Raw genomic sequence first — 72,089 nt, 5'->3', positions numbered from 1 at the left:
GAGAGGGATTAATAGTGAACAGGAGATTTTTAGGGCAGTGAAACTGTTCTATGTGATACTATAATGGTGCATACATGACAAACTATGAACTTTAGTTAATAACAATATATCAATATTATTTTAGCAATTATAGTAAATATATGCAAAGTGTTAATAAAAGGAGGAACAGTAAGAGAGAAAATATTGCATTATCTGCTTACTTCTATGTAAACACAAAACTGCTCTAAAATAAGATATTAATTTAAAAAGTAATAACATAGAATTCAAGAGTACCATAGATGGTTCCCATGCCAATGACATTGTTGAATATTGTAATTGTTTTTCATTTCTTGTTGCCATCAGTAAATAAATAATCCTCTCAGAAACATCATTGCAACCCATTGTAAGTCTTAGGTAACTGTCTTTATTCAACTATTGTTTTGAAAAGCTCTCTTTTCTGTCTAGGCATGGAGTTGTAAAACATGACGATCAGTCCTCTTGACGGTGAATTTGAAAGATAATCAGCATTAATTGGCAGCTCTCAGAGTAAATCCTTCAGTCAGCCTCAACCTAAGAATTGCTTATTTGAATTTTTTATTACTTTTTTGTTATCACTTTTTATGTGTTTCTACTGCTTTTGTTGTTATATCTTTTTAGAAATTGCATTTATTTTGTTATCTCACTGTATAAGTGGATCATTTGAAAATGATTCAGACATAAACGTAAAGAAACATTGAAGTATATATGAATGTTATGTAAGAATTTTTTTTATTTCACTGCAGTATTCAGTAAATCATTTCATTTTACCTCAAACTGGAAACATGTTTTATATAGTGTTTGATAATTTATTAGAATTCTGTTTAATTATTCACTGAATTATTATTTTGAGTACTATTTATTGAGTCTTAATTATCTACCTCTACTTTTATAAAAATGTTTACAAAGATACTTTTATTACTCTTTCATTCGCTATTTCTTCTAACTCAGTTTTCTCATTAGATGCTCTCTTTTATTTAATTTTTGATGGGTACTATGTATGTTCAGATATTTGGTTAAATATTATTCTGGGTGTGTTTGTGAAGGTGTTTTTGGACTAAGTTAACATCTGAATAGGTAGACTGAGTAAAGCAGACTGCCTCCCCAATATGGGTGAGCCTGATCCAATCTATGGAAAGCCTTAACAGAACAAAAGATGAAGTAAGAGAGAATTCACTCTGTCTGAATTACTGCCTTCATCCTGGGACATGTTCTTCTCCTGCTTTGGACCATCCTGTATCTCAGGATCTCCAGCTTATTGACTGCAGATTTTGGGACTTCTTAGCTTCCATAATCATGTGAACCTATTCTATATATATAATGTATTATAAATGAAAAAATAAATCCTGGGGCCTCAAAATCATTAAGCTAAAGGGAAATGTCAAGCTGGGACCTGCTTAGGGCAAACTTGCCTCCCATTCTATTCAAAGTCATTCCTCTTCCCACTGAGATAAATTTATATCTGATTCCTTCCTTTGGAAAGGCTAAATCAGAAACTCAGAAGAACACAACCATTTGTCTCTTATCTACCTGTGACCTGGAAGCCCCCTCCCCAAAAGGAGGAGTTGTCCTGTCTTTGCTTTACGTATATTGATTGATGTCTCATGCCTCCCTAAAATGTGTAAAACCAAGCTGAGTTTGGATCACTTTGGCACATGTCGTCAGGACCCACTGAGGCTGTGTCATGGGCAAGTGTCCTTAACTCTGGCAAACTAAACTTCCTAAATTGACTGAGATCTGTCTCAGATATTCTGGATTCACATTTTTGTAACCGTTAAGTGATTTTGAGTTGAGGTTTTAACTGACTTTTAACAAACCTCCTATTGGTGCTTGGTACCAGCTTGAGCTACCTTGATGGCTCAAACCAATAAAACAGTTTGCTGAAGCTTGGAAGTACTGCCTTAAAAAAAAAACAGTTATTTCAGTTACATTTCTTCAACCCTATACCTTCTTCCCCCTTTGCCATCTTCAGTACTACGAAAAAAAGAAAAAAATGTAGAGAAGAGTTCCAATGACTTGAACCTCTTAAGGAATTCAGAACAGAAGCAACACTCACCCCTTTGGGGTTGTTCTATTTTCTTTGTGAAGTTTTAAGAATCATGGGATGATTCTTCTTTGGTCTAAAGCTCTATTTTCCTGTATTACATGACCTGACCTCTTTGGCTTTGGGGGTACCAGAGATGACCTAGTATTGATCTTGGAATGTGTAAGGGTGGATGAGAGCTACAAAGTTAGGGGTGGCTGAGGACAGTACAGGAAATGGTCTTGGCTGTTGTTTTATCTCCTAGGAAGTTGTTGTTTAAGAATCCTACTCTTTCTAGTTCAGAGATGTATTCTAAAGGTCTTCTCCATTGCTTTTCTCACAGAATTAATCTCAATTTGGCTTGCCCGTGAACATTTGGGTGAGGAGGTGAATTGTTATTTTTATAGGTTAATGAGAGACTGAGTTTTCTCAGCCCCAATGAGAAAGAGCATGTTGCTCCTCCCAGCCTTAAGGTACCCCTGGGTGACCACAGGCCTCATGGGTTGTCTGGGGGGTTGACCCCCTCATGACATGCAGTAGCCCTACAGGGAACCCCTAACAAAATTAGTTTAAAAAAGGCTTTTCAGTCGGGCATGGTGGCTCATGCCTGTAATCCCAGCACTTTGGGAGGCCGAGGTGGGTGAATCATGAGGTCAGAAGATCGAGACTGCCCTGACCAACATGACGAAACCCAGTCTCTACTAAAATACAAAAAATTAGCCAGGTGTGGTGGCATGTGCCTGTAATCCCAGCTACTCTGGAGGGTGAGGCACGAAAAATCGCTTGAATCTGGGAGACGGAGGTTGTAGTGAGCCGAGATTGCACCACTGTACTCCATCCTGGTGACAGAGCAAGACTCTGTCAAAAAAAAAAAAAGTCTTGTCCAGTAAGTGCCTATAGGAGCTGCTCCCACTTTGAGCCATCCTGGAAGGGCTTAGACCTCCGGAGAGAACAACTGAGACATTTAGAGGATGGCAATGACTCAATGGTGGCACTCTTTGGAGTCCCACCCACAACTAGCACACTTTGAGCCACTCCACAAATAACCCTAGGCCATAGCTCAGTTCCTCCTTGAGAGAGAGAGAGAAAGACAGAGAGAGAGAAAGAAAGAAAGAAAGAAAGAGAGAGAAGACTTGCAAATTATAGAGTCCGCAAGTTCTCTTTTTCTCTATCTTCTTTTCTGCCTGCTTTAAATCTACTGATACTTTTCTACTGAGATAAAAGCCACTGTTTGGATCCAACCATTTTTTGTTTGTTGCTTGTTTTTTTGTTTGTTTGTTTGTTTTTTGTTTTTATTTTTTATTTTTTTTGCAAGCTGATCAATTTGTATTACTATCTCATAGCTAGAGTTCTGAAGTAAAAGTTATAAGAAATGTGTGTGTTAGTGTGTCTATATGTGTATACATATATATGTATTTAAAAGACCCTTATAATAGATTTGTATAATTCTATGTTTAACTGGCAATTAGATAGGTTTTAATTTCCCTCTAGCACACCAGACTTTCTCTTTGTACCTTAAGATGTAAGTTTTGCTGTCTGATTTTATACCTAAGAGTTGTTTCCTTCAATATGCAAATTTAGGTCTATGTAGCTGACAGTTGCAAAGGCTGATAAAACAGGTTATCAAGAATTTGAAAGTCTACAACAAAAAAGGAGGTCTTATAAAATTGTAAGATGTACTTCTATCAGCATGCCTAATACGTTTTTGTGTATGTGTTTTATGTATACAATGTTTCACTAAAAATATGTAAAAGAGCTCTAATTAATTGGCTTAAGGAAAATAAAAGAGCTTAAATCAAATACTTTATCAGAAAAAAAGACTAGTCAAATGCTCTTTAAAGTTTACATGACTTAATTATAATCTTTAATAATAATCTAGCTTTAAAATTATTGGTAAAACAATATTAGAAATGTCTTAAGAATTGACAGCATGCATTTGTGTTTGCATTTATTGATCAAGCAATTTTATACCTACCCCTGCCAAATACTATATGGTGTCAAAATAGGGGTTATAAAACTATAAACCCAGCCTCAAGCAAAGATCAAAGAATGATAATTGCTTGTGTAGTTTTTAATAAATAAGACATTGACACTGGCTTAATTAAAATAACTAAATCTTAAACTATTTAGTAAAATAATCATAACTTCTAATCTTGTGGCTTTAGGCAATCTAGTCCCCAAGCAGGAAAGGGGTGTGTTTCAGGAAAGGACTGTTGTTACCTTGTTTGTTTCAAAGCTAAACTATAAACTAAGTTCCTCCAAAAGTTAGTTCGACTTATGCCCAGGAAAAAACAAAGACAGGTTGGAGGTTAGAAGTAAGATGGAGTCAGTTAGGTAAGATATTTTTCACTGTCTCAGTTATAATTTTGCAATGGCAGTTTCATAACTTTAAATGATGATTGTCACAGTTTTTATAAACTAGTTAAATAATTAAAATAAAATAATTAGGTGAATGCAATAGGATAAATACTTGTAGGCAAACATGCCATAATTTAAAATCTACAGTTATAGTAAGTAATAGATATTTCATTATTTGGGTATTTTCTAATAATAATATATTGTAGGAAAACATTCTTTCTAGAAAAAAGTGTTTTTTTTAATAAAGGTGAATTATTTTTGTTTAATTTAAAGCTTATTTAAAGATTATATGTAAAACAAGGTAAAAGGAAGCAGGAAATAAGAGAGACAGAAAGAAATTTACAGAAATAAAGGAGGTAATTTTTTGGTAAGAAAGCTTACAGTGAAATAATTTTATATGAGAAAGAATCTTGTGTGGTGAATTTTGTCCTAGAATAAAATGACTGGTTGTTTAACAAAGAGGGATGTTCAGGACAAGCAAGAAAGTCCAAGCATGTCATAAGGAGTCTGTGAAATTCATAATAAGACGATTTAAAAAAAAAAACTTTTATATGATCAAGATGGCTATAATTAAAGGGAAATTATAATGGTCTTTCTAGAAATTGCATTTTCATTAAAAAAGAAAGCACTTACATACTAAATAATTGGTTTGAACCTGTGGAATTTTCTTAAGGTATTATTTTACTCTTTATAAATTACAGATAATATACATATATATATATATATATATATATATATATATATATATATATGTTTACTCAAAGTTCAACTTTTATTGCATCTTGCTGTTTTCAGCTTTCTCTCCCCTTTAAAGGACCTGAAATAATAAATCATTTTCAGTGGCTGTAAGTTTGTTTTTCCTTTGGGTTCTAACTGTTCTTGACCTGATGCTAGAAAAACAAAAAGCTTTCTCTTAAAGGTATGAAAGAAATGTTTCCTTGCAATATAATATTCACCACAAGGAACAGCAGTCACACTGCAAAAGGTCTTTTCTCTTGTGTTGAGTAATCTGGCCTAATAAACTGATCTCGTACTTTATCAAAATAATTTCTATATCATTAATACTAAGTTTGGTTTGGTTAGAAAAAACTGACATGAAAACCATTTTTAAAATTAAGGTTCTTACATCCATGTAACATTATGTGTTTTTTATTTGTTGTTGTTGTTGTTGTTGTTATTATTATTATTATTATTATTATTATTATTATTATTATTATTATTATTTTAAGGCAGAGTCTCACTCCGTCACCCAGGCTGGAGTGCAATGACTTGATCTTGGCTCACTGTAACCTCTTCCTTTTAGGTTCAAGTGATTCTCCTGCCTCAGCCTCCTAAGTAGCTGGAATTATGGCTGCCCAATACCATGACTGGCTAATTTTTGTATTTTTAGTAGTTATGGGGTTTTAACAAGTTGACCAGGTCTCAAACTCCTGACTTCAAGTGATCTGCCCACCTAAGCTTCCCAAAGTACTGGTATTGCAAGTGTGAGTCACTGTGTCCCTGCCTATATGTGCTTTTACAGTCCTTGTATCATTAAGTTACAGGGCTTTGAATCCTGTCTTGAAGGACCCAAAGTCCTGATCAATCTTACACTGGCAGCAGTTAAAGCCTCATGCTCAGAGTAGATATCAATAAAAGTAAACTGTTTTCATGAGACACAGGGCCAGAAATGAAAGCAATTCAACTCCTCAGGGACTAGCATGGAAGAGGTGGGTGCTTGAGATTGTAAGGACTGATTTTGAGAGATCAAACAAGTCAGTTTCTTTATAAATTATTTGACATTAATGTGAAAGGCACACTGATGCAGGACCAGCATATGGGCCCATCTGTCAGATTAGCAAGGTTTTCTTGGAGCATTAACTGACTCCTTAATAAAGGTTATAATAAAGTTAAAAAAGTTTTATGAAAATTATACCTTATGGTAAATGTGATTAAAATTTTATACATTAATATTTATACAGTTTTGGAAAACAAACTTAATTGGCTTTATGCTGTTTTTATTAGGGTTTATTGTTAGGAAAATTAAGTCTCTTCTGTCAAAGAATGAAGGTGGTCACCTTTTTGTTGTTGAAATCCTTGAGTTATCACGTTGATTAAATGAATGACTAATTTTACAATGACCTCTAATCCTATTTTGTGATATCAAGTGTTTGAAACCTTTGATATTTAACAAACTTTCTGAAATCAAATTATAAGTTATGTCTTTTTCTGACTTAATTAATTCTTGAAGCTATTAGTTTTCCTAAAGTCCAAAAATAACATATTTGGCTTATTTGCTATCTAAATCATAACAGCAATCATTGTCAAATATGAAATGGTGTTTGGATTTCTTTGGGATCTGTTTGCATAAATATTATTGGTATATGTTCCCAAATTATCTGAAACTCTTATAATTCTGATATGGCTTATTGTATGTTATCAGTATTAATTATAAGTTCTATATTAAATTATTGTATGCCATGGAGGAAATAAATTTTCTTATAAATTATGTCTTTGACTTGAGCTGCCCTAAAACTTTTTGCTCATCCACAAACAATTGCTGTGTTATTTTGTTCTTCTTTAGAAGGTGGTTTTACAATTAGCTATAAAATTCTGACAGATGTTTTTAAATGCAAGGTTCTGATAACTTTGGAGATTGTGACATTAGAATAGAGAAGAAACTTTCAGGACTCTCGTGGAGAGCTGGAATGTTCATGAATATCATGCAAAACAGGAGTTAACTGCATGGACTGAACTAACAGGGGACTGAAGTAATCTTTTGACTTTTTTTTCTTAAAACATTGTTTTGTTTTTCAGAATCAAAAAAATTTTTCTTTTGACCTATTCACAGCTTGTAGCAACTGAGTAAAATATACTCCTGTCAATAAAATTTGGAGTGTATTTGTTCCTCTCTACATTATTTCTCCAGAATTTGGAAACTTTTTGTGAGTATTCTTAACTTATCGCAATATAGTTATCTGCATAAGTGCAATGAAAAAATTTTCTTTTGCAATGGGACATCACTGGAGAAACTGTTTTTTTTTTACTAAGACTTTCACTGGAATGGTGTGCTTTCTTTAAAGAATCAAACTTGACTTATAGAGCTAATAAAAGTCTCTTATGAAAACTGGCTTCATAGCTTGTCTACACATTCCTTGTACAGACTTCCTGACCTATGGTTAGTAAAGAATGTAACTTTCTGATTGGCCATGGAGGCCCTGGTTATCTTGGGACCTCAAGAGGAGAGGAATTTACTCAACTTGTGGGTATTTGATGGTTCAAATCCATGGCTGAGTTCAGCTTTAAGAAAGTCTTATCTGACATTCCTTCTATGGAACAACGTTCCATCAAAGTCAATTTAAAAAGCATACATGAAAAATAATTATTCTTTCTGCACTTTATACAAAAAGAATCTGGCCAGGTATAATAAAACAAATTGGTCCTATCATAATTTGTCTTTAATAAAAATGAAAAACTGGCGAGAGAAAAATTATGTTGTAAAAACTATAGTACACTTGTTGTCAGATTCTAGTCTTGCCTAATGATTTCCAATTCTTATTAGTTTTTCCAATTTGAACTGAATTATAATTTTTCCTGGATACAGTTCTCAAAAATAATGTTTTCAATTTTTTTCCTTCTTTCATTTCTTTTTTCCACCATTTTTTTCCTAATTTGAGGTCACTTAAAACTAAGCTGTGCTTCCTTAAATCCCTGCAAACTGAAGCTAGACAACTTAAGCTTCAGAAGAAAGTAACAGCAACCTTTTTACACACATAAGTCACTTTCATACTTGCTTATGGATGTATGGACTTAAGAGTAATCTAATCTATATCAATTTTCCAGAATTATTTTTTTTGTTTGTTGTCTTTCTCCCTTCCCTGTCCTCATTTTCTCTTCGTGGGACATGATAGTTCACAACCTGCTAAAAATGAGCTTTCCTAATAATATGGGACCTAGCTATGTAGGATTAAATCATCCTAACCATGAGTGATCAGACAAAACCTGATACCAGAGACTCATTTTCTTGTAAAATGCATTCTCCTAAAGGGGGGAAATGTGAAAAGGAAATAAATCTTAGAGCCTCAAAATCACTAAACTAAAGGAAAGAGTCAAGCTGAGAACAGCTTTGCTTAGGGCAAACCTGCCTCCTATTCTATTCAAATTCATCCCTCTGGTCATTGAGATAAATGCATTTCTGATTGCCTCCATTGGAAATGCTAATCAGAAACGCAGAAGAATGAAACTATTTGCCTCTTATTTACCTATGACCTGGGACCCTCTCCCCACTCTGAGTTGTCCCATCTTTTCTTTACATATATTGATTGATGTCACATATCTCCCTAAAATGTATAAAACCAAATTATACTCAGACCACCTTGGGCACATGTTGTCAGGACTTCCTAAGTTTGTGGCATGGGCATGTGTCTTTAACTTTGGCACTATAAACTTCCTAAATTAACTGAGACCTGTCTCAGATATTTGGGGTTCTTCAGATGTTTGGGATTTAACAATAAAAATATAAATATTTGTATATTAATATAATTCATATAATATGTGAAATAAAAAATAGGTTCTCATAATATAGGTATATACCTGTATATAGGTATATATAGGTATATTTTATAAATATAAATTTATTTTATATATAAATTTTATATAATGTATAATTATATATAATATAGGTATATTACATATATTTTGATATCTATGTATAAGATATACCTATCTACATATGTGTGTGTGCAAGTGTATATATAATATATGTATAAAAATACATATATTTTTTGTTCTCTTTCTCTGAAGAATACTGACTGAAACACCAAGAACATGTCTACGGAAGGATGAATGGACTTCATTTACTTTAACCCAAGCACTGTATTGTAACAGTATCAATGCAAAATTATATATGAGAATGTAACTATTATCTATTAAGCAAACCATTAAGGAGATAGTCAAAAATGTAAAATCATTGCCATTCTTTATGCTGTTTTTGAATTGGAAAGTAAGTTTTTAAAAAATATATAATGTTTTTATTGTAGGGGCTAAGGCCCTTGCCCCTCTGGAGGTTCAAGAATTACTAATATGAGACATATTAGTAGGAGAAAAGTCAAACAAGTTTATTTAATGTGTATATATGGGAGTCTTCAGAATGAAGACTCAAAAATAACAGGAGAACGTTTCTTTTAATGATTAGGTTCCACAAAGTGTGGACAGCTGTATAGAAATCTGATTAGGCAAAAAGACTATGATCTAATGCTGATAGACTGAGTAGGGAAACCCAGGAAGCTCTGTCTGTCTACATTCTTCGTGGCCATCTGAGCTTGCATTCCTTCCTTTGGGTGTGGGATAGGACCTTCTCTGGAATGGGAGCCTTGTGACTCATAGTCAAACAAGATAGGTAAGATAATTCTATTAGGCCAGTTTTTACACGAAAAGGTGGAGGAAAAATTAGAGTAATATTTTTAACTTTTAGGACTAGCTTTGGGGAAATGAGGTTCTAGTTTCTATGACCCACCTTGGGGAAGATGGATTCTAGTTTCTATGGCTAACCTGGCAGGTGTGGGGAGGATGGAGGAGTGAGGAATGGGACTGAGAGAAAGGAGGGCAGGAAAAAGTCAGACAAAAACTTTTGCCTCTGAGGCTACTCCTGAGGCCTTCATTTTGGGGTATTTTTTTCAAATCCCCAACAACATCTAATGGGTTTATTGTTATTTTTAATTGGTTCATAAATGCTTTTTAAAGTTCCAATGTCTAATATCATAAATATTAATCCATATAGCTGACCAAATATGTTGGAAGATTTTAAATAAATTTTAATCATCTAAAAGAGTCTTAATGAGGTCAAAAAGTGTGATAAACCCCTGTTCAGGTTACAGTGTATTAAATTGGATGTTGTGGGCAATATTGTATGCAAGGAGATGAACTAAAGAAACTGTTGAAGAATTCTAGCAGGAGGTGATGGGGCTCTGGACAGGGGTTATGAATGGAGAGAAGTAAGCAAACTTGAATGATATTTTAAAAACAATATTGAAGGGGCGTATAACTAATTGGATAAAAAATTGAAAGCAAATCACATAAGTTTCCAACTCAGGCAACTCAAAATCATCAAATGGGAGAACACAAAAGACAGGCCTTATTCATTTAACATGAATTGACTTTTCAAAGCATTTTTTTTTTTTGTTTTCTGCGAGAACTCCAGCATATCCTGAAGTGTACAGCTTCATGCTATATTACCTTTCTTTTTATTTATATTGTTTCTTTCTTGTGAACATTGGTGCTTTACCCTATTGAGAAACATTGAGAGACTTGGAGATTTCAGTATTCTAATAATAATATGTTCAAGAAATTGAGACTGGTAGGAAATGAATGGTATATTTACATGGCACTTTTTGAATCAGGTCAAGTGTTTTGGCCCTTTAGGCCAACTATAAGAGTTTTTAAAAATCACATTGGTGATTATCAGGATTTCTTTCAATTATAAACTACTTTAAGATTTTTTTAACAGCACAATTTCACCTATCTGACTGACTGAATAAGAAATCAGAGTTCTTAATCTTTGAAAAAGATGGGAAGTAAAAATATTTATTCAGTCATTTCATATGCAAGATCTTAATAAAAACCAAGTCTATAGAAATTATATAGAATTATTGAATGAATGTAACATGGAGAGTTTTAGGTTTTTAATTTCATCAGACTCAAGTGTTCATCCAAATTATCATCTTTTCTTATGAGAATCTAATACTGCTTATATGACATATTCTTTATGTGTAAATTTTAAAAGACCAAGTTAGGGAATGTTTAGATAATAACAATCAATACATTCCATATTTAATCCCTTCTCTTGTATTATTTTACCCAAGCTTGTACTACTGTTTGTTCTGAATATACAAAATGTTTGAATTGTCTTTTCACCTGTATTACAATTTTTATTTAAACTATAACCCTTAGAACTAAATAGACAAATAAATGTAAGAGAAATGTCACTCTGTGACATTTTGGGCTGAAAATCAAAAGAAGGATATATTTATTTTATCCTTCATGTTTACTGTGCAGATCAAGCCAATACTAAAATGTTTACACATAGAGAGAAAATTAAATGTCTTGCTCAACACCAATATTCCACTTAACTTTTTTTATGTCAGTCAGTTGTTTACCCAAAGAAATATGTTGTCATATAAATCTCTCAATACAGAAGAATATCAAGTGGCTAAGTTATTTGCTTAGAAGAAAACTAATCCATTTCAGTGACAGAAAATTTTCCACAATCAATCAAAAATGCAGGACTGAGCCTGGCACAGTGCCTCATGCATGTAATCTCAGCACTTTGGGAGGCCAAGGTGGGCAGATCACTTGAGACCAGGAGTTTGAGACCAGCCTGGCCAACATGGTGAAAACCCTTCTCTACTAAAAATACCAAAATTGTCCGGGCGATGGTGCACACCTGTAGTTTCAGCTACTCCAGAGGCTGAGGCATGAGAATCGCTGGAACCTGGGAGGCAGAGGTTGCAGTAAGCTGAGAATGTCTGGGTGACAGATCGAGACTCTGTCTCAACAACAACAACAACAACAACAACAACAACAAAAGAGGACTGAAAATTAAGAGGAAAAATAACTTAATCATAGTGAACAACAACAACAACAAAATAAAAATCTGGCTCTTTCAAATGGGATAAATGTAAACTTATATGTCTCTTTCTGTCTTTAACATTCTTACATACAATACGTTTTTATTTACTCAAAAATTTATTTTGTTTAATGCTCACCTTCCATTTATAAGTAAGATGAAATTGTGAAGAGTGGAAACATTTTAAATACATATTCCAATAAATGAATTGGTTAAATGTATTTGGATGAATTTTGATGAGTAAATAATACAAATGCTTTTCATTTTGTGAACTTTTGAAATATAGTTCTACCATTCTGCTTTGAATTGTTTTTAATGATAAGTTGGCTGTTATTTTAATTCTGTATCTCTGTACATAATGTGTATTTTTCCTCTGGTTGCTTTAAAGATTTTTTTCTTCACTGATTTTCAGAAAATTAATTATTTGTATCTCTGTAGTCTTCTTCAAGTGTCTTCCTCTTGATGCTCATTAAAATTATTTCATCTGTGTCTTTATGGTTTTCATTAAATTTTGAAACAGTCTTAGCCATTAGTTATTTTGGAGGAGACTCCAATTATACTTATTTTACACCAATTTATATTGACCACTTGATACAGACCACTCACTAATTGTCCATTTTGATTAGTATTTTTTTCTTTGTGTTTCACTTCAAATTGTTTCTATTTGTAGGCCTTCATGTTCCCTAACTTTAATCCTGCAGTGTCTCATTTGGTGGGTATACTCCATCTCAGACAATTTTTTTTTATCAATATTATTTCCCAATATGACTCATATATGTATCCTCTATTTTTCATCAGGTATATGTTTTTCTATTTTTGAACAAATTAAGCTTATTTATAAGAATATACTTGCCTAGTGTTTCTAACATTTGTCTCATTTCTGGTTTTCCTGCTACTCTGCATCCCCAATTATTTTTTTCTTTCTTCTTTATAAAATAGCATTGTGTTTTATGCTGCTATAACATAATACCAGAGTCTGGTAATTTATGGTAAACAGAAATTTATTTAACTTACAGTTCTGGAAGCTGGGAAGTCTGAGGTCAAGGGCCTGTATCTGGTAAGGGTCTTCTTGCCATGTTCACAATATGGTGGGAAGCATCACATGGGCAAGTGAACACATGAACACAAAGGAAAAGGGGGCTGAGTGCTGCATTTTATAAAAAACTCATTTCTACGATAATTAACGTACTCCTACACTAATGGCATAAATCCATTCACTCCACCCACAGGGCCTAATCACCTCTCACTAGGTTCCAGCTTCAAATCAGGTGGCAAGTATTATACATGTTTTCTTTATTTTTTAAATGATTTTTTTTTTATTATGGAGTTTGTTGTGGAATGTAATTAAATTACTAAAAACAGTTTGATCCTTTGAGGCTCTCATTTATCATTGCTAGAGAGGTCCAGAGCTGACTTTAGGGCTAAAGTGATATGAAGGCAATACCATTGTGAGTATTCTACTCAGTTTCTCAGGTATTATGAAGTTTTCCCCACTCTGGCTGTTTGGAATTACAAACTTTTCCTATCCCTAGGGATTTTAGGTATGTTTCTGGAGAAGCTTTTTCTGCTGTCAGAATGTTTTTTGTACATGTGTTAGTCAGTACTCCAGTGAAAACTACAGTGGAATCATCTGTCTCCAGACTGTATATGCACTTGCATTTTCTCTGTCTCTGGTTCTCTCTGGTTCTCTCTCTCTGTCTCTCTCTCTCTCTCTCTTCCCTCCTCCCCCCCTCCCTCTCCCTCCCTCATTAAATTGTTCCATGAATTCTGCCTTGACCTTCCAGAACTTTTAACTCTGTTTCCTAAACTCAAGGAAACATCTGGATCTTCTCAAATTCCTCCTCCATCCACACTGCTATCTGGAAACTAGCTCTAGGCAGAAAACTGGCATAATTGTAGCGCTTGCCTTATTTCCCTTCTCCTTTCACTAATATTGTGACACTGGCCACTTTTCAATATCTAACCACTATCTTTAAAAAATATTCTAGCTGTTTTGTTTAATGTCAAAGAGTAAATTGAATCCTCTATTTTTTTTTTATCATGGATGAAAGCAAAAGTGTATTTATTTCTTTGAATTAATTTGATTTCTTTTAAAACAATTTTTTAAAATTTTTCTAGAGCTAAAGTGTACATTTATATAAGAATAAAATGTTTAAAGTTAGGAAATTCTAAATCTGTTATGAAATGACTTATTTCTGGTAAATTGTATTCAGCTGCTATGGTTACAGTCAGGTATGTGTTATATATTCCTCCCTGTACAGTTTCAGCAACAAAGTGGTATACTACCGTAAAAACAAGTTCCAGATCAAACCCAAATTCACAAATAAATATTTATTAAAGAGCAGCTCACACTTGATCTGTAGTGCAGAATAAACTCCACTCTTTATTCCCAGGTTACTGACAGAAAAAGTACACAATAAGTTCTTATGAAAGTAGATGCAACCATGACTTTAAAACAGGAAAGGCAGACCTTCTTACTTATGTGTCCTGGCCTCTACCTAAAATTAGAGAAGAATACATTCTGTGATTCAGAGATTTCCTAGGATGTTGAGTCACTAAGACAATGTGAATCAGAAAAGAGATGGAGCTGGGCACCATGACTCATGCTTATAATCCCAGCACTTTGGGAGACCAAGGCAGGAGGATTGCTTAAGTCTGGGAGTTCAAGACCAACTTGGGTGACATAGTGAAGCCCCTGTCTCTGCAAATTTGTTTTTAATTAGCTGGGTGTGGTGGCATGCACCTGAAGACCCAGCTACTTGGGAGGCTGAAGTAGGAGGATCTCATGAGCCTAGGAGTTCAAGTCTGCAGTGAGCTGCAACCATGCCACTACATGCCAGCCTTGGTGACAGAGTGAGATCCTCTCTTGGGTGGGGTGGGGGGGTGGGCAGGAAGAAAAGATGGAGAGGGAGTAGCTAACAATGTATTATGAAATTCAGATGAGTGTGGAGTTCCAGAATCCAGAAGTGCTAACATAATACTTACTGTCTCTTACCAACCTTCTAACCCTCTGCTTTACCTCGACCAAACATTAGTCAGGCATCTCTCTTTCACACAGGCCCTTGAACTTTAGCTTGCTCCCCTTGTCAGCGTATCTTGTGTTCTTGCTAATGATAAAAGACAGATTTTCTGTCAAACCAGGATTATACTCCCTTTTGGTTACTCAACTTCTCCTTAAAAGTTTCTGCTAAGCATTGCTTACCTCTCCTTACAAAATAAACCTTTTTCTTTATTTATTTTCATATGCTTGCAGATTTATGAAATAAGAATATTCTGCCTATTGGAATACTCTTTTTGAACAAAGTCTCTTCTTATCTAAGTATGACTTTGTCTTTATTTGACAGTTGTCTTTATGTGTAATTCAATGTCACACATATACGTGCATATAAAAGATAGTAAGAAGTTGTATCGGGATGGTATGATACTGAATAAATATGTGTGTTACTCACATGCTTGTCCTCAGCACCAAAATGAGTCGGGCATTTTTCAAGATCAAAGATCAATCAACTACTGGCCACAACACGGTGGGTGAGTGTGTTTTTGTGTATCGCTGAATTCACAGTTGCCAGCAACACTGTAAGACTAGAGACTCTGTGCCACAGAGACTGTTGCTGGCCAGACTTAGGCCAGAAAGCCTAAGATATTTACTGTCTGACACTTTATGAAAATATTTGCAATGCCTGTTTTAGATACTTAGATATATCCAGAAACAAGACAAAGTGTCTAATCTCACAGAGATTATGGTCCTCTTTTGTAGCACCAATACAATTTTTATATAAAACAATTATTTTCCTGAGTGGTTCCTAAAATAAGGTGTGAGGTGGATGTAGGAAGCATGCCCATTCATCTGAGTATTCCTAAACATCAAGCTGAATGCTTATTAAATACTAATCCTTTTGTATGTCAAAGAAAGGAAAGGAAGAAGGAAGAAAATAATTTTTTCAGGTATGTATTGATCAACTTAATATCCATTGTATAATTTTCTTGGTAACTTATGTATTTATTGAACAAAACATGGTTTTTTATGGTTGTGAGTACTTCTAATCCACTCACATGAACATTATAGCATGATTGTAATAATTTCTGTATTCTGTTAATTTGATGGTAGAAACTTTGGCTCATTATTCATATTTACCAGTGATTTCATGACTATTTAAAAAAATATTTTGGGACCGTATATTATTTTCCTACAGATGTGTTCAAAGGTAAATAACTCATTGCATTTTAAATTATATTTTATGACTTGTATTAGTTCTTTGTGTTTAACTTTTTTCCACTGCAATATTTTTAAGCATTTTAATACAAATTGTTTGGGGACTTTACCAGAGATGAGTATCATGTAATATTAATAATGTCATTAAAAACCCAATAAATCATTAAATATAATGCCAGTAGAGATGAAATGAGTAAAAATACATCTTTTTAAAAATCCTTATTATGGAGTAGAAGACACCTGTGAATTCATGGGTTTTTATGCAAAAGTTTGATGATAGTGCTCCAGGGTCAACTTCCTAATTATATTTTTTGTAATATTAATATTAAAATCAATTTACATTCCATGGGAATTTACCAACTAGTATTGGAGAGAAGAGGCCTTAAGCAGGATAGTACCTAAGGTATGTCAAACTGGCATAATAACTTACTAAGGATAATTAATGAAAAATCGAGAGTTGAGGGTATCTCATGAATTAATGAAAAAAGTTAAACTTACTGCTGTAATTTCCAGATAGCACACAGATTAAGTATTAAAGGTATTTAAGTTATTGATTTTAGTATTTTTGAAAACACTAAATCATTCTTTAATTTTTGTTAATTTTAATTTAAATTTTTGTCACATTATGAAATGTAAGCTCTTTACTTTTAAAACGCAGAAAGCATTACGACATCAATAACAATAATAATGACTAAAGTTCCTCTCTCATCTCTTCCTCAACACTTTCCTTTTCAGAGAAGAAAAGAACTTAGAAGTGTGCATTTATGTGTGTGTGCGTGTGTGTGTGTGTTGAAATTTATCTCTATATATTGACAAAACAAAAAGAATTCTTACATATCCTTATTCATTACTTTTAAACACTTAAGTGATTTTTTTAATGGGAGATAAAAATTTTTATCTCATTTTCAAACACATATTTTTTCTTCATCCATCCTCCACATAAAATTACTTCTTCGGTTCTGGTTAAATTCATATTCAGTATTTTGGTTATTATAATGATATCAAATTCCAGCAGTTCTATAGTTATATTCTCCTCCTTGACTAACTTTTATTTTTACTGGAGTCAGTCTTTATATTTTCCTTTTGTTTATTTTATTTTTGTGTTATCTTTGCTAATTCATTTTCACATCTATAAGATACTGTGATTTAACATCCTATAAGCTTTAAAGCAGAAACATAATTTTATTTCATAACCCTCTCTTAAGCCCTCTAATGTCTTGCTCCGTTTCAAACGCTTTTCTCTCTAGAACTTGCTGTTCTGCTCTTCAAGAACTTTTATTTGTCAGTATTCTAGGAATTTTTTTTTTTTTTTTTGATCTCCCTTCTCTTTCTCTCTCTTGTTTAGTTATACATATTTGGAAGAACATATTATTGCAGAATTTTCTGAAGCTGTACGGATGGTAAGTACGACATTATACATGACAGCATTTATTATATTATCACATTTGATTGATAATGTGGCCAGCAATTTAAGTCATATTTGAAAAAAAGCATTTCTACACAGGATGATAAAAACAATTCATCATTATATCAGTGAGGATTCTCCAAAGAAACAATCAAACAGAATGTGTGTGTGTGTGTGTGTGTGTGAGTGTGTGTGCGTCTTGTATTGACTCATGAGATATTGGCTCATATGAGAGATTGGTTCATGAGGTTATGGAAAACGAGAAGTTCCACAATCTGCCATCTTCAAACTGGAGAACCAGGGAAGCCATTGGTGTAGTTAGAAGGCCTGGAAAGCTGGAAAGCTAATGACATAGATTCTATTCTGACTCTGAATGCCTGAGAACCAGGAGCACTGAATGTGCAACACCAATGTCCCTGATCAACCACTCACGCAGAGAACCAGTGAATACAATCTTCCTCCACCTTTCTGTTCTATTCACACTCTGAACTGGTTAGATGAGACCTACCCACATTTGGGAGAGCAATTCACTTTACTCTGTCTAGTGATTCAAATGATAATCTCTTCCAGAAACATCCTCACAGACACATGGAGAAATCATATTTAACCAGATATCTAAGCATAGCATGATCCAGGTAAGTAACAAAAGAAATTACTATCACAATTGTCTTCCAGATCCAGTGACTCTATTTGTTTTTTCGTTGAGAACTCTATTTGATTTTTCAGTTCTTGTAGTATGACTTGTTTTGTTTCTGTGAGCTGTTAGAATCTTATTATCTGGAACATTTAAAAATCTGGTAATTATGTGCTTTGGCATTAGGCTTTTTAAATTTGTTGTGCAAAGTAATTAGTATTTTCAATTTGGAGATTCATAAATATTAGATCTGGAAAACATTCATGTTACTTTAATGATCATTTTTTTCATTCTTTCTGGAATGGCTGTAAGTCAGATTTTGCATTTCCTAAATTGTTTTCCTAGTTTTTATAGCCTTCTCTTTTTTAATTTTTTTAACTTTTATTTTAGATTCAAAGGTACAAGTGCAGGTTTGTTATATAGGTAAATTGCGTGTCACGGGGCTTTGATGTACCCGATGGGTTACAGGCACTATCCTTATGACACAGGTAGTAAGCATAGTATCTGACAGGTGGTTTTCGATCTTTACTCTCCTCCCACCCTACACCGTGAATTAGGTCTGTTGTTAGCTCAGTGTCTGTTGTTCCCTTCTTTGTGTCCATGTGTACTCAATGTTTATCTCCCACTTATAAGTGAGAACATGCAGTATTTGGTTTTCTTTTCCTGCATCAATTTGCTTCAGATAATGACCTACAGCTCCATGTTGGTGCAAAGGACATAATCTCATTCTTTTTTGTATGACTGCATAGCATTTCATGGTGTATGTGTACCAGATTTTCTTTCTCCAGTCCACCAGTGATGGTCTCCGAGGTTGATTCCATGTCTTTGCTACTGTCAGTAGTACTGCAATGAACATATGAAGGCATGTATCTTTTTGGTAAAATGTTCTATTTCCACTGGGTATATGCCCAGTAATGGAATTGCTGGATCAAATGGTAGTTCTGTTTTAAGTTCCTTGAGAAATCTCCAACCTGTTTTCCACAGAGACTAAACTATTTTACATTTCCACCAACAGTGTATAATCATTCAATTTTCTCCATAGGCTCATCACCATGTTGTTTTCTGACTTCTTTTTTTTTTTTTTTAGATGGAGTCTGGCTGTGTCGCCCAGGCTAGAGTGCAGTGGTGCAATATCAGCTCACTGCAAGCTCCGCCTCCCAGGTTCACACCATTCTCCTGCCTCAGCTTCCTGAGTAGCTGGGATTACAGGTGCCCGCCACCACGCCCAGCTAATTTTTCTATTTTTAGTAGAGATGGGTTTTCACTGTGTTAGGATGGTCTCGATCTCCTGACCTTGTGATCAGCCCACCTTGGCCTCCCGAAGTGCTGGGATTACAGGTGTGAGCCACCACATCCGGCCACTTCTTGATAATAGCCACTCTGACTGGTGTGACATGGTATCTCATTGTGGTTTTGATTTTTATTTCTCTAATAATTAGAGATGTTGAGCATTTTTCTGTAAGTTTGCTGGACATGTTTATGTCTTCTTTTGAGAAGTGTCTTCATGTCTTTGCTCACTTTTTAATGAGATTGTTTTTTCAGGTAAATGTACTTATGTTCCTTATAGATTCTGGATATTAGACTTTTGTTGGATACACAGTTGCAAATATATTCTCCCATTTGGTAGGTTATCTGTTTACTCTGATAGTTTCTTTTACTGTGCTGAAGCTTTTCAGTTTAATTAGGGCCTATTTGTCAATTTTTGTTTTTGTTGCAACTGCTTTTTGTGTCTTCTTCATGAAATCTTTGCCAGGGCCTATGTCCAGAATGATATTTCCCAGGCTATTGATAGGGAGAGGAATCAGAGAAATTCTAGGCAGAAAAGGGCAGATCCCTAACAAAACCCCACCCTCAAGCCTGTAACTGCAGCCCAAAGTGAGACCTTGTTTCTCCACTTGAATGTTTCCTTTTCCAAAACCACCCAAAAACTTGCTAACTTTATCGCTACCTATCTTGATTTTATTTCAGAAACATGGGTGGCACAATTATGCTTGGAGGAATATGAAATCTTTTTTAGATTTAACAAAAATGCATAAAACCTTAAGTTTTTCCAAGAAGATTAATTACCATCCTAACATCATTAGTCTCCCTGCTGTATTGCCAGTAAAGACCTTAACTTCTTGAATAATGCATTGCTAAACAGATTTTATAGAAATACCATTTAAACAGTGAAACAAAGTTTGGTCAGCAAAATATTTTGCTAGAGAAAGCTGTACAGGAAAATGGAGTATTTCTTTTTATAAACGGAAGAGAGTTGTTTCTGTGCAGTGACATGCTAGATTCACATGAATACACAGCTTCTCATTTTACTTCAAAGCTAACCTGGTTAATTAATAGATTCTGCTAAGAGTGGTCTCCATTCTATACAGTGACAGAGAAAAGCAAAATAGCAAAAATAGGAAGAGTCAGCATTAGATGATGTACACAAAGGTGGTGGGGCATTTTTGGTAGAGTATATTCCAAATCTCCAGGAATTCCATGCCAATTTGACTATTTTAACAAGATAAGCTAGGAAAAAATTTCTCCCTAAATGCTTACTTTCCAAGCTGATTTTATTTGGATTCTATCATCATAAATAAATTTAGCTGGTTTGGAAAAATTATCACAATTCTCTTATTTTGTGTTAATTATCTGATTGTATGGTTTCTCTAAATAAGGTTCATTGTCAAACACCATTCTTTCAGAACCATTTTATCTATATGACAAAGGTTGTGCATGTGCATAATTTGAATAGAACTAAAATACCCAGCCACATCCAATTGGCCATGGTATATGCATAAGACCATGCTGTGTAGCATGGCCTTAAAATCCTTTTTTTTTTTTTTTTTTTTTTTGGGAAATCCTGTTGAAAATGTCACCTACTCGTTGCATCTTACTCAATTTGACTATGAAGCATGTAGACAACCCAAAATATACAGAGGCTTTTTGTATAGTCTGTAATCAATTAATGAAAAATTCTTTAGTACTTAATGGTTAGCATAGAGAAAATTTGTCACTGTTTTTACTAGTTCAGGTATTAAGCACACATGTATTATACATGTGCTTAATTCTGCATTTTCTCTCTGTTGTAACATATGCTCACTGATTTGCTTTTATATTATGAAATTGCGTACATAATATTCTAGAGCAGTTCTTATATGTATTCTATCTATAAAATGTTCAATTTATCAAAAACCTGAGTAAATACAAAGCTTATTTGGATTATCTCTGCTTATTAAATGCAATAGATTTGGTTAATTAAACACTGGGTCACAGAGATTTACAATTGCTCAATTTATTTTTTTCTAAGTAAAGGACAAATACATCAAATCAATTAATGCAGATATTCCCCTTTTTCCTTATAATAACTAATAAATAGCTTAGTTACAATCAAGTAAAGAAATGAAAATATTTTTGATAGTTTCACCTTCATAGTGGTATAAAATCACTTTTTATCATTCACCTCATAGATATAATTTGCAGAATATTTGAAAATAGAAATGATGAAACTATTTTTTTCTCATTCTTACCTTATTCTCAAATACACTCCATCAATAAAGAAGACTCCAACTTACTTTAATTAATATTTGAATTATCATTAACAAAGCTTAATGTTGTCTACAACAATATATTTTCTAAGGTTTATCTGTTTGGGGACAACTGATAAATATTTAGCATATGATGGTAATAGAAGGTTGTTAACAGACATGTTTAAATGAGAGGTGAAAAGCAGATATTAAAGTGCTTATAGTATAATAACACTAGTTTTATAAGAAATGTACACAGCTGAAACTTTTATTCCCCTACAGAACAGATGCCTTCAAATAGTTTTGTCATTAGACATGTATATACATTCTAAACTCATCAAAAAGAAAAGTGGATTCAGTACAAAATTATTATGTGTCAAGTATACTTTCAACCCTGGCAGGATGGATAATATTCCTAGGACACATCCCTTGATATTGTTAACCTTATAAGACAATTGAATAGGGGTGAATATATTCTTCTAATGTTTTACAATATGGCATCAAATATCTGCTCCTCAAAAAAGCATTCCTCTTATTTGACATTTATTCTCCTTAGGGACTAAATTGTCTTTGATATAAATGTTGCCACATTTTATTATAATGGCCTAAGTCCTTCATTTGAAATGCTCTATATTCTCTTCACACTTTGTGCCAGTTATCAATTTATTGCCCTTCAGCTACAAATTTACTCTTTACTACCTGTTCTGCAATAATGGACCACTGCCATATGTACACACAATAAATCTTCCATCTAGCCTTCCTGAAAGGGCTGTGGCCATTTACAAGAGTGACTGCACAGGGGAAAATAAAATGAGCAGAACTTTTGGAGATTACGAGGCCCTGACTCTGAATGAACACTAATTTGTAGGGACCCAAAATTGCACTGTGGTCCACCAGAGAGGGAACATAAAGTGCTCTGGTGATAGATGGAGACTGAGGTCAAATTCACAGTGGGCCCAGTGGGCCCAGAGGTCTATCCGGTGTTTTCCCCTCCAGTGACTAAATCTGTAATTGGGATCGGCATGTTTGGTTACTGGAAGAATCCCCACAGTGGCTTCATGACTCATTGGATAAAAGGGCATTGGCATAGCTAAAAGTGATTTATTTTTAAAAAACTGGTAAGACTCTATCAGTTTAAAAAATATTACCAACTGAGGTGCACTGAATTAGGGATACAAGAGATGAGAAAAAAAATATTACCAAGATTTCTTGCATGTACACCAATGATGGTAACTCTATTAATGAGAGTCCCATTAAATGCTGTGTCTCTGACTAAATATATGAAAAAAAAAATAATCGTAGATGTAGGTAGGTGGTCTTCTCTTTGAACAATCCCAAAGTTATCTGAATGTTGTAGCTGCATTTTGAATTGGAATAAAGAGCCCCGCCACTAATGTCCATTTGACAATGAGACCAAAGCAGTAAATGGTGAGCTGAAACCCAAGCTGGAGAACAGATATAGCCCATTGTCCAAGATTTTTAGAACACTGAAGGAGTATTACTATTTTTCTGGGAGTGCGGCAGAGAGAGTACAAATTATGCCAGCAAAACTACACTGGTGAATAGTTGTATTAGTGTGTTTCCACAGTGCTATAAAGAACTTCCTGAGACTAGGTAATTCATGAAGAAAAAAGGTTTAACTGACTGACAGTTCCACATGGCTGGGGAGGCCTCAGGAAACTTACAATCATGGTGGAAGGTAAAGGGGAGGCACGGACCTTCTTCATAAGGCGACTGGAGAGAGAGAGTGAGGGGGAAACTGCCAAACACTTTTAAACCACCGGGTCTTGTGAGAACTATCTCACCATCACAAGAACAGCACGGGGAAATCCACCCCCCATGATACAGTCACCTCCCACAAGGTCCCTCCCTTGATGTGTGGGGAATACAATTTGAGATGAGATTTGGGTGGGGACATAGAGCCAAACAATATTAATAGTAAACAATAAATGTTTGAACAGGTATTTTTTTTTGTGTGTGTGTATATATACGTGTGTGTGTGTGTGTGTATACATATATATATATATATATGCACATATATATAACCACACAAAACAATGAAAGAAGAAAGATATAATTTATAAGGTGACCATGGGTGCTGGCAATGTGGAAAGATTTGCAATTTCCGATATGGAGTTTATTATAAATGTCTTTGAGCTGGTGACACTAGGGAACAAATACATTAGAGAGGAACTTATTTAAGTAACATATTTTTTTGTTTGGACTTTTACTTTGTAAACAGGGAAATAATATTATTGGAGCAAAGCCAAATTAGGTATGGCGAGAAACTCAGCACAATATTGATTCCTTCCCAAGGATAAACATTTTGAGGCAAACAACAGTGTTCATTGTAAACATCTTAGGCGGTAGTTTCCAAACCTCACAAGTGCAGGTTCCAATTTACTTTTTTCCATGAAAGAGTGTTCAATTTAGGAAATTGTCCTAAGAAAGAGTTAAATGAAAAGCAATTTGACAAAAGCATAAAAACAAATCCTGAGATTATTTTGTTAATTATGAGTTTCATATAAGCAGCAAAAGAAAATGTGGCAGAAATCACCACATAGCAGGCTGTAGAAATCACCAGAAAGTAAATTATTAAAATCTAAATACTTTATACCTTATTGAAGAATATCAAATTTCAATGACAAGTCTCATAAATTAGATATTAAGTGAAAAAAAATAAAACTTTAGATATTTAAAAGTACTGTAGAACTTGTTTTGTGGAGCATAGATTTAAGAAGTTTAAAGATATTATTTTACACAGAATTCTCCCTAGCCAGTAGTCTGATTCATCTGATTAAGTATCTAAAATTTTAAGGAAAGTGTTTTTTCTATCACGGCATTTAAACCTCGCAATAAATAGTGAGCCTCAATTGCTAACCTATTGATTCTGATGAATCCTGTGGTGATTAAAATGCATTAAATAATCTTTAATGCATTTAAGGAGCTTTTGAATTTCTAATGTAAATTCAAATTGAAAAAACTTAAACTTTAAATGATGTGATAGAAATGAACTCATTTTAGAAATTCTAAAATCGGTTTTAATATTTACTGCTTTTAATTTCTTGGTGAACTTCAATGTACAGGCTATAGTATTAAGTTTCAAAAAACTAATGTAAGGAAAATAGAAATATAGCCACAAATTCTATAATAAATCCAAGGAGTTATGTAACATAAATTAAAATATCTTTGTTTTAGAATACCTATTATGGTGTTATTTTGCTATGTATATATAAAAAGGCATTTTAAATATAGCTGATAGTTTATTAAGATATAAGACTTAACTAGATGCTTTTCTCGTTATAACATGTCATTGTCCATGAAATTGCTTAAATATGAATACAATATAATAATGGTTTGTCCTTGTTTACTAGATTACCAAATGTATTCATCATTGTTAATATTTAGCAGATAGCATTTATTTTAAATACAACTGTAGAAACTGAATTTATTTAAACCCTACAATTTGAAAAATAAACAATGGTGCAAATACATATAATTCTTACAAGATGCAGTGAACATACATTTTTAAGTGACACAGAAAAACTGATTTAAATGGTCATAATTAAATGGTCATAATTTAAACTTTTTAATTGGGTATTTTCATTGACATCTTCTGCAAAATTGGTTCATGTGTAGTTCTCAGATCTCCACAGCTCCAAGTCAAAACTAATTAAACTTAGGTTAGAAAGCCACAATTGAAATTGTTAGCTTAATTGGTTATTTGAGAATTAAATATTTTACAAAAATGTGTTCTGAAGTTTTCCTTTCACCTACTTTGAATATATCACTGATGTTTTAGTAGTTTATTATATTAAAGAAGGGACATTTTAATGTATAATTTTGATATGTACAAATAAACCTAAAATACATTATTTTATAAATGAAATAATTACTCTATGCAGAAAAGAGGTGTTGAAAGTAATGAATTTTCGTGAACAAATCACTAGAGTTAGATCTATCATCAGCATTAAATATAGAAACAAATGTGGGGAAAGAATAAAATCTTGTGGATCCCTGATATAACACCCGAATTCAGTAATGTTAATGTGCAGATGGAAACAATAAGCTCATTTTCTGAAACATTTAATTTGAACTAATTTTAGACTTACAGAAATGTTGCATAAATATTATATGAAGTATTCATATATTCCTCACCAGCTTCACCTAATGTTAGCAACTTCTATGATTATATGTAATTATCAGGAAGAAGAAATTAATACTGGTACAATATTAGTAACTAAAATGGAAATATCATTTAAATTTCATCATTTTTTTCTAATGTTTTTTTTTTTTTTTTGGTTCAAGAATACTACTGAGGATTTTACATAGCATTTCATTATGATTTCTCCCTAATCTCTTTCAGACCTTCAATTTTTTCAGTATTTCCTTGTCTTTTATTATCTGACACTTTGGAAGAGTACTAATTAGTTATTTTTCAAATGACCTTCAACTTTGATTTGTCTGATATATTTCCATGATTGAAATGAGGTTATCATTTTCAGAAAGAACACCACAGAAATGATACGGTGCCCTTACTAGCATATCACAGCATATGGTTCATCATGACAGTGTTTTAGTACTGGGGATATTTACTCGATAATTCTGTTAACTTGGTGTCTGCTGGATTGTCAAGTGTAAGGTTATTAACTTCACCCTTGTATTTAATAAATATTTTGGGAAATATATTTGAAAATATGGATATATTGTTTCTCCTATAACCCTTGTACACTAATTTTAACATTCACTGGCCAATCTTGTCTTCAGTAATTATTAGGGGTATTTGCATAATGGTGATGCTTTATTTCCCTCTTTCCTTTAACACATATAAAAACCTCTTGTTAGAAAAAGCTGTTCATTTGCCGTCATTTATAAATTTATATCAGCATGGTCTCATTAATGTTCATTTTATTCACAAGGTTATAACTTAATGTTATCCTTAATATTGTTGCTCAAATTAATACAGCTTTGACTACTAGGGGCTCCTCCAAGTTGACCACTTTGGTTCTTTTATGAAGCCCTCATTTTATTCATTTTTTGAACAGTTTATTACTTTCTGATGCCAAAAGATATTCCAGGTTAACTTGTATTTTTCCTGGAATCACCTTAGTGTCCAAGGATCCCATGTTCCTTTTGTTGAGATTAGTTTTTAGAAACTAAAAGTGATTGCTAGGTATGCTCGCTTTTGCAGTTTAATTGTGTTTGTTAATTTTGGGGGTATGTTAAGAGTAAATAAAATAGTACTACGGTTCTAAGGATCATATTGTTACTGCAAGGAGGACCTCGAGTGTAAGTTTTCCAGGTCCTTGGCATTTTGAACACAGAATTGGACAACGTAACAAAACAGAAATGAAGCAGTGAAAGCAGAAATTTATCAAAGTAAGAAAGGACTCCATAGGGTGGAAGTGGGTGCAAGCAAGCAATTCAACTGCCAGGTTACATGTTACAAAGTTTTCTGGGTTTTAGGAACTTCCTTTTGAGGACCCTATTGGTTACGCATTATCCAGATGAAGGATTTGGTCTGTGGCTAATTAAAGGCTGACGTGGATGAATTGGCACTCTATGCAGATGAACAGATGGCACATGCTTGGCCCCCAGGCCAATCCAGGGCACTTTTCCTTTCCATCTGAGACATGGTGGAAGGAGGAGATTGTACGGAGAGTAGCCTTTGATCTTTTGTTATCAGCATGGGGCAAGGGGTTTTTCCCTTTGGGTTTAACTTTAGGAAGTTTGTGTTAATGAGCCTTATGTTTCCTGCCCACAAACCTTGGTGGTTTCTCTTTAAGGAAGTCAGCACAAATTGGCCTTAGATTCCCTGGCCCCAGACCTTAGTGATTTTCCTTGGTTCAGCATAAATTGGTCGTAACTTTCCTGCCTCTAGACTCTATTTTCCTGTCTTACTATGTATAAAATATATGTACTGAGAGATCCTCAGACATTTTACTGTCCCTGACACACTGACCTTCCATTCCATTCTTCTTTCTGCTTCTTTCCCACCCACTCCTTGTAGGTAACTAATTTCAAGAAGTTCTTGCTTATCTTTCCTTTCAATTCTGATGGGGTCAGTTTTGTTTTCCTTAGGAAATTTCCCATTTTACTGAGGTTTTCAAATTCATTCAATAGAGGTCTACAAAGTCTTCTCTTACGATTTACTAACCATTTCTTCTGTTTCAATGATTGCTCCTTTGTCATTTCGTAATTTGTATCATCACGTTTCTTCTCCTTTTCTTATGATTAAGTTATCTTACAGTTTTATGTATTTTAACTTTTTAAAATACCATGATTTTGATTTATTCATTAGATCGGTTACTTGTCTCTATAATTGTTTTTACAAAAAATGTCAAAAAAGGTTTCTTTGATATACTTTTATTTCCTTTACTATACTTTTTGTTTATTATTTACTTGCTTACTTTATTAACTAGAAATTTAATTGATATATTTTCTTTCCTCTTTATTGATAAAATTATTTAATGCTATATAATTAATCATCCTCTGAGAACTGTTTTGATTGAATTTCATTGATTCTGATATACAGTGCTTTTTCTGTAGTTATTATTTTCTTTTCATTTTTTCTTTTTCTTCCTTTTTTTTTTTTTTTTTTTTTTGAGATGGGGGTCTTGCTCTATTGTCCAGGCTGGAGTGCAGTGGCATGATCTCGGCTCACTGCAAGCTCCACCTCCCAGGTTCATGCCATTCTCCTGCCTCAGCCTCCTGAGTAGCTGAGACTACAGGTGCCCACTACCACTCTCAGCTAATTTTTTTGTTTGTTTGTTTTTTTTTTAGTAGAGATAGGGTTTCACCGTGTTAGCCAGGATGGTCTCGATCTCCTGACCTTGTGATCCACCTGCCTAGGCCTCCCAAAGTGCTGGGATTACAGGCATGAGCCACCATGCCAGGCCGTCTGTCATTATTTTTTAAATGTTCTTTAATTTTAGTTTATTTTTTTTCCTTTTACCAAGCAGTATGTAATGAAAGGTTTTGTGTTTGCTTTGTTTGTTTGCTTTAATTTCCCAGGGGAAGAATCTTTTTGTTTTATGTTTTTGTTTGTAAATTCTAGTTGTGTTACACTGTAATCAGTGAGTGTTGCTTGTAGTCTTCCTACTTTATGGAAATTACTGATTTTTTCTTTGTGACTTATATGTGATTCATTTTTCTGTGTATTTTTTGAACTTTGAGAAGATGTTTGTTTTACTAAAAATGTTTGAAATTTGATTTATTTTCATAGTAACTCCCACATTTATTATATTGATTAAATCTTTTGTCTCCTTATTTTTATTGTCCACTTCATTTGTCTTTTACTGAGAGTTATGTATTAAAGAGTGATTTTACTAATATGTTTATATCAATATCTCCTTGGATATCCTATTACCAGCTTTATAGAGCTGGTTGCTGTGTTTTTTGATTCATAATTAGTAATAAATTTACATATTCATTGTGGATTATAGCTCTTAGCAATTAAGTTTGTCCTTTTTTATCATGGTTACTGCACTGAGGCTTGTATCCTACTTTGATAACAAGATTGATACTTCTGTTCTGATTTTGATCTCACTTGCCTCGTATACTTCTGCCAATTTCTTTTTGGTCTTTTCAAAGCCTTCACTTTAGAATTGCTCCTTGTAAAAACATGAAACTTGGGGTCTGATTTGCAACACTATTAAACATTGTTTTCTTCTAATAAGTGAAACAAGTGCATTCACATTCATTGTTATGAGAAATGCGTTTGATGACATATTTATCATAATATTTGTAACTATGCACATATTGTTTATTTGCTCTATGTATTTCTCCATGAAATATATTATTTAATTTGTGCTTTAAAAATTCAAGGTATTACTGATAAAGGTTGTATTTTTGTTTGACAAGATATGACAGTACTTATAAATTCTTAAATCACTTTTGTCCCCTTCATTGTTCCTTCATATTTTAACAGACTACTTTTACAGCACTTTCAGGTTTATAGCAAAATTGAGCATAAGATACAGAGATATCTTATATACCCTCTTTCCCCACACATGCATAGCCTCCTTCTTTGTCAACATGCTTCACCAGAGTGACACGTTTGTCTCAATTGATGAATGTCTGTTGACACATCATTGTCACCTAGAATCCATAGTTTAAATTAGAGTTAACTCCTTGAATTTTACATTCTATTTTTTTGGAAATATTTATAATGACGTGCAGCTAATATTATAGTAACATACAGAGTAGTTACAGTGCCCTAAAAATTCTCTGTGCTCCACCTACTCATCCCTCCCTCCTCTCTAATCCCTAGCAACCACTGACAGTTTTCACTTTTTCCGTAGTTTTTCAGATGTCGTATGCTTGAAATCACACAGTATGTAGATGGACTTTTTTGCTTAGTAATACACATTTACTTTTCCTTTATTTTTTTTTTTTTTTTTTTTTCCCCATGGCTTAAAGACTCATTCCTTTTTAGTGCTGAATAATATTTCACTATCTGGATGTACCACAGTTTACTTATTCACTTACTGAAGGATATTTTGGCTACTTCCAAGTTTTGGCAATTGTGAATAAAGCTTCTATAAGCATTAATGTACAGGTTTTTTGTGGGGACTTTAGATTGCAACTCATTTGGGGAAATACCAAGGAGCGTAATTGCTGAATCCTATCATAAGGATATATTTAGTTCTCTACAAAACTGGCAAACTGTCTTCAAAGGTAACTGTACCATTTTGCATTCCCGCCACCAATGAATGAGAGTTCCTGTTGCTTCACATACTTGCCAGCATTCAGCTCTGGATTTTGGTTATTCTAATAGGTAGGTCAGTGTATCTAGTTGTTTTAATTTACATTTTCTCAATAACATATGATGTGGAACAGTTTTTCATATATTTATTTGTCATCTATGTGCCATATTTGTTGAGGTCGTTGGCCAACATATTTTTGGGTTGTTTGTGTTTTTATTGTTGAGAATTAAGGTTTCTTTGTATATTTTGGATAGTAATTCTTTATCTGGTAAGACTTCGCAAATATGTTCTCCCAGTCTGTGGCTTTCTTCTTTTCATTTCTTTGGCAGTGTCTTTTGCAGAACATAAGTTTTTAATTTTAATAAAGTCCAGCTTATTGATCTTTCTTTGATGGGTCATGGCTGTGGGATTGTATTTTAAAAGTTACTGTCAAACCCAAGATCATCTAGATTTTCTCCTATGTTATTTTCTAGAAGTTGTATAGTTCTATTTTTTCTTTCCTTTATGTCCATGATATATTTTAAGTTAATTTTTGTGGCGATTGTAAGGTCTCCATCTAGATTCATTTTTTGCATGTGGATGTTAGTTGTTCAAGCACAATTTATTGACAAGACTACTTTTTTTCTCTATTGTATTCCCTGTGCTCCTTTATCAAAGTCAGTTGCCTATATTTATAGGAGTCTATTTATAGGGTACTCCATTTCTCTTCCATTGGTCTATTTACCTATTCCTTCACCAACACCACACTGTCTTGATGCTTGTACTTGTTCCTGTTCTTATAGTATCAGTTCTTAAGCCCCTGTAGCTCCCTTTTCTGTTCTTTAGCATTTTATTGTCTGTTTACCAATTTAATAAAATATATCTTTAAATATTCTGGATATGAATGTAGTTATTTTAACTTTTCAAAGGTGTTTTATGTTTTGTAGATTAAAAAATAAAAATAACTGAGCTTAGTTACAATAGCCTAATAACAAAATATCTTGATATCTGAAAGTAAATGGTTTGTATCTAAAATAAAAGGTATAGTCTTCATATTCTTTTTTTTTTTTTTTTATTTATTTATTTATTTTTTTTTTGAGACGGAGTCTCGCTCTGTCACCCAGGCTGGAGTGCTGTGGCCGGATCTCAGCTCACTGCAAGCTCCGCCTCCCGAGTTCACGCCATTCTCCTGCCTCAGCCTCGCAGGTAGCTGGGACTACAGGCGCCACCACGTCGCCCGGCTAGTTTTTTGTAGTTTTTAGTAGAGACGGGGTTTCACCGTGTTAGCCAGGATGGTCTTGATCTCCTGATCTCGTGATCCGCCTGTCTCGGCCTCCCAAAGTGCTGGGATTACAGGCTTGAGCCACCGCGCCCGGCCTCTTCATATTCTTATATGAAGACAAAAGGAAAAAAAAGACATGTAATTGTAACAAACTGATGTGCAGATAAAGTGAATTGAACTCATACAAAAATTTCTTTTAAACTCTCTAGGATAATTCATCATTATTTTGGGTAATATGCTGATAACACAGATGCTTTTCTAAGGAATACTATTTTCTTGAAATTGGCATTAATATGGAGAACATGCTTGGCATTCATATGGGGCATGTGCTCCTTAATTTATTTCATACTCAAGACCAAAAAAATTTGCATATTTTAAAAGTAGCATTTATTATCTTTCACATGTATATATAAAGCCACATTTTAGCTTGCAAACAATAGAATAATGTGTATTATGGAAAGATTAAGTGTTAAAAATGCTAAAATCTTATCAGAAATAATGGCTAGGGTATGAGGTAGAAAAAACAAAATTCAACATAACGCTAAAAACAAATGGCCAAACAAATAATACTGAGGAACAAATTTTAAAAGATATATACAGAACATATGTGGATATGTTTATGACTTACATATGATTATGTAAATTTATTTTTTAAAGAACAAAGCAATGTATATATAAATATAGAGAGATAGGGTAATTTTGAAATAAAAGGCTTAATAACATTAAATAGGAATATGTCAAAATTGATAAATACTAATTATAATTACAATTTTAGTCTTTTTTCCATTATAATAAATTTAAATTTCACTAATTTAAAAATTAATACATACCTGGTGGTTTCCCATATTTTGTTATTTTGTTCAGCTGAACATGTAGTAGAGCCCAATACATGTGGAAAAGAAATATTAGGTGGGTTATATTTTTACCAGTCATTACAAATTATTATGAATTCACTTAATCAAAAACTCGATATTGGAAAAAGAATAGGTAATAAAATTTAAAGTCAGACTAGAAATAGTAGCAAATATGTGTGGGATCTCATGATATAGGTATAGCATACCAGTAGGAAAACCATTTTCAATATAAAATTATGTCATGATTTAAAGATATTGGAAATTTGTTTGAAAAACAATATATCAATGATATTGAAATTTTAAGTTTGACTGTCCTATGACCCATCATGATAATTTTAGGAAATTTATTAAATAGAAATAAGGGTAGAAGTAGGTGCATTTGTTTGCACTGTAAAAATTAGAAATGTTCTGAATATCCCAAAATAGATAAATATTTGAAAAAGTGTATTTCTGTTATATACTATTTTACAGCTATGAAACAATACATCTGGGTTGATTACCTGAAATGATACCTAAAATAAAACGATTGGAAAACGTAGGTATCAGTGAAATATGAATAGCGTTATATTGTTGTCCTTAAGCTCCTCCAAAACCCAGTGTGTATATACACAAACCATACACACAACATGGAAAATATAGGATTGTATTCACTAGTCTGTTTACATTACTTCTATGAGGCAGATGTGTTTGATGTCTGGGTGGAGGATTATTTGCCTATTTATACATCACATGTTATAACAAAAACATTATAATAAAATATTTAGGAAAAACAATTAAAGTGTGAAAAATACTTTTGTAAGGAACATATCTAAGTTCTAGAGTATGGATAGCCTGGCTACCTAAAAAAGGCTCAACTTTATTACTCCCCAGCTGTCTAATATCAGAAAGTAATAATTCTTCTACAGAATTCATTTATTAAACAATTTACTAATATAGATTGATTATGCTGCATAAGATTATTCATTAGGAACTTTCAGTTGCTCAGAAATCCTTTTAATGTACAATTTTTTTTTTTCTCATCTGAGTTGTCTGAGATACTGACATGCAGATAAATGAGGTAATTACTATATAGAATACATTTACTTATTTTTTAACTTTTAGTTTTGGGATAAATGTGCAGGTTTGTTATATAGACAAATTTTGTGTCATGAGGTTTGGTGTGCAAATTATTTCATCACACAGGTAATAAGCATGGTACCAAATAGTTAGTTTTTCTGTCCTCTCTCTCTTCTCACCCTCTACCTTCAAGTAAGGTCCATTATCTGTTGTTCCCTTCTTTTTGTTTATGTGTACTCAATGTTCAGCTCCCAAATTTAAGTGAGAAAAATTGGTATTTGGCTTTCTGTTTCTGCATTAGTTCGCTTAGGATAATGGCCTCCAGCTCCATCCATGTTGCTGCAAAGGACATAATCTCAGTTCTTTTTTATGGCTACATGGTATTCAATGTATGTGCACCATATTTTATTTATACGGATTTCCACTGATGGGCATTCCACTTGATTTTACGTCTTTGCTATTGTGAATAGTGCTGTGCTAAACATATGTGTGCATGTGTCTTTATGATAGAACGATTTCTATTTCTTTGGATATATACCCAGTAATGGGATTTTTTTTTTTTTAAGTGTTTCAATATTTTTATTCTGAATCTGTATCCAAAGTCTTATTTGGCAGTTAAACATTTACAATGAAAGTAGGAGGACATGAACAGACATTTTCAAAAGAAGATATACACGCAGTCAACAAGAAAATGAAAAAATACTCAATGTCACTACTTATTAGAGAAATTCAAATCAAAACCACAATGCAGTATCATCTCAAGCCAATCAAGAATGGCTATTATTTAAAAGCTAAAAAATAGCAGGTACTGGTGAGGTTGCAGAGAAAAGGGAATGCTTATACACTACTGGTGGGAATGTAATTGAGTTCAGCCATTGTGAAAAGCAGTTTGGCAATTTCTGGATATATACCCAGTAATGGGATTGCTGGTAGAATGGTAGTGCTGTCTTTAGTTCTTTGAGAAATTGCCAAACTGCTTTTCACAATGGCTGAACTCAATTACATTCCCACCAGTAGTGTATAAGCATTCCCTTTTCTCTGCAACCTCACCAGTACCTGCTATTTTTTAGCTTTTAAATAATAGCCATTCTTGATTGGCTTGAGATGATATTGCATTGTGGTTTTGATTTGAATTTCTCTAATAAGTAGTGACATTGAGTATTTTTTCATTTTCTTGTTGACTGCGTGTATATCTTCTTTTGAAAATATCTGTTCATGTCCTTTGCCCACTTTTTAATGCTTTTTTTTTTTTTTTTTTTTTTTACTTTTGCCGGTGAATTTAAGTTTCTTATAGATTCTGGATATTAGACCTTCCTTGGATGTATAGTTTGCAAATATTTTCTGCCTTTCTATAAGTCTGTCATTTACCCTGTTAACAGTTTCTTTTACTGTGCAAAAGCTCTTTGGTTTAATTAGGTCCCATATGTCAATTTTGTTTTTGTTGCAATTGCTTTTGGTTTCTTCATTGTGAAATCTTTGCCAGGGCCTACGTCCAGAATGGTATTTACTAGTTTTTTTTTTTTTTTTTTTAGAGTTTTTATAAGTTTAGGTTTTAAATGTAAGTCTTTAGTCAATCTTGAGATGACTTTTATATATGGTGTACGACAGGGGTCCAGTTTCAATCTTATGCATATGGCTAGCCTGTTATCCCAGCACAATTTATTGAATAATGATTCTTTCCTCCATTGCTTGTTTTGGTCAACTTTGTTGAAGATCAGATAGTTGTAGATGTGTGGTTTTATTTCTGGACTCTCTATTCTGTTCCATTTGTCTATGTGTCTGTTTGTGTACCAGTATCAGGCTTTTTTGGTTACTGCAGCCTTGTAATATAGTTTGGGGTCAGGCAATGTGGTGACTCAAGCATTGTACTTTTTGTTTAGGATTACTTTGGCTATTCAAGCTATTTTTTGGTTCCATATTAATTTTAGAATATAGTTTTTCTAACTCTGTGCAGAATATCATTGGTAGTTTGACAGGAAGAGCATTAACAATATTTATTTTTCTTATTCATGAGCATGGAATGTTTTGTGTCATCTCTGATTTCTTTAAGCATATTTTGTAATTCTCATTGTAGTGATCTTTCACCTCCTTGGTTAGCTGTATTCTCGTGTATTGTATTTTTATGTGTGTGTGTGTGTGTATGTGTGTGTATTGGAAATGGGATTGCATTCTTGATTTGTCACACAGCATGGACGTCATTGATGTATAGAAATGCTACTGACTTTTGTACATTGATTTTGTGTCCTGGAACTTTGTTGAAGTCTTTTGTGAGATCTAGGAGCTTTTGAGCAAAGACTATAAGGTTTTCTATGTATCAAGTCATATCATCTGCAAACAGACATAGTTTGACTTCCTTTCTTTCTATTTGGATGCCTCGTATATCTTTCTCTTGCCTGATTGCTCTGGCCAAGACTACATTAAATAGGAGTGGTGAGAGTGGGCAATCTTGTCTTTTTCTGGTTCTCAGTGGTGATGCTACTCACTTTTCTCCATTCAGTTGATGTTGTCTGTGAATTTGTCATATAGTTTTGTCTATTATTTTGTCCATTCACTATGATGTTGTCTGTGAATTTGTCTTATTATTTTGACGGATGTTCCTTCAGTGACTAGTTTATCAAGGGTTTTTAACATAAAGGGATGGTAAATGCTACTGAAACCCTTTTCTGAATCCATTCAGATGATCATGTGGTTTTGGTTTTTAGTTCACGTGATGAATTATTTATTGATTTGTATATTTTGAACCAACCTTGCACCCCAGGCATAAAACCTACTTAGTAATAATGGGTTAGCTTTTTGATGTGCTGCTGGATTTGATTTGCTAGTATTTTGTAGAGGTTTTTGCATCTATGTTCATGAAGGATATTGACTTGATGCTTTCTTTTCTGTTATTGTTGTTGCAATTCTGTTAGGTTTTGCTATCAGAATGATCTTGGCCGTATAGAATGAGTTAGGGACTGGTGTCTCCTCCTCAATTTTCTTGAGTAGTTTCAGTAAGAATGGTACCATTTCTATTTCATATGTTGGGTAGATTTGGCTGTGAATCCCTCTGGTTGTGGGTTTTCTCTGGCTGGAAGGCTTTTAGTTACCAATTAAATTTTGTAACACATTTTTGATCTGTTCAGGTTTTCCATTTATTCCTGGTTCAAACTTAAGAGTTTATATGTTTCCAGGAATCTTAATTCATATAGGTTTTCTAGATTGTATGCACAAAGGTTTTTGTAATAGTCTCTGAGGGGTTTTTATATTTCTGTGGGGTAGATAGTAATGTCACCTTTCTCATTTCTGATTGTGTTTATTTGAATCTTCTCTCTCTTTTTTTCTTTATTAATCTATCTAGCAGTCTATTAATCTTATTTATTATTTCAAGGAACCAATATCTAGATTAGTTTGTCTTCGGTATTTTGTTTGTATGTTTTTGAATTTCACTTTCATTCTGTTCAGCTCTGATTTGGTTATTTCTTATCTTCTACTAGCTTTGGAGTTGGTTTACTCTTGTTATTCTAGTTCTTCAAGGTGTGATGTTAGGTTGTTAATTTGAGCTCTGTCTAACTTTTTGATGTGGGCATGTAGTGCCCACAACTACATGTTAGCAGTCCTCCTAACACTGCTTTAACTGTGTCACAGAAATTCTAGTATGTTGTATCTGTGTTCTCATTAGTTTCAAAGAATTTCTTGACTTTCACTTTAATTTCATTGCATACCCAGAAATCATTCAGGAGCAGATTATATAATTTCTATGTAATTGTACTGTTTCGAGTAAACTTTTTAGGTTGATTTCTGTTTTTAATGTGCTATAATCTGAGAATGTCATTGGAATCATTTTTTTTTAATTTGCTGATAATTGTTTTATGGACAATTGTGTGGTTGATTTTAGAGTGTGTACCATGTACAGATGAGAAGAATATATATTGTTTTGGGGTGGATAATTATGAAGATGTCTGCTGGTTTTATTTGGTCAAGTGTTGAGTATTAGTTTTCTGTCTCAGTGATCAGTCTAATACTGTTGGTGAGGTACTGGAGTCTCCCACTATTATTGTGTACTTATCTAAGTCTCTTTGTAGGTCTCTAAGAACTTGTTTCATGAATCTTGGTGTTCCTGTGTTGGGTACATATATATTCAGGATATTTAAGTCTTATTGTTGAATTTAACCCTATATCATCATGTAATGTCTTTCTTTTTTAAAAAAAATCATTGTCATATTAAACTCTGTTTTGTTTGAATTTAGAATAGCCTCCCCTGCTTTTGTGTTTTCCATTTGCTTGGTAGATTTTTACCCATCCATCTACACTGAGCCTATGGGCATCACTGCATGTGACATGGGTCTCCGGAAGACAGCTTACAGTTGGGTCTTCTTCCTTTATCCAACTTGAAAGTGTGCCTTTTAAGTGGGGACATTTAGCCTGCTTATAGTCAAGGTTAATATTGATATGCATGTATTTGATCCCGTCATACTGATTTGAATTGCTGTTATTCAGATTTGATTGTGTAGTTGCTTTATAGTATCAATGATCTATGTAGTTAAATGTGGTTTTGAGGGGGATAGTAAAATCTTCTCTTTTTTCCCCCATATTTAACACTCTGTTAAAGACCTCTTGTAGAGCAGGTCTGGCGGTAATAAATTCCCTGAGCATTTGCTTGTCTGAAAAGGTCTATATTTCTCCTTTACTTATGAAGTTTAGTTTGGCTGGATATGAAATTCTTAGTTGGAATTTCCTTTCTTTAAGAATGCTGAATACAGGGTTACAATCTCCTCTTGTTTGTAGAGTTTCTGCTTAAAGGTCCACTGTTAGCCTGATGAGGTTCCCTTTGTAGGTGAATTTCCCTATCTCTCTAGCTGCTTTTAATATTTTTTTCTTTTTTGCAGCTCTTGGAATATCTGATAACCACATGTCTTGAGGATAGCCTTCTTGTATAATATCTCACTGGAGTTCTCTGCATATCCTGAATTTGAAGTATTAGCCTCTTTAATAGGATTGAAGAAATTTTCATGGGTAGTATCCTCCCATATGTTTTCCAAGTTGCTTGCTTTCTCTCCATTTCTATCAGGAACACCATTGAGTCATAGATTTGGTTTTTTGTACATAATCTCATATTTGAGAGGATTTGTTCATGCTTTCTTACGCTTTTTTATGCTTTTCTCTTTTTTATGCTTTTTTATTTTTCTATTTTTTAAATGCTTTTTTCTTTATTTTTGTTTAACTGAATTAATTCAGAGAACCAGTCTTTGAGCTCTGAGATTCTTTGCTCAGCTTGGTCCATTTTGTTGTTAATACTTGCAATTGTATTATAAAATACTTGTAGGCTGTTTTTCAGTCTATAAGATCAGTTTTGATCTTTCTTAAAAAGACCCTTTCATCTTTCAGCTTTTCTGTCATTTTATTGTATTTCTTAGATTTATTTGATTGGTTTTGGTTTTCTCTTTAATCTTGATAATCTTTGTTCCTATCTATATTATAAATTTGGTGTCTTTAATTTCAGCCATTTCAGCCAAATTAAGAATCATTGCTGGGGAACCAGTGAAGTAGTCTGGAGGTAAGAAAACACTCCGGCTTTTTGAGTTGCCAAAGTTCTTGGTCTAGTTCTTTCTCATATGTGTGGGCTGACGTTCCTTTAATCTTTGAAGCACCTATCCTTTAAATTCTTTTTCTTGCTTTTCCTTCTTTGATGCCCTTGGGAGTTTGATAGTTTGATTATGGTATAAGGTAGGTTTGGTCTACTGGCTTTAATTCTGGAAGATTTTATGGGACCAGCTGCTCAGCTCAGCACTCCTGTGCTGCATGCTCTAATTCTGTAGGGCTGGTACTGGACCCACAGCTTTGTTCTGTGGCTCCTCAAGGTTAGGAATCTGCTGTACAGGAGAAGCTGATATGTTTCCAGTCTGCTAGTCTCAACACTCCGATGTTGGGGTGTTGGCCAAAGCACTTCTTACAGGCAGTGGCAGCAGAATCCATGCTCACTTGTGTATCCTGCTAGACACAGCAGTGTGGTAGGATGCATGCAGTGGGGCCAGAGTAGAGGGCACTACTAGTGTCTGTTCATGCCACTCACCCCAGTGGTGACGGCACAGTGGGTGTGTGGTTCTGGCATCTGGGGACATACTTGGACCGGCAGCAGCACTGGCAGGGGTGGGTTGGGAAGCAGGGTTTGCATGCACATGAGCCATCAAGGGAGGGGGAGTGAAGTCTGCTCTCGTGAGGATGCTGGCAAAACAGTGAGGAATGGTCTACGAGTGAGTGCATGCTGGCAAAGTGGCGGGAAGAGGCTGCAGTGGGGTGAGGATCCTGGTGGAGGGATGTACAATGGCAGGGGCTAGTCATCTGGAGCTCTCCAACAGTTAGGTGAGGTCTGCCAGCAAAGAAGCTCTGAAGTGGACCTCCAGAAAGCACCCTCGTTGCATCTCCAATGTTGCACTGTAAGTAAGTGGGTGCAGCCAGGCTAGGACCCCAAGAGGGGATGGCGGAGAGGGAGGTGCTGTGATTGAACTGGCCCTGTCCTATAGGCAAGGCTACCCTTCTCTCCAGGACTGATACTCACCCCAAGAATAAAGTCTTTTAGAGGATCATGATGAGCCTTGAGGGTCTTGCTGTGCTCCACTGCAGACATTCCCATGCCAAACCCTCTGAAGTCTATATAGACTGGAGTCCTACCTCTGTCACCTCTGTAAACTGCTTTCCCTGACAACTCAAGTGTCTGTGGTGTCATCAATTCTCCTGTGTTGAGGAATTTCATGGTGACAGTGGGAAACCCCCTCACCTGCTCAACTCACCCCTTCCTTATGAGTCGCTGGGGGTCAGGAGCAAGTCCTGGTGTTTGGCAGCCCTGCAGAGGGTTCCCAGCCTCTTCTGCCTTCAGTGCAGCATCTGCATCCTCCATCCATCCACTCTTACTGCCTTCTCTCTGACGATCTGCTCAGAATGTATCATTCTTTCCAATGTCCTGGTCCTTCAGTGGGAGACATTCCTCCTGGCTTTGGCTAGTTGGCCATCTTCACACAAGGTATAACAATTTAAATATCTTGTATTTAATTAACTAAAAGATTATCTTCATAATTATAAGTATTGGGTTTAACTTCTGACTTTGTCACTTTCTAGCTACCTCTGAGCATTTCGTTCACTTAATTGTCAATCCTTAAATCCTCATTTTCCATCTTTCTATTACCTTGAAACTTTCCTGAATGCAACAGTCTGGCTTCTTCCTCTGCTCCTTGAGGGTGCTCAGAGGCACAGTGGTCTTTTTCAATGATTATGAGTATGGAGCTGTGGATCTGTTTTGCTCTAATGTGGCCCATATTGTATCCGCACCCTGGCTATCTATGCAGGTAGTTAACCTCGGCTTAATGTCTATACATATACTAAATAATTCAGAATTTGGGCACATTAATGTTTAGTTAATATTTTAGAAACTTTATATTTAAGATGTATTTAAAATTATACTTGCATATATTTAGTCCTCACACGTGCATAGACATATAATGTAGCTGTTAATATTCCCTCTTAAAATAGTGAAGACTCACTGAAGAAAAGTGAGAATATTAAAATCACAAACATGGATAGCATTTAACATTGAAATCATCTGAAAATGAATTCTGGTTGGTAAGATTTTCCCGATAACTTGGTGCTCTAATTTTCTATTTGGCACATTAAAACTGATAGGAATGTTATGTCTTGCGTTAAGTGGTTGCTATATTACATGATGAATAGATTAACAGGTCCTGACTTATGCTGGTGAGTGAGCATGTGCATTCGTGACTTGCACTCATGACTACATGCTGCTTTTACGGTCATGGACAACTGAGCTGTGGACAGCCGATTGCTTCACATGAAACTCCAGGCTGGAAGTTCTGTCTCCTTATGACCTTTGTTCTCTTCTCTGCTGACTATCTGATGCTCACTGTCAATCATCACTTGAATCTATCCCATACATTCTGGTTCCATCAATTTCTACATGTATTTTCTTTTTGAGTCCTTTGAAAAATAATATCCTGGTCTTTTTACTTCTCTAGAGCTACCTGATATTGCTATAAAAAGCTGTTCAGAGCATTCCTTTCCTTCAGGTCTATAAACTAGCGTTTGTTCGTTCATGAGGTATTATCTGAAATTTCTGACAAGTTTTTTATTAGTTCATTTTCCAAATCAATGATTTTATTTAACTGTTTGTTTATAAGTGTCATCCCAAATGTTTGAGGGTTCTAGAGGTCTTGGGACTATATGTGGCTCTCAGGATTCTCCCCTGCTGTTGAACTTTAAACATTTTCTGTTTTGTTTTCCCTTCACTCATCTCTTTTTCTTTCCTTTTTATTTATCCTTTCTAACAGTTTCTTAGTGCAGTGGCAACTAGTCTGTTTTTGAAGGAAAATATAGCAGCCACAATTTTCATCTCTATTCTTCTCCTTTGTATATACAAATCTCTTTTCCAATACTTTTTTCTGTATCCCATTCTGCTTTTTAGGTTATTTACCCAAGTTGGTTTTCTTAATAATTTATCTGATTTCCAGTATTGTCTGTTTTATTATTTCCAAAATCCAGTGTATTATAATTTAGATATTTTTATTTTGAAAATCTTATTTATTTTACCCCTCTTCCTATTTATCTTTTTCTGAGCATTTTCATTTCAGATTAGTGCCTTCTTATAACATACTGTTCCTTTTTATAAACAGTAGGTCTTCTTGCGATCCACTGAGATACCACATGAGTTCATAACATTTTCTTTTGGATTTTAGGGCTAGATTTTTTTCAATGTAATTTTTAAACAGCTTTCTTGGGGTACAATTGATATACAAAGAACTGCACACACTTAATGTATACAGTTTGATAAGTTTAGACATACGCCAACACTATGATATCATCACCATAATGAAGGTAATAGACATATTGAATATCACCTAAAGCTTCCTTGTGTCCCTTGTGTGTGTGTGTGTGTGTGTGTGTGTGTAACAACTCCCCCATTTTTGTCACCCCACTCCCAGATTCTGGCATCTAATATATTATTCTCTGCTTCTATAATTTTGACTGTTTCAGAAAACATAAGGGGGAAACTTATTGACATTACTTGTAGGTATGAATTTCTTGGCTATGACTTGAAAAGCACAGACAACAAAAATAAAATAGACAAGTGGAATTACATCAAATCTAAAAGCTGCTTCCCAGCAATTAAATCCATTGACAGAGTGGAAAGGCAACCTGTGAAATGGGAGAAAATATTTGCAAAATGTATATCTGACAAGATGTTGTTTTCCAAAATACATAAGGATTCCTTCAACAATAGCAACAGCAACAACAAAAAACAACGCAATTAAAAAATAAAAGCAAATGGTAAAAATCCCCAAAACTGATTAAAAATGGGCAAGAACTTTACCAATATAATTTTTAAGGGGCCTTAAATTTCTATTTTCCTTTTCTTGTTCTGCTGGCTATTTCATAGAATAAAATACTTTTTCTTTATACCTGTTTTTTAAATTTACAGTAATTACCTTCTAACAAAGGAAATCCTGTTTAATCTTTTGTTTGTCAATTTTCATGTTTGTGTACGAACATATATGTAACTCTGCATAATTCCTGTGTCATTCTCTGTTGTGGGGTTAAACAAGTTTCTGAAATCTATAACTGCAAGTTGGTGTGAACAGAAATCAGCTTATTTCAGCTGCCTTTACACTTTTCAGTTGTTTTTCCCATTCTTCTGGCATGCAGCTAATATTGTTACTATCTTTTTTTTTTTTTTTTTTTTCAGTTTCAAATGTTGAATCCAAAATCTTTTTTGTGCCTATTATATTTTGTCATTTGTATCGTGGAAACTCTCTGTACTCTTCCCTCTAACCTCTGCAACAACACTCCCTTCTGTCTGCTTCTGAGTGGACACAGAAAGATGTTGCAGAAAAATATTTAAGCAATATCTGAAGGATAGCACACATGGAAAATATGTATATACCAATATCTTCAGTTGTTAGGAATAATGGTTTTGATATAGGGATGAGAGAATAATGAATGTAAAAACAATCTTGTGATCATCTATTCCCTTTTACAGTGAATATCTAAATGTGCTTTTTCACTTTAATATATAAAAATAATTTTGTATTTAATTGGACATTATAGGTTATTACTGTCTCTTAAATTCTAGAAGCCTTATCCATTATGGATTTTAGTAACTGTATGGTTTCTCTATTTTTTGTGTACATATTTTTGTGCCAGTTTGATAACAGCTACTGTTAAAATGTCATATTTAACCATGAATGTTTATATATGAGATTTCCTTCACTAACAAAGTTATTCAATAAAACAATACATTTGTTGTGTTTTGCTGTCCATCAATTTGTACTGACATCTTTGAATGCTAAATTTTTGCCTTTACTGCATAAAAGAGTCTTGTATAAAGTCAGAAATATCTCCTTCTGGTTTCATTGCACATTGTAACATAGTAGCACATATAATTGATACAAATATATTAATATATACTTTTAATCAACCACTGAGTAGCATCGTGCTGTGCTAATGATTTTGGGTACATGAAGACTGATTGCATTTTCCTAATGCAACATTTTTTCTCTTAGAATTTTTTACATTTACATACTCAATGAATCATGACAAGTATTACTAGAATTTACTTTGATATTTCTTAAACTTATATTTAGAAGTTAAGAAAAGTAACATATGTTATTCTTTCCAAACAAGCAGTAAAAAGAATCTACTAGACAATATAAATACTGAACACATCAGATGATATGTAGATATGTGTCAAATTAAGCTGTTATAAAATAATTTCAAATTTTACTTAGGTTCTAATTTTAAGGGGTGGCAGAATTTGAGAATAGTTAATTCATTTCTCTTATCCATATAACACACAGTTTTTAAAGGTATAATTTGTCTGTGTTGAGGATTCAGAACTGAAATATTCTCAACATCTAGCCAATATGTATCTTCAAGAATATTTGTTACATGAATAATTTGAAAATGAATCAATTATTCTTATATATAAATAGAAGTTATAAAATTATTGCAAAACTATTAATTACTAAATAAGTTGCAAAGTAGTAGAAGCCTATTTCCATGAGAGATAAAGGGAAGAGTTGCAAAGTATAAAACCTAGGGGCTGAGGCTTCAAATACAATAGGATTTATCATGATAAAAGATGGTAGATTGACAGAGGTGAATTCAAGACATCCTTTCCCTGTTGTGCATTCTTGGCACCCTTGTCAAAGATTTTAATTCTGGACTTGCTTTTCTTCCATTGGTTTATATGTATGTTTTTATGCCAGTTTTGTACTATTTTAATTACTGTATCTTTGTCATATATATTGAAATCAGGAAGGGTGATGCATCCAGCTTTGTTTTTCTTTCTAAAGAATGTTTAGTTATTCAGGGTCCTTAGTGAATCCATATTAAATTTAGAATTTCAGTTTTCTACTTCCGTGAAACTGATGTTGGTATTTTGTGGAATTGCACTGAATCTGTTGATCCCTTTGGGAAGTATCAGCATTTTAACAACATCAAATTTCTACTCCATTTACATATGATCACTTTCCATCTATTTGTACTTTCTTACTTACTTTCAGCAATGTTTTGTGGTTTTCACTGTACAAAACATTCATCTCCGCAGTTTATTCTAAGTATTTTATTCATTCTGATGCTACTGTAAGTGGGATTATTCTCTTAATTTTCTTTTTAGACAATGACCTGGTATATAGAAGCACAACTGAATCCTGTATGTTGATTTTTTATTATGTAACTAGACCTATTAGTTCTAACTGCATGTGTGTGGGTGTGGGTGTGTGTCAAAACTCTAGGATTTTCTAAAAGTAATATCATGTCATCTGGAAACCAATAATTTTACTTCATTTTTTCTGATTTGGCTTTTTTTCCTTGCCTAATTGCTCCAGCTAGAACTTTCAGTACTATGTTGAATATAATGATGAGAGTGTACATGCTTGCCTCCATCCCAATCTTAGAGTAAAGGCTTTCAGTTTTTCACCACTGAGTATGATAGTAGCTGTGGGATATTCATATATGGCCTCTAGTATGTTGATATAACTTTCTTTTATTCCTAGTTTGTTCAAAGTGGGTTTTGATTGTAAAAGCGTGTTAATATTTTTCAGCTCTTTTTCTACATGTATTGAGAGGATGACATAATTGTATCCTTCATTCTACTAATGTGTTCTGATCAATTGAATTTTGTGTGTTGTACCATTCTTGCATTCCAGAGTTATATCCCATTCAGTTATGGAGTATGATCACTTTAATGTGCTGTTAAAGTTGGCTTCCCAGTATTTTGTGGAGGATTTTTGCATCTATATTCACCAAGGATATTGGTTCATGGTTTCGTTTCTTTTCTTTTTCTTTTCCCCTCTTTTTTTTTTTCTTTAACTTTTAAGTTCAGGAATAAAAATGCAGGTTTTTTACATAGGTAAACTAGTGTCATGGGGGTTTGTTGCACAAACCATTTCATCACACAGGTAGTAAGTCGAGTACCCATTAGTTTTTTTTTTTTTTTTTGTATTATACCATATAGAAAAATCAATTCAAAATGTATTAAAGGCCAGGCACAGTGACTCATGCCTGTAATCCCAGCACTTTGGGAGACTGAGGTGAGTGGATCACTTGAGGTCAGGAGTTTGAGACCAGCATGGCCAAATGGTGAAACCCCATCTGTGCTATGAATACAAGAAATTACCATAGCATGGTGGCGGGCACCTGTAATACCAGCTACTCAGAAGGCTGAGACAGGAGAATTGCTTGAACCTAGGAGACTGAGGTTGCAGTGAGCCAAGATCACAACATTGCACTCCAGCCTGGGTGACAGAGCAAGACTCTGTCTCAATTAAAAAAAAAAAAAAAAAATGCACAAAAGACTTAAACTTAAGACTTGAAACTGTAAAAGTTCTAGAAGATAACAGCAGAAAAGCTTCATGTCATTAGTCTGGGTAATGCTCTCTTGGATATAACACAAAAAGCACAAGCAACAAAAGCTAAAATAGCCAGCTGAGACTACATTAACTCAAAAGCTTCTACACAGGCAACAATAGGGTGAAAAGGCAATCTTCAGAATGGGAGAAAATATTTGCAAGCCGTATATCTAATAAAGACTTAATATTCAAAATATAGACTGGACTCCTAGAAATCTATAGTGAAACAAAACAAACGGACAAACAAACAAAACAACAAATCCTGATTAATAACTGGGCACAGGACTTGAACAAACATTTCTCCAAAGAAGACATACAAATCACCAACATGAAAAGATACTTATGATTAATCATGTGGAAAATGCAAATAAAATGAAACCAAAATTAGATATCACTTTACCTGATTTTGCCTGTTACCATGGCCACTACAGAAAGAAAAAGATAATAAGTATTCCCAGGATGTAGAGAAGTTGCTCACTCTTGTACATAGGAATGTGCAGTGTTATAGCCTCTATGAAAAACAGTAGGAAGTATCCTTAAAAAAATAAAAAGAACTGTTTTATGATCTAGCAATTCCATCTCTGGATATTTATAAAAAAGAATTGACATTGGAATCTGAAAAAGATACTTATATTCCCATATTTTATTACCATATTATTTGCAGAAACCAAGATGTGGAACAAACAATGTCCACAAATGGATGAATGGATGAAGAAAATGTGGTATGTGCACACATTGCAATATTGTTCAGCATTTAAAAAGAAGGAAATGCTGTAATGTGAGGCATCATGGAAGAACCTTCAGGATATTATGCTAAGTGATAAGCTAGTTACAAAAGGACACGTTCTACTTATATAAGGCAAAAATAGTCAAACTCCTAAAAGGAGTAAATAGAATTACAGCTACTAGGAGCTGGGTGGTAAGAACGGGGGAGTTGTTCTTCTATGGGTATGAAATTTCAGTTATGCAACATAATTAAATTCTAGAGATCTGCTGTACAACATTGTGCCTATACTAAACAATATTGTATTACATATTTTTAAAATTTTAAGAGTAGATCTTATATTAAGTGTTTTTACTGAAATAAAAATGTAAAAACACAATTTTAGAAAAACTTTAACACATGTAAAAGCTCATAAGTAATGCTTCATTATAATTTTACATAACTTTGGAAAAATTACTTTCAGAAGAGTGAAACATGATGAGTACTGAAGTATTCCATTAGATTAGAAAACTATAAGGAAAAATAAAAAGACCTTAAGCAATCAGTACAATTACAGTGGTGCAGTTAGCTGATTGAAAGAAACTGGGGAATGATTGGAGGCCAGGGAAATGGAGATGACAATAGTGAGTTATTCTTTCAAAAATTTTGGATGAGAAGTGAAATATATAGGACAGTAATATTTAAGGTGAAATCAACATCAAATAAATGATTTTTAAGAATAATAAGAAATTATGTTTAAAACTATTAATATTCCAATTATGTTAAACATAAGACTAATTTTATCGCATTTAATAATTTGTGAACAGTATCAATTTTTTTTTTTATTTCCAGTGCCCCATTTCAATTCAAATCATATTTAAATGTCAAATTTTCTTTTGGAATTACAAAATGTCCTTCTTACAGAGGAAAAATGTACATAAATATAGACAGTTTATATGGTTGTGTCAATGAAGTCCTTAGTATCCATACAAGTTTGTGTCCTCCTGAAGGTAATTTCTTCTAGAAATTTGACACTTTTAAATTGACTAACAGAGCAACTAGTATTTCTGTTTTGTATTCATCAAATCTATTCTTACTTAATCATATGCCACTCTTCTAGACAGCTCCAAACCTTTAAAGTCTATTCTTTCTTTTCCCCATAATCCAACCTAGTTAGATATGAAAATCTCTAGAAAGCATGAAGTTAACTGCAATCAATAATTGTACAGAGGCACAGAAAGTACAAACATAGAAGAGTTGACATTTGGGCATATCTACATTATGGAAAGTTTGTACAATATATTAGTAACACACTGACTTTGCAGCACCTTGCTTCTTTCTCTGTCTGTGCCTCCATGTATCTGTGTATCTTAAGCCAAATCATTAATGAAACTAATGTTCAATTTCTCTTTTATAAATAAAAAAGGGGTTCCAACATTTCTGCCTTCAACATACTAAGGGAATTTTTTCCTTGTCATAGAGTTTGAGTAGATGGAATTCATAATAACAAATATTTTTAAATGTAAAATATTAAGCTATTATCAATAATTGAATAAAGGTAATACCATCATTTGTTTTATACTGTGACTCCTTTAATGCTAGAATATTAATGCTTGCCTTTTTTTTTTTTTGATAAAATAGCTTCAGAGAATAAGAGGTCAAGCTAAATTTTGTAGCCTCTATAATGTGAAAAATGGTTTATATTTCTAAGAGTTGAACAAAAAAGAAAGCAGGCCTATGTTTTATCATAAAGCAGACACTTGAATAAGCACCAAATTATATAAAAGAACATTACTAACAACCCTAAAACTTTCTCACACTTTCTCCTACTCACCAATATTCGTAACAAAAATACTCTCTTTATTAATTTTTATAGCATTTTTTTCTTTTTCCTTATGATTTTACCATCTGAGTTTGTATCTTTAATATTGTTTTTTATTTTAAAAATACAATAACATGGTATGTGTCTTTTTATATTTTTTTATTACGTTTTTCCCCATCTTTATTGTTCTATATTATTCCATCTTAGGAAGACATGCTCATTTTTTTTTTTTATTATTATAGTGTAAGTTCTAGGGTACATGTGCACGATGTGCAGGTTTGTTAGACATGTTCACTTTTCAAGCATTTTTCTGGTTAGGAAAATTTGAATTGTTTCCAGTTTGTGATTATTAGCATAATGCTTCTATGGACAGTATTAAAATATTTTATTTCTTTGAATTTGGATAAATTGTTGGGGCATATGCCTAGGAGAAACACTGCTAAATCATATGGGTACTACATATTTCTAAGGTTGATAGAAAATTCTAGTTTTACAAAGTGAGGAATCACCGTATATTCAGTACAGCAATTTGCCATGATTCCTATTTGTGCCAATACTTAGTAGCATTTAGTTCTTATTCTTCCTCCCTCTCTCTCTTGTTCCCTCTCTCCTTCATTCTCCTCCTTCCTTCCTATTTTCTTTCTTTCCTTCCTTCCTTTCCAGGACTGCCTTCTTTCCTTTGTTTCTACATTCTTCGTTTCCTTTCTGCCTTTCATACTTCCTCCTCTTTTTTCTTTCAACATTAAAGAGTGATGGTGGGGGTAGGTATCATATCGAAGCTTTTAATTTATATTTTTCTAATAAATAATGATAATTCATATATTTAATCTTTTTAATATGCCTGTTTAAGGCTTTCAGTTGTTTTCTATTTTGGTGTTTCTTTTATTATTAAATTGTAGCACTTTAAAAAATATTTGATATGAGATTTTCTGTTATATTTGGTGTAAATATTATCCTATTATGTGACTTTTTCCTTCTCATTCCATATTATTTTAATGTTATCATTCATCAGCTGTGATTCTTTCTTTTATTTCAATTTTTCAAAATCATATTCAATTTTGTTATCTATTCCTGTATGGGAAATATTTTTTGTCCCTTCTTTAAGCAATGTTTCCTACCCAGAGGTCAAGGATATTTTCCTATTTTATTTATAGAATTTTATTATTACATGTAAAAATTATCTTGATTGATTTTTATATATGGTATGAGGTAGGGAATAAGTTTTTCACCTCCTCCAGTTGGAAACTAGCTTATTCAAAATGATTACAAAGATTGTCATAATTTCACTATTCTGTTGATCCTACTGGATTATTATCATATATCTAAGTCTGTAAAACTTATTATTATTTTTAAATTGTTACAAAAATTTATATTTTATGGTAGTATCATTATTCTATAACTTTCCTTTTGATAAACATTTAGATTAAATTACATTTATTTTGAACTATAAACTCCATTAAAAACATTGTAAAATATAGTAAACTGTCAGCTGACTTAGTTCTATGCAATAAATTTATAGAAGAGGATTCTGAGATCAAAACATACAACCATTCTGAATTTTAATAAGTGTACCAAATTCTTTCTGAAGTATTTTTTTACTTATTTACATTTCTGTCAATACAGTAATGATGTGTATTAGAGTCCCTACATTTTTCACTCCTTATGTTTATTTGGTGGATTGTTTGTTGTTGCCTATTTGAAAATTTGATACTTCATTTCCTAAATTTGCATTTCAGCAACTTCGAATATGGTTGAAAAAAATGTTCAGATCATTGCTTACCTATATTGCCTTTTCTATGAATTGCATTCTAGTATTCTTCTAATCAAAACAAATTTCTTGTCTTTAATTTAGAAATTCTAAATGTATTAGTGATATTAAACTTTGAAATGATATATAAATTGCATGTATTATTGTTAATTGCTTGCAAAAGTATCCCCAGTTCTTCAGCCTTTTCTTTTTACACACTCCTTGCAATCTAGTTTTCAGTTCCTCCAATAATGGGTAAAGTATATTTCTGCACACTTTGTATCTGGGTTCACATTGTAACTTATTTTGGCCAATAGAATCCCCTGAAAAAGATGGTGTTCTAGTTTTGAAAGTAAGCCTTAAGAAGCCTTACACATTGTAGCGTATTCTTCTAGAAACCTGCTACTACCATGTGAGCGGGCCCAGATTGTCTTACTGGATGAGGAGAGACAAGTGGTCCTTTTACTCCAGCTTCTTCAGCCAAATAGTCTACCTTCTGCCTTGAAATTGAAGCTACTAAGGAGTAGCCAGTCCCCAGTCCATCCAATATTTGATAACATATATATAAGCAAGTTTAGTCAAGATCAATTAAGTCTGACTCAGACCAACAGAGCTAACAGATAGCAACAGAACCATGAATAATAAATAATTCTTTTTTTTAAGACACCATGATTTGAGGTGTTTATTATGCAGATATAGATGATTAATCAAATTTTTAATCTTGATTTTTATCACATTTTCATGGGTTATAGATTTTAATTTTCATTTAGACTATCTACTCAATAGGTTATAAAATCATTTTCTGATAATTTAATCTAAATTTTAAAATTGTGTCTTTAATCCATCTGAGGTTTATTTTATATACACCATTATTTTTCTTTCTTTTTTTTTTTTTTTTTTGAGATGGAGTCTCACTCTGTCGCCCGGGCTGGAGTGCAGTGGCCGGATCTCAGCTCACTGCAAGCTCCGCCTCCCGGGTTTACGCCATTCTCCTGCCTCAGCCTCCCGAGTAGCTGGGACTACAGGCGCCCGCCACCTCGCCCGGCTAGATTTTTGTATTTTTTAGTAGAGACGGGGTTTCACCATGTTAGCCAGGATGGTCTCGATCTCCTGACCTCGTGATCCGCCCGTCTCGGCCTCCCAAAGTGCTGGGATTACAGGCTTGAGCCACCGCGCCTGGCCTACACCATTATTTTTCAAATAGAAATTCAAGATTACGAGTTAGCAAATCCTTTCTAATTGAATTGAAATAGTACATGTCATAATGTATTATGTGTGATTTGATTAGCATCATTCTACTTTCATTGTAGTTTTTTTGAGGTAGTACTGAGATCATATATCATTATTTCATTTCAAAAAATTCAAGCACATATGATTTTTGAATTTGGAATCATTACTCCAATAATTTAAAAAATGGCATTTTGTTAAAATTTTAGTTTTGCTCAAAAGTTATTAGAATAAGAAGTCAAAATGGTAAGAAGATAGTAGCCCTGGCCAGGCATGGTGGCTTACGCCTGTAATCCTAGCACTTTGGGAGGCAGAGGCTGGTGGATCACGAGGTCAGGAGATTGAGACCATCCTGGCCAACATGGTGAAATCCCATTTCTACTAAAAATACAAAAATTAGCTGGGCATTGTGGCATGTGCCTGCAATCCCAATTTCTCGGGAGGCTGAGGCAGGAGAATCACTTGAACCAGCTAGTCGGAGGTTGCAGTAAGCCAAGATCATACCACTGCACTCCAGTCTGGTGACAGAGGAAGACTATGCCTAAAAAAAAAAAAAAAAAAAAAAAAAAAAAAAGCTCTGAATTTGCTGTTCACTTACCATACACCAATACATTCATTTAGTAATAATGTTGTTTTATGACATTCAGCCAAATAGATCAGAAGTCAGACTTAATTTACACCAGGAAACATGGAAAATTGTGACATCTACAACCTTTTATATCAAACCTGCCCAACTAAGTGAATATGGAATAAGTTATTGATGAAGTTAAAAACAACAAAACGCTAGTGAAAACAAAAGCAAGTCACCACTCTGTTTAGATGGTGATATATCACCAGCTGCATCTGAATGCAGAGAAGACATCATTGAGTTTTAAATTAATTCCACCTTCCAAGGTACAGGATGACCTAGCCGAATTAATCATGGTGAGACTTGATTCAGGGTGAAGTTCTTCACAGACAGGCTGGAGCACAGATTTCTTGTCAGGAAATCACAGGTCTTCTGTGAGATCAGCCAAGTCCAATCCCATTAGAACAAAAGAAACATGACGTAAAATATCAGAAAGACCATATACAAATTCCTAAAACCAAAAGATGAGTCTTATAACTAAATTCCTCATTTATCTGTTCATTCAGAATGTATTTAAGTTGTTTATATGCCAGGCATTATTAGCACTGTCTTACCTGCTACATTTGGTGAGAATATATAGACAATAATGCATTTATATATAATATCTAGATACATGTATACAAAGATAGATATACATAGAAAAATACTTAAATGGTAAGAGTTGAATGAACCAGACATGTGCATATCCATAGGAAGTATATTCCAAAAAGAGAAAACTATTTAGTTCAAAGGCCAATATATAGAACATGCTTAACATGTTAAATAAACCTAAGAAGACAAATGTAGCTGAAGAAGAGAGACAGTGTTTTGACAGATAATGAATTGAAAGAAGCAGATGAAATCAAATTCTGTAAGTTTCTTTAAGTGATCCTTATATTTATTCTATTAGGGTGGGAATCCATTTGAATAGCTGTAACATAGAAGTATATGATTGTATGTAAGTATTGAGAGATTCGTCATGGCTTCCGCATAAAAACAACAACAAAAGACAACATGGACAAGGATAAAAGCAGGAAGAACAGTCCAGAGACAGTTAGTAGGTGATTTTTTTCTGTATAGAGTGGTAGAAATGTAAGTCACAAAAAGTGGTAAGATTCTCAATATATTTTGAAGATAAATTTGGCAGGATGTATTATTTTATTTGTGGACATGGAAGAAAGAAACTAAAGAGTGATTCTACAACTTTTGAACTAAGTAAAGAGAAGATTTTATTGAGATTAGAGAGACGAGGAGAGGAGTAGGTTTTTGTGGAGAGAAGCAGAAGCTTCATTTGAGACAAATGCAGTTTAAAAGATGGACAAATAATTAGTAGACAGTTGTATAGATGTCTCTGGATTTCGGTGTTAAAGTCTGGCTAGAGGTGCACATTTGGGAGTTGTTAGCACATTTGTTACCAAAACACCAGGAGTTCAGGCTAGGTCCTGCTGCTCATTGCAGAGAAAGTCAATCACTGAGTGCACAAGTATTGCCATGGAAGAATTCTTTAATAAGGTGCTGCAACTGAAGAGATGGGAGCTCTGCCTCAAATCCATCTCTCTGACTGACTAAAACTAGAGGTTTATATAACAGGGAAGAAATGTAACAGTGTGTGATATGGTTTGATTGTGTCCCCACCCAAATCTCCACTTGACTTGTATCTCTCAGAATTCCCATGTGTTTTGGGAGGGACCCACGGGGAGGTAATTGAATCATTAAGGCTAGTCTTTCCTCTGCTATTCTCATGATAGTTAATAAGTCTCACGAGACCTGATAGGTTTATCAGGGGTTTCTGCTTTTGCTTCTTCCTCATTTCTCTTGCTGTCTCCATGTAAGAAATGCCTTTGGCTTCCTGCTATGCTTCTGAAGCCTCCCCAGCCATGTGGAACTGTAAGTCCAATTAAACCTGTTTTTTCTTCCCAGTCTTACGTATGTCTTTATCATCAGTGTGGAAACGGACTAATACAGTATATTCGTAGCAGTAAAATGGTGCATTCTGAAGTTGTAAACCGAAGAAAAGTGAAAGAACATATTACTGCAAAGTTTCTTCAAAGTGTCCAAATGTATTTTCTGTTTCCACATAAAGTTTGTTAAAAACAAAATTATTTTAAGAACTGTAATCAATGTGATTTATTATTGCAATTTATATAGTCAGAGCCTAATAGTAGAAAAAATAATAAGCACCTAATATATATATATGTATGTCATCATTATAGTTGGTGCTTATTCTTTTTTGCTAGTGTTGCCACTATATTACTTCTTCAAAAATGAGCTAATGGATTCCATTCCTCATATCTTTACAAAGTCTCTCTTCTTAAAATGTTTTTGAACCAAAGCATTCATAATATGTTATGTAGCTTCATGAAAAGACTGAGCAATAGGAATTTGTTATGAATAATTTATAGGTAATGATTTCCAAAACAAAGTTATAAAACATAAACTAAAAATAAAATGGTTTCATTTGGCCTGTGGTAAAACAAACAAAAAATTTGAACAAAAAACTTATGAGCTACTTAAAGTTATGTAAAACAGTAAAAATAGACACTTTTTATATGCTGTTTATATCTGCTTACCATAACAACATAAATACAGATTTTCTTATCATTTTCCTATAATCTAATATTATTGAAATGTGTTTCAGTTTAGAACTAAACATACTGAAAATAATGGAAAGACAGATAAATTGATTGGGGGCAATTTCTTCTGCCCTGTAGTCTTTAACTCTCTGGGGAACTCAAAGTAACCTGAAGTTCCATACTGTTAGCAAAGTGAAATCAATATGAATGACTGTAAAAATAATCTGAGGAATAAATGAAGCTTCTTACTCTAATAAACATCCTTCAGGATGCTAGTCCTGAAAAGTAAAGTTTCCTGCTTGAAGCAAATGCTCTGTGAGAAATGAAACTTTCAGTTTCCAGTTATTTTATACTTGGGAAGAGGCCAAAGGCTACAATAGATACATTTTGTTACTTCTTGTTTTATGTTTGTTCCTTCATGTTGGAGAGATGGAGAGGAAGGGGGGATTATATATGCAATTATTTTACTGTATGAGAATACGGGGCCAGGCATGTTGGCTCATGCCTATAATCCGAATACTTTGGGAAGCATAGGCAAGAGGATCTGTTGACCCCAGGTGTTCCAGACTAGCCTGAATAATATAGTGAGACCCTGTATCTACGAAAAACAAAAAAAGTAGCCTGGTGTGGTGGCACACGCCTATAATCCCAACTACTTAGGAGGCTTCGGTAGGAGCATTATTTGAGCCTGGGAGGTTGAGGCTACAGTGAGCTATAATTGTGCTACTGCCCTCCAGCCTGAGTGACAGAGCAATACCCTGTCTCAAAAAAAAAAGTTTTTGAATTCACAAATGATAATAATTATAACTATAACTAAGAAGTGATTTTTTGTTTACTCGGGCATAATACATTTCCTTAGCCATTTAATTGAATATATAATATTTTATAAGATTTTATGGTGATTCATCGTAAACAATAAAACAATAGAGCAAATATTTATTGAGACTCTAGCATATGTCAGACATTAATTTATGAGTGCTTTATTATGGATTATTTTATGTCTTCCTCACCATAACGCCATGAGGTGGGCACTCTAGTATCAATTGCTACATTTTAATAAAGTGAACACTGAGATTTAGAGACTTAGAAAAATTCGGTAAACTGTTAATATCATATAGGTAATAATTTTTGATATTGCAAGTAAATTTTAATAACATAAAAATCGAAGTCTGAAACAATTATCTCAATCACTACATTCTACCTGAGTAGGCCTACCAGCCCATTTTAAAAACCTTTCCTATAAGATTTCTTACTGCATGAGAAGTTTCACCTTTCCTTGATATAGTTAATATAATCTATATGATATTAGTTCAGACAGCGAAAACATTTACTGCACAACCCTACTGAATACTTGCTTAAATTTGTTTTAGTATCATTTTCTTTGAAGTTCAACAGTTTAAACCTAAGTCCTATGCTCTAAGAATTGATAAATAAGTTCATATTTTTGCAGTCTTTCAACAAATATTCAATAGTGGCTGACTTAGAGTTGATTACTGTGAGTCGAATACTGCAAATGCTACTACCCTTGTGCTCTTTTACCCTTGCTTTCAGATTCACAATCCTGAATTTACTGACTTAATGAACAGCACACAGTGGCTAAATCCACTGCACACTTTTAATCTTGCAGACCTCTCTGTAGCCCTTGAGACAGTTGAATACTCACACCTTAGAATAATTTTTGTCTTTAACATCATTGACATTATACTCCTTTTATTTTCATTTTGCTGATGTGACACTTCAAAATATCCCTTTGGAATTGCTCTTTTTCTGACTATGTAATACATTTTCGAGACGTCTAGGCACTCTTCCATTCTTGCTAGACCCACAATTGATGAGAAATGTAATGTACTGCCTGTGAATTAAATTACTCATATAATATGATGAGCTAAATCTATGTCTCCTTCCAAGAACTCTCTGTTGAGCTCCAGACCAAGTTCCTGGTAGACATCTCCACTGGGATGTAAAGTAAGCCAATCAAATTCAGTAGGCTGAAAAGTAATCTCATTATTGCCCTGCATCCCCCTTGAAAATTTTGCCTCCTTTTAGAACATGACTCCAACACTTGTCCAAAACAATCCCCAGTGCTGTGTGCCATTCCCCATAGCCAATTATATCACCTCGCCTTGTTAAGTCTAACACTTCAAAAATATCCCTAATCTCTATACTGAGGTCTATTTCCCTACAAATGATTATAAGTCCTTTTAATATTTCTTCCCTATTTCTTTCTTACTATGGCCACTTGTAAACATTTCTACAATGCTATTCTAGTTGAGGTTCTTCCAATGATTCCCATTGTCATTCTTGGTTAGGCCATGTCTAAGCGTCTGTCAATGGAACACTCATTCTTGCCTCTCTTGCCAGCACTGTCAACCCCTGTCCCTGACCTTTATCTTGCTAACTTTTTAATCACCTCTAGTCCTCAACATAGCATACTTTCTTAAATAAAGAAAATATCCCTTGATATGTGAGAACCAAATTAGGTGACGCTCCTTGTTTTGTTCTCTGAGGGAAATTTGTATTCCACACATTAGTACCTAGTAGATAAATTACATTTTTTTTTTTAAAGTTGTTACTTCTTGAAACTGCCACCTCTTTCAAGGCAAATAGAATAGTTTGTTGTTACAGCTTCCAGGCCCTAGCACAACAAATTTGACAAAACAGGTGTCTACAAAATTAATAAATAAATGACAAGAATAAATATCTCCTCATTCAAACAATTTATATATTATGACCAAAGTCATAGATTTTGATTAAAGATAGTGTTATACATAGAATGAAAGCAATGATAGGATTTGATGTTTTCTCTACAGAATTTTAACTGTAAACTATGTAAATAATTTAACTCCCTCTCAGAGATCTTTCTTCAAAAAACTAGATTATAAATTTATGTTTCTTGCTGCTTATGCCTTTATCTGGATTTTTGAAGATCCTTTTATTATTTCATGTCGCTCTCACCATTAATCCATGAAGTAGGTACTGTACTGTGAGTTGCTACATTTTACTAATGTGGACACTGAGATTTAGAAAATCATGTCTATTTCCATTACCAAACATCTGAGCAGCCCGCTTACTCTCAACTTAATCCTTACATTTTCTTTATTAAGAACAAATATTTAATTTTATTTTAATTACTTCCCACATATACACATAGTAGTATTTTTGTAGTTATTTTTATAACTTTCTGGTAACTTGATAGTAGAGACTTTATCATCTATTATAAAACATCAGCTACTAGACATTTGATACCAAGAAATGCTGACTAAAGGCAGTTTTGTATAATATATTTAAGAGAAATCTTATAGATCTTTTCCTGAGTAAAATATTATCCCCCTTTTTTATGTAAAACAAACACAAATGTATGTGAATCCCTCACAGTAAATAAAAAGTTGTTTTATACTCCAGATTCAAATATTTTCCAGGTTACTAAAAATAGAAACAATGTTATAAACAGAGCAACGTTTCACAAATGCATATGGCTACTGTTAGTGTTGGAATTTAACAGAACATGTCATAAAATAAATGGTAAAATAAATACACCTACAAAAGAAATATTTCATTTTCTGGTCTATGGGAACAGAGTCAACACAAACACTTTCTTAAGACACTATTGCGGATACCTCTAATCTAAAAGCCAGCAGGTGGCAAATATTCACACCAACTAATGTTAGTACCGTATGTGCAACTGGAGATATTATGGTTCACACTTGACCAAATATGTAGAAAACGGAGCTTCTTAATTTCTTGAACATAAAATTCCAACTCTCATGTGGAGAACTGCAAGAAGCTACTCCTGTGCTAAATGAAGAGATTACTTTTTTCTCTTGAACACAATGTATACCTCATAAATTCAACTTTTACTCAGAAAAAAAAAAGTTTTTAACAGGGATCAGCTAAAAAAAGTGAACGTAATGAAATAAAAGAGTGATTTTTAAAGTAGAAACACACAGATTACTATGTTTGTACTTCCTCAAGCTAATTGTATAACCAACTACACTGATCCTACAGTTTCTCCAATACAAAATGAGAATATATTACTTACCTTCAAAGAAATGTGAGAATTCAACTAGACAATAGCTACATTAGAAACCTTCTTATCCTGTCATCTCATTTATTATTCATTCCATTATTTAATGGCTTACTTATATAAGTATGACTGGCAGAAGCACCTATTATTCCGTGGATTGTAATCCAACACTATTTTCCTTTATTTTGTTACCAGTTAGAACATTGGACACTTACAAAAGCATACACCTGTGTCTGTCTGGCATGCCTTCATTTTTTTGGTTTTTGTTTCATTTAACACTCCCTTACTTTATGGTATTACAGGATGCTCAAAGCTCATCTTGTATTTTCTGCCCCAGCCCTTAAGTCATCCATTTCTCCAGGAAGCCCCAATTCTCCTTTTGAAGAATTGGATGTGGAAACCACATGCAGGTGCTGGCATGCTCACTGCTACTAGAATGCTGCTTTCTATAGATCCCCCCAACATATACAGCTAAAAAATATATGTACGTTTAGTAACCCATGTATGCATACAAATCAATATTTATTTCTGTAGCCATCCATTAGAATGTAAACTAAAATCAATATGAATTTGTACATATATGATGGACTCTAATTCATTACCACAGGGTTAATTGAAGTTGTCTTTACTTCCTGTTTCTTCCCTGACAGTGAAAAACATCTCTTTTGTCATTAAAATTTATTAGTTTATTTGTTCTTTTTTTTTTTTTTTGTATGTGAATACTGAAGGTTGGAACAAGGGAATAATATTTTTAATTATAAAAAAAGGTAGCTTTTAAAAATATCAATATCAGATTATTTTATTCACACACAGATACACACACAATTGGTTTTTATCCTCTGGTTTTGTAGTCTGCAAACTAGCTAAACTCACATATTTTGTGGATTCCATAGAATTTTCTTCAATGATTACTAGATCATTGACAAGAAAGTGCAAACAAAGACAGTTTTTTTTTTTTTCTTATGAATCTAGATAACTTTTTTCTTTTCTTTTTTTTTTTTTTTTTTCCTTCTTTTTTTTCCTTGTACTGGCTAGGTCTCCAGTAAAACATTGAAAAGAAGTGGTGAGAAAGCTAACATCCTTTCCTTGTTCCTGAGTTTAGAAAGAGGTATGAAATCTTACCATTGGATCTGTAGATAGTTGCAGGGTTTTGTAAATGTTCCTTTTAAGATTGAAGAATATTATTTCTATGAGTTGGAAATTTTCATAGGAATTGGTGTTAGTGTAAAATACTTTTTCCATATTCATATAGACAATTATATGACTTTTCTTCTCATTTGGTTAATGTGATACATTGCACTAATTAATTTTTAAATGTCAAAACAACTGCATTCCTGGGATAAATCTCTTTTAATCATGGTGTATTTACTGTATATATAGTTGGCTTTGATTTTGAAATTTTGTAGTAATACTTTGACTTATATGTTTATGTAATTTTATTTTCTTATAATTTCTGAACTGTTTTTTAATAAGGGCATTGCTTACCTTGTGATTTAAAGGAAAAGTATTCCCTTCCATTTAATTTTCCTGGAAAAGTTTGTGTAGAATTGAATTGAATGGCATTATTACTTCTTTAAAATTGTCATAAAGTTTATCAGTAAAGACAACTGGACATGGAGTTTTATTTGTAGGAATATCTTTAAATAATTGAATTTCCTTAATAGATATAAGATTATAAAATTTATATTTTAAAAACATAGCTTTACTAATAATTGACATTTAATAAAATGTAAATGTTATAATTGAACGATTTGGTAATTTACACATATGTATACAGCTATGAAACAGTCAACACAATAGTAAAAATTGTATCACGCTGAAAGGTTTCTTCAGGCTGACAGTGTTCTCTAAGTTTGCACCTCCTTTAGTGAGTAACCTAAATCTTCTCTGAAATGTTTCATATCTTCATGTTCCTACCTGGATTAGATTTTCCAGATCTTTTATTATCATTTACTATTAGACATACAAATACTGGGAGACACCTTAAGAGAGTTCTCTAGGGGTTACATGTATTTTCTTCCCTATCCCCATCTTGTAGCAGAAACCTTATTTTCTCTTGATAAATCACTTTAATTACCTCAATCAACACAACTCTCCAGTGTGTTGGTCTTGAGTTCAATTGACCCAGTATTGTCAAATGTCAGTCTCAAATCCCAGTGCAATGTAACTCTTTTCATGTTCTCAGGAATCAAAATGTTGAGACACTGATAATTAGAACAGTCAGAGGCATCTTCCCTATTTCATCTATTGATTCCTCAGACTCCTGAAGAAACAATCTTCCATTCACTAATGCATAATATGTATCTCATGGTAGCAGAAAGCAACTCAAGCTCACAAGTTGTTGTTTCCTACCTGACACTAACTGAATCTTCAGTAAGTCATTACATCTTTCTACGTGACCAGCTGTTTCTCAATAGAGAAATGTTTTTTTTTTTTTTTTTTTTTTTTTTTTTTTTTATTTTTTTGCTATAGTATGCTAGAGTATGGTTTTTTTTTTTTTTTGCTATAAAATTAGTTATTACTGGCTTAGAAGAAAAACTATATAAAGTAGCATAACTTAGAATGACACTTATAATAATTCTGTGATTAGCATTACAAATGAAGCACAGTATGCAGGGAAGGCAAACCCATATCTACAACAAATATCTAGAACAAATATCTGTTTTAAGGAGAATGAATTATTCTTTGGTATATAATTATTCTTATGGGGTGACACTGGGCTGTAGATTGGTAATGAGGGTTTGTTGAGATGAAGCTTAAGATGATATCATCTTGCAACGTGTGTCAATGAAGTTGTAGTCAGAAAGGCAAAACACTATAAGTAATATAGACTAAGGATTTTTAAATAGTAATACTCTCTTGCACTACTGTGGAGGAAGCTGGAGAAGCAAAGATCCAAAAGGGAAGATAAAGGATGAAAGGCGGTTTACTTGCCAGCCTCCTATAGCCAGGTGTGTCAGAGAGGGCTTCTAAAGGGACCTGATGAGCATGACTGTGGAGTTACTATGGGTCAGCTGGGACAGTAATAGTTCTGAATCGTAGAAGATATTAAATAAAATAAAAATATAGTCAAATGTGCTGGGCATGGTGGCTCACACCTGTAATCCCAGCACTTTGGGAGGCCGAGGTGGGTGGATCACAAGTTCAGAAGTTCAAGACCAGCCTGACCAACACGGTGAAACCCCATCTGTCCTAAAAATACAAAAATTAGCCAGGTGTGGTGTCACGTGCCTGTAATCCCAGCTTCTCGGGAGACTGAGGCAGGAGAATTGCTTGAATCCGGGAGTTGGAGGTTGCAGTGAGCCGAGATCGTGCCATTGCACTCCAGTCTGGGTGACAGACCGAGACTGTGTCTCAAATATATATATATGTGTGTGTGTGTGTGTGTTTGTGTGTGTGTGTATATTTATACTTATATTTATATTCATAGTCAAGTGGCCGGCCGATCCTACATTTTCCCATTACTCTAATTGTGATGTCTTTTTAAGATTTGTATTGGTTTCTTCCGCTGGCAGATTGCGCAGGTAGTGGTAATATAATGGGATCAACTGTGGCAAGGGCAGTCCACATTATGTATTGCTACCGTTACATAATGGGTTCCTGGTATCACTACACCACTATAGATGGACTCAGACCAAACTCCATTTACCACCTGAACCCTAGATATCTTTATTCTTTGACTCGGAGATTAACATTCTCTAAAGTCAGCATTCAATGATCTGCAGACATATTGACAATTTTTGTTGACATGAGACTGTAACTTGACTAAATACAAAACAGTAAAGAAGAGTTGGGTGATATTGTAGGGTGTTTCCATAGGGATATCACACTTTTGGATATATTAACTCAATGACTTCTGGATATACTAACTTATTTAAAGTAATGGAAAGTTGATGGGGTTTCACAACTAACTTGCTGATTAAAGATAGTTCTCCATCAGCCAGAACCAAAGGTGTTTTTTTCTCCTTTTTTGAGTAGGGGTGTTGTTTGTGTTTTATGAACCTTTGAGGATTGCCCACAAAATTTGAGATACCATAAACAATTAGCCACCTTCAAAGCTCCCTGTATAACAAAACATTTTTCACAATGTTGCATTAGCCCTGCTACCTATGACAATGCCCATTACTTCTAGTAGTTAGGGCTAAAACTTTGCTTCTGCTAGCCAGGACCTCATACTTCTTATAAAAATCAGGGAGTCCCTTTTATTGGCAACATTTTCCACATGTACATCAGGACTTCAAAGAAAAGTGATTAGAGTACTTTTTAAATTAAATAAGGTGTTTTATTTTACAATAGTTTTAAATTTACAGAAAGTTTAGGATGAGCTCACATAAAGTCCTCATTTGCCTCACACTCATTTTCCCCTACTATGATTAGTATTGTATATTAGTATACATTTTCAAAATATTATCATTAACTAAAGTCTATGCTTCATCAGTTTTCCTTAGTTTTTACATAATATATTTTCATTTCTGTGCCAGCATACATCAAATATACCATATTACATATAAATATCATGTATCCTTAAGCTCCTCTTGGCCATGAGAGTTACTAAAGTACTTTTCAAGGATATTGACACTACTCAAAATATACGTCAATGTCATTATTAAGGGGGATCATTTTGGCCCCCTTAGTGGACATAATTAATGAGTGGATTAGTGAATTGTGTGTATCTCTTTGTAAGTTCAATATAAGCAAATGCTGAGATTATGATTTAGTTAACCAGAGAAGCAAATGATTTGAATCATCCCCTATTAATCAAGATAGGATGATACATTGCAGTTCATTTAGGAGTACCCATATTGATAAACTCAACCCAATTTTAAGTTATATTCCTCTTTGTTTTATGCAGCCCCCAACAAAATCAGTCCCTATACATATTCCTCAAATTTGTGCCAATATAAGTGGAAAATTAGCAGCTCTTTTGATATTCAAAAATTTGCCTCTGATATTGACTTTATATGATCCATAGGGTGACACTGGGCTCTAGATTGGTAATGAGGGTTTGTTGAGATGAAACTTAAGATGATATTATCTTGCAAGGTGTGTCAATGAAGTTGCAGTTAGAAAGACAAAACACTATAAGTAATATAGAATAAGGATTTTTAAATAGGAGTCCTCTCTTGCACTACTGTGGAGGAAGCTGGGGAACCAAGGATCCAAAAGAGAAGATAAAGAATGAAAGGCGGTTCACTTGCCAGCCTCCTATAGCCAGGTGTGTCAGAGAGGGCTGCTAAAGGGACCGGATGAGCATGACTGTGGAGTTACTATGGGTCAGCTGGGACAAGTAATAAAAGGAGATTTGGACGTAGAGTGCTGGGTAATGAGGACAAATGGCAATCTATTGGTATTCCTGCATTTGTCTGTCTCCAAGTAGATAAGGGAGACAACCTGGAATCTGCTAGTATTTCTACATCTGTCTCTTATCACCTCTATCCATAATGGCCTCCTGAGAGTAATGGTTACTGTTACTCTTTTCTGCTTTCCAAATTGCTTGCAAATTTTTCTTTTGACCAACTGTAGCATGGAACCATGCCATAAAGGGATGTCTTAATCTGTTTTGTGCTGCTATAGCAGAATACTACAGACTGGGTAATTTTTAAGAAGAATACTTTATTTCTCCTAGTTCTGAATGCTGAAAAATCTATGATCAAAGCACTATTACAGGCTTGGTAACTGGTAAGGGCCTGCTCTGTGTGTCTAAGATAGCAAGCTGAATGCTGTTTCTTCCTGAGGGAAGGAACACTTTTCCTCACATGATAGAATAGCAGAGGAGAGTGAACCCTTCTTTGACAAGCTCTTTTCATAGTGACATTAATCCATTCATGAAAATGAGAGACTTTATAACATAAACATCTTTCGAAAGGCTCCACTCCCAACGTTGTTGCTTTGGGAATTAAGTCACAACATAAATTTTGAAAGGGACAAAAACATGGAAACCATTGCTGGGAATGCTGGGATCCTCGGTTCCACTTACCTTAAGCAAGTTGACATCACAAACTTCATTTCACTATATCACTTGAATTTTCTCTGTAACTAAATTTCAGATATGTAAGCCCTGCAGCAACAAAGATGAGAGAATATTTTTTGATACTGTTAGGTTGTCCATGTTTTCTTGTGCTCTCAATTGAGCTGAGAATTTGTACTTTTAGCCTAACATTTTCACCTTAAACTCTCAATTGTAATTATAAGCAATTGACCTACTCGTCACTTCGTATACATATTCCCTGAGTCCCCATAATTGTTTATTGCACCAGCCACTTGATGCCTCAAAGGTTGTTTTCAATACACTTCATGCAGGAAACCACAGGATTTAATGCAACTGTTTTGAGTGTCCTGCAATTCCAGAGTCTAGTCCCTTTTTCTAAGGTTAATGGATTCTCACACTCTTCAAACAAACCAGGAGAAACAATCTATAAATTCTTATTTTCTTGGAGTCTGTAACAGGGAGCTACCACAGATTCCATTAATTATGTTAATGAGCATTCTCAATTGACAGGCAATAGAATTATTTGTACCATATTTAAACATGAAGAAGTTTGTTGAGGCATAGGTGGCCCAAAGCAGCATTAAGAAGATTAAAGTCTAGGCTTCTAGGAATGATTCCCAAAATCTCACCATAGAGTTGTGTCGAGAAGAGAGCTTCTGCCTCTCACCACTATCAGAATGTTGTTGAATCAAATTGCTACTGCCTAGACCTTCACACACCACCACTACATGATCTGTATCAGCAAAGAGGATGCCTCATATAGTCAAATATCTCATCTCTGAATCAAAGTCTTGAAGATACGGACACAACTCTCAAGTTTAAATCAAGTATCAAGTATCCTTTCTTCAAAAGAGAATATCAGAAATGTAGTGTTTAGTTTTCTTGCCTCTTCAAAGCAAAAGGTTCTTCCAGAGGTATTTGGGGAGTAGTTATTAAGCATTTCCCACCCAGTGGTTACTAAACTAGTCTTAGCCAGTCAAATGCACCAGTTACCTACTTTGAGTTATGATTAAGTGATGCAAATAATGAGAGGCAACAGAGATTCCTTTCTCTATGAAGCAGTAGCAGCAAACATTTTTTAAGGCCCAGCATTGCTGGCAGAGTGGCAATTCAGAGCCAAGTGTGCCAGTGCAAGCTGTGGACTTCAGGGCTCAGCTGCAGCTTCAGAGTCAGCGTTGCTCTCACCATCCTAATTGTGCATCATGGTCTGGCTGTGACTCTGGCTCCATAACCTCCTTTTTGTGATACTGAGTTTCCAAAATAGATTCTGCATATTTTTCCAAAATTTTTGAGCTACACAATACTCTTCTTCTAATTTTCTTTGTTTAAATAAGCTAATATTTCTATTGGTTTCAATTAAGTGTCCTACATGTTGCAAATGGAATGATAGTTAAGCTTTCTAATTGCTACAGAAAACATTATCAATACAAATAATTTGTAGTTTTCTGCAGACAGATTATTGTCAGAAGAATGGGTTAGCAGGACCGTCAATGACATGCCTTTTAAAATGTGTAACTATCATTTTGTATGAATTTTATAGACTTGTATTATACATAACATGTAGATTTTAGATTGTATTCATAATTCTCTTAAATTGAATTCATATGCACATTTTGTATAAATATTGCTATAATCTCCCCTATATGACCTGTGTATTACTTATTATAAATTAACCATATATTTTCTCAGAACTTTTAAAAGAGAGTGTGGGTTGAATATGGTGGTTCATACCTGTAATCCCAGCATTTTGGGAGGCAAAGGCAGATAGATCACCTGAGGTCAGGAGTTCGAGACCAGACTGGCCAATGTGGAAAAACACTGTTTCCACTAAAAACCAAAATAATAATAATAATAATAATAATAATTAGATGTGGTGGCAGGTGCCTATAATCCCAGCTACTTGGGAGGCTGAGGCAGGAGAATCAGGATGCAGAGGTTGCAGTGAGCTGAGATTGTGCCACTGCACTCCAGCCTGGGTGACAGAGTGAGACTCCATCTCAAAAAATAAAAATAAAATAAAAAATAAAAGAGAGTATGCAGCATGGTAGATATGACCTATAACTGAAAGTAAGAAATGAGGGTCTGAAAAATCACTGACGTTCTCCCGTTTTGAAATTTCTCACCTATTAATTGGCTATTAAATTATCTCTAAAAAATTATCTAAAATTATTAAACAATGCATAATTTTAAGATGTAAATGATTAGCACATTAAAGCAAGTTGCAAAAAATATAAGGTTGTATGTATCAATCAAAATGTGTACATATTATTGCTCAGGAAATACATCCCTTCTGTCATTATTTTGTACCCAATATTTTGGTTATAATGTGAATTAACTTATTTCCTGAAAGCAATTCACCAAAAACTGATTCGTCATTTGTTCCCAAACTTGCCCTGTTCTTGTTGATTCCATTTCTTGCTCATGCCTGCTCTTCTCTGTGGCATAAACTGGCTGATTTCTGCTGGCTGTAGTTCCCAGTTTGTTCTGTCAACTGACTTGCAGCCGAACTCAGCTGTGCATTCCAAATTATAGGGCAGGTGAAAGGCAAAAATGAGTCTCTCATTCTCTGCCTCTCTCTCTCTTTTTCTCTATTTCTCTCCCTCTTTCCCTTGAATGGCATCTCTTGCAACTGCTTTGAAATAATTTTTTAAACTTTCAAATCTTTCAGTAGTAATTGTAGGAACAGTGTTCACCAAAAATTGACACGTGGTATGTATAACAATAGTAAATATAATAATTTTCAAAAAATGTTATACAATAGTTTTTTAAATGGTTTCACTTTTTTTAATCACACCCAAAAATTTGATTTCAGAAAAGGAATATTTAAATGGCAGAAATGCTTTGATGGACATTTCACAGACCTAATTTTCACTGGAATAAATATGTTTGGATGACCAGTAAATACCAAAATTGTAAAATACTTTTCAACAGACATGATTTGTATACTCTATAGAGTAGTATCACCTTCATCATCATACATTGAATATGTTATTGTAATATAAAAAGTAGGAGAATCTCTCGAAGATGAGCTATTTTTCTCATATGCAATCTCTCAATTGTTGCAAATACAGTTAAACATAACTACTTAAATGTGTTAACCTAAAACTTAAACTATAATTTAATGTATGAATTCATTTCTAAGTTTTTCCTTATCTCTAAAGTAAAATCTAGCATCACTGTACCACATCAAAAACTGTTTTCTATAGGCATTCTCAAGTTTAAGTTTCCTATTTTAACGCAATTGAATTTTAAAATTTGTTTCTGTATTACTTATTGCTTCAACAAAATTGTATAGGCATACCACATTTTATTGCACTTTGCAACTATTTCATTTTTCATAAATTGAAGGTTTGTGGCAACCCAGAGTCAAGCAAGTCTATTGGCACCATTTTTCCAACAGGATGTGCTCACTTTTTGTCTTTATGTAACATAACAGGAAGCTGTTGAAATATTTCAATCTTTATTATTGTTATTATCATATCTATTACGATGATCTGTTTTTGACACTACTGTAATTATTTTAGTGAACCACAAACCATACTCTTCTGGGAAGGCAAACTCAACCAATAAACGTTGTGTGGGTGCTGGCTGCTCCACTGACCAGCTGTTCCCTCTCTCTTTCCCTTTCAAGACCTCTTCCAGGGTCTCCCTATTCTCAGAGACATATCGATATTGAAATTAAGGCAATTAATAACTCTCCAATGGCCTCTAAGTGTTTTGGCAAAAAGAAAAGTCGCACATCGGTCTTTTTAAATCAAAAGCTCGAGATGATTAAGTTTACTGAGAAAGACATGTTGAAAGCTAAAACAGGTTGAAAGCTGGGCCATTTGTGCCAAAAAGTTAGCCAACTTGCAAAGGCAAAGGAAATATTCTTGAAGGAAATGAAAAGTGTTGCTCCAGTGGATACACAAATTTTAAGAAAGTAAAATGTATTGCCAAAATGGAGAACGTTTCAGTGGCCTGGATAGGTCAAACTAGCCACAACATTCTCTTAAGCTAAAGTCTAATCCGGAATAAGGCTCTAAATTTCTTCAATTCTATGAAAGCTGAGAGAGGTGTGGAAGCTGCAGAAAAACATCTGAACCTAACCAAGATTCAGTGACCATTGGATCATTGGATCAACCTAACCAATGATACAGAAGATCATTTTTTTTTTTTTTTTTTTTTTTTTTTTTTTTGAGACGGGGTCTCGCTCTGTCGCCCAGGCTGGAGTGCAGTGGCCAGATCTCAGCTCACTGCAAGCTCCACCTCCCAGGTTTACGCCATTCTCCTGCCTCAGCCTCCCGCGTAGCTGGGACTACAGGCGCCCGCCGCCTCGCTCAGCTAGTTTTTTGTATTTTTTTTTAGTAGAGACGGGGTTTCACCGTGTTAGCCAGGATGGTCTCGATCTCCTGACCTCATGATCCGCCCGTCTCGGCCTCCCAAAGTGCTGGGATTACAGGCTTGAGACACCGCGCCCTGCCGATCCAGAAGATCATTGATGAACATTGGCTACACTTAAACAAACAAACAAACACATTTTCAATGTAGATAAAGCAGCCTTACATTGCAAGAAGATGGCATTGAGGGTTTTTATAGCTAGAAAGCTGAAGTGAATGCCTGGCTTTAAACCTTCAAAGGACAGGCTAACTCTATCCTTAGGGGAAGCTGGTAACTTTAAGTAGAAGCCAATGCTCATTTACCATCCCAGAAACTCTAGGGCCCTTAAGATTTATACTAAATCTACACTACACATGCTCTCCAAAGGGAACAAGAAAGCCTAGATGACAACACATCTGTTTACAACATGATTTACTGAATTTGTGAAGCTCATGGTTAAGACTTACTGTTTGGAAAAAATATTCCTTTTAAAATATTACTGCTTATTAGCCATGTACCTGGTCACCCACAATATTTCCAAAGTATACCTGTGTTATTAGACATTCTGCATTCATTTTCTATTGCTGCCATAACAAATTACCACATGCATACCAGCTGAAAGTAACACCTATTTGTTATTTCACTGCTCTTAATTTCAGAAGTTCAGATGGGTTAAGCTGAATATTCTGCAAAGGTTCTCACAGAGCTGTAATCAAAATGTCAGCCAATTTGTAGTCTTCATTGAAGGCTTTGTGGGAAAATCACTAGCAGGTTTATTCAGGTTTTTGGAAGAATTCCATTTCATTCTGTTGTAGGATTGAGGTGCACCTTTCCTTGACCAGGGAGCTAACAGTCTGCCAGCGGTTATTTTCAGCTTCTTGAGACCTCCCACATCCCTTGGCTTGTGGTCTCCTCCATTTTCAAAACAAGCAGTGATGTGATGAATATCTCTGACTTCTGCTTTTTCCTTTGACTTCACCTCTGCTCATATACAGGAGAAAGCTTTGCTTCTAAGAGTTCATGTGATTATTTCATACCTATTTAGGTAATCCAGAATAGCCTCCCTAGTTTAAGGCCAACTCATTCATAAACTCAATTACATCTGCAAAGTTCTTTCACCATGTAATGTAATATATTTATGGGCATGACACCAGAGGTCAAAGGTCATGGGAATCAAAATTCTACCTACTACACATATTCTATTAGAGAAAAGATAGATGTGTTAAAACAATAAGCTAGGCAAATCTCAGAAGAATAAGAAAAGAGAAAATAATGGAAGATTAAATAGAAGATTATGGAAGGATTTAATATGTGAGTATACCATATATTTTGAGACATTAGATAAAGCAGAATTTGAAACATCTATTGAACTACAGAACCCTGTTTTTGGCAAATATCTTTAAGAACAACAATTTTATGGTATAGAATTTTAGAAATACTTGTATAAACAAATCCCATAAATGAATGTAGATGCTAAATTTCTTAATACAATATTAACATGTAAAATAAAGCAATCTCTTAAAAGAATTTGCCATAGTCAAATATTTATTTAGCTCAAGAACCTAAGGATGATTTAATGTTGATATGAATATCAATACATTATGAAATATGTATAGGACTAATGACTCCAACAGACACAAAAAGACATTCAATAAAATCCAATGCCATACTTAATAAGGAAATTCTCTTAAAATACTATAGTATATGCATTCTTATGTAGCAGAGTGAGGAATGTGTAGCTCATACTAATAGCCAAAATGATGGTGTACAGTTACATCATACTAATATTAAAAAAAGCAAGGAAGTCTGCTTTAAATATTATTAGTTACCATTTTTTTGAATATGATCACTAATGCAATTGAAAGTGAAATAACGAAAAAGAATTTAAAAAGACTTCTTCAAATCCTATAACCTCAATTATCCAATGAGGATCAAAATACTTCTTTCATGTGCTTGCATTGTTTCTCCACTTCCTTCAGATAGAGGTTGCTGAGTTTTAGGATATTTATCCTAAGTGTATCCATTATTTTTTCTGATACTTGTGCAACCAACATTGATTCCTTCATTACATGCATTCCTCCCATTTCCTTTCATTTTATTTCAAACTCAGTTCTGAATTCGTTCCTATCTTAAGTAGGATTCCTCACAGAGTGAGATAAGAAGTTAATAATTTCGGGGTCTGAAAAAATAATCTATTATTCAAACAAAATCTCTCCATCTTCATCTTACTAAATATAATACTTACGAGCAGTTGATTCCATTCTATCAGACAAAAAATCAAACACATGCTGGATTATATTATTGTTTCCCTGCCTATTTCCCCTTTAGGTAGTCTCAGCTGTAATCTCCATTGGGCTCATAACTCAAGAAATTTCTCAGACATGTTCTGTGAAGGAACATGCCATGGTCTCCCTTCCTCCTCCAATAATTCTGTCATTTTGAAAGTCATCTAACACTGCTTAAAGTATGTGTTTGTGATATAACACATACTCTCTTCCCAATTGTATCT

The 72,089-nt window shown here is 33.9% G+C and overlaps 1 long non-coding RNA gene across 1 annotated transcript; it reads right to left on the bottom strand.

Annotated features, from left to right (window-relative positions):
• Positions 1–14,357: 14,357 nt before the first annotated feature.
• LOC111553148 lies at positions 14,358–66,125 on the bottom strand. The gene is made up of 4 exons (XR_002734829.1): positions 65,851–66,125; positions 65,210–65,290; positions 14,985–15,106; positions 14,358–14,497 (listed from the first exon to the last, which is right to left on the bottom strand). It is a non-coding gene; the product is annotated as an uncharacterized LOC111553148 (long non-coding RNA).
• Positions 66,126–72,089: the final 5,964 nt, after the last annotated feature.

Source organism: Piliocolobus tephrosceles, chromosome 7 (genome assembly GCF_002776525.5).
Source record: "Piliocolobus tephrosceles isolate RC106 chromosome 7, ASM277652v3, whole genome shotgun sequence".
NCBI lineage: Eukaryota > Metazoa > Chordata > Mammalia > Primates > Cercopithecidae > Piliocolobus > Piliocolobus tephrosceles.
Note: the sequence above shows the minus strand (reverse complement) of the source record. Positions and strands in the feature narration are given on the sequence as shown.